At 37.7% G+C, this 69,277-nt stretch overlaps 8 protein-coding genes, 3 non-coding genes and 1 pseudogene across 13 annotated transcripts; 3 read left to right on the plus strand and 9 right to left on the minus strand.

The window, feature by feature from the left end:
• Positions 1-3,484: 3,484 nt before the first annotated feature.
• GRX4 (glutaredoxin 4) lies at positions 3,485-8,311 on the minus strand. Its single transcript, XM_048092086.2, has 7 exons — positions 8,161-8,311; positions 7,094-7,169; positions 6,557-6,688; positions 6,259-6,358; positions 4,853-4,919; positions 3,930-4,008; positions 3,485-3,833 (listed from the first exon to the last, which is right to left on the minus strand). The coding sequence occupies exons 2-7, from the start codon at positions 7,157-7,159 to the stop codon at positions 3,783-3,785; spliced, it is 495 nt and encodes a 164-aa protein (XP_047948043.1). The 5' UTR covers positions 7,160-7,169; positions 8,161-8,311; the 3' UTR covers positions 3,485-3,782.
• Positions 8,312-13,134: 4,823 nt separating this feature from the next.
• CYL1 (alpha-N-acetylglucosaminidase family / NAGLU family) lies at positions 13,135-23,575 on the minus strand. Of its 2 annotated transcripts, none has more exons than XM_089056456.1 (19): positions 23,229-23,574; positions 22,655-22,728; positions 21,930-22,141; positions 20,615-20,736; positions 19,684-19,769; positions 18,727-18,821; positions 18,517-18,598; positions 18,000-18,106; positions 17,467-17,497; positions 16,854-16,971; positions 16,220-16,270; positions 15,629-15,739; positions 15,383-15,484; positions 14,707-14,805; positions 14,449-14,559; positions 14,074-14,321; positions 13,765-14,002; positions 13,605-13,683; positions 13,135-13,531 (listed from the first exon to the last, which is right to left on the minus strand). In XM_089056456.1, exons 1-19 carry the CDS (start codon positions 23,454-23,456, stop codon positions 13,296-13,298), a joined length of 2,430 nt encoding a protein of 809 aa, XP_088912582.1. In that variant the 5' UTR covers positions 23,457-23,574; the 3' UTR covers positions 13,135-13,295. The 2 variants fall into 2 exon arrangements, with proteins under 2 accessions (XP_088912582.1, XP_088912583.1); XM_089056457.1 differs by having other exon boundaries at positions 13,392-13,531; positions 13,605-13,666; positions 23,229-23,575.
• Positions 23,576-24,811: 1,236 nt separating this feature from the next.
• On the minus strand, positions 24,812-26,560 carry LOC125192739 (phenylacetaldehyde reductase-like). The gene is made up of 6 exons (XM_048090370.2): positions 26,328-26,560; positions 26,022-26,191; positions 25,747-25,938; positions 25,440-25,602; positions 25,184-25,370; positions 24,812-25,021 (listed from the first exon to the last, which is right to left on the minus strand). Exons 1-6 carry the CDS (start codon positions 26,452-26,454, stop codon positions 24,889-24,891), a joined length of 972 nt encoding a protein of 323 aa, XP_047946327.2. The 5' UTR covers positions 26,455-26,560; the 3' UTR covers positions 24,812-24,888.
• Positions 26,561-30,894: 4,334 nt separating this feature from the next.
• Positions 30,895-32,381, minus strand: LOC125192096 (phenylacetaldehyde reductase-like). The gene is made up of 5 exons (XM_048089549.2): positions 32,184-32,381; positions 31,925-32,094; positions 31,651-31,848; positions 31,420-31,585; positions 30,895-31,325 (listed from the first exon to the last, which is right to left on the minus strand). The coding sequence occupies exons 1-5, from the start codon at positions 32,290-32,292 to the stop codon at positions 31,000-31,002; spliced, it is 969 nt and encodes a 322-aa protein (XP_047945506.2). The 5' UTR covers positions 32,293-32,381; the 3' UTR covers positions 30,895-30,999.
• A 1,540-nt stretch (positions 32,382-33,921) lies between these two features.
• Positions 33,922-33,993, plus strand: TRNAG-UCC (transfer RNA glycine (anticodon UCC)). The gene has a single exon. It is a non-coding gene; the product is annotated as a tRNA-Gly (tRNA).
• A 1,867-nt stretch (positions 33,994-35,860) lies between these two features.
• On the minus strand, positions 35,861-37,426 carry LOC125192097 (phenylacetaldehyde reductase-like). Of its 2 annotated transcripts, XM_048089552.2 has the most exons (6): positions 37,226-37,415; positions 36,965-37,134; positions 36,694-36,891; positions 36,458-36,623; positions 36,207-36,393; positions 35,861-36,142 (listed from the first exon to the last, which is right to left on the minus strand). In XM_048089552.2, exons 1-6 carry the CDS (start codon positions 37,392-37,394, stop codon positions 35,998-36,000), a joined length of 1,035 nt encoding a protein of 344 aa, XP_047945509.2. In that variant the 5' UTR covers positions 37,395-37,415; the 3' UTR covers positions 35,861-35,997. The 2 variants fall into 2 exon arrangements, with proteins under 2 accessions (XP_047945509.2, XP_088926274.1); XM_089070148.1 differs by lacking the exon at positions 36,694-36,891 and having other exon boundaries at positions 37,226-37,426.
• A 3,385-nt stretch (positions 37,427-40,811) lies between these two features.
• TRNAG-UCC (transfer RNA glycine (anticodon UCC)) lies at positions 40,812-40,883 on the plus strand. The gene has a single exon. It is a non-coding gene; the product is annotated as a tRNA-Gly (tRNA).
• Positions 40,884-45,746: 4,863 nt separating this feature from the next.
• LOC148927453 (uncharacterized) lies at positions 45,747-46,900 on the minus strand (annotated as a pseudogene).
• Positions 46,901-52,241: 5,341 nt separating this feature from the next.
• LOC125192098 (phenylacetaldehyde reductase-like) lies at positions 52,242-53,928 on the minus strand. Its single transcript, XM_048089554.2, has 6 exons — positions 53,742-53,928; positions 53,485-53,654; positions 53,211-53,408; positions 52,952-53,117; positions 52,696-52,882; positions 52,242-52,623 (listed from the first exon to the last, which is right to left on the minus strand). The coding sequence occupies exons 1-6, from the start codon at positions 53,848-53,850 to the stop codon at positions 52,479-52,481; spliced, it is 975 nt and encodes a 324-aa protein (XP_047945511.2). The 5' UTR covers positions 53,851-53,928; the 3' UTR covers positions 52,242-52,478.
• Positions 53,929-55,156: 1,228 nt separating this feature from the next.
• Positions 55,157-55,228, plus strand: TRNAG-UCC (transfer RNA glycine (anticodon UCC)). The gene has a single exon. It is a non-coding gene; the product is annotated as a tRNA-Gly (tRNA).
• Positions 55,229-55,307: 79 nt separating this feature from the next.
• SIG4 (sigma factor 4) lies at positions 55,308-57,087 on the minus strand. Its single transcript, XM_048089548.2, has 5 exons — positions 56,561-57,087; positions 56,246-56,479; positions 56,035-56,175; positions 55,740-55,940; positions 55,308-55,660 (listed from the first exon to the last, which is right to left on the minus strand). Exons 1-5 carry the CDS (start codon positions 56,975-56,977, stop codon positions 55,385-55,387), a joined length of 1,269 nt encoding a protein of 422 aa, XP_047945505.1. The 5' UTR covers positions 56,978-57,087; the 3' UTR covers positions 55,308-55,384.
• Positions 57,088-58,656: 1,569 nt separating this feature from the next.
• On the minus strand, positions 58,657-61,373 carry LOC125192099 (large ribosomal subunit protein uL1c-like). The gene is made up of 7 exons (XM_089069838.1): positions 60,929-61,373; positions 60,259-60,438; positions 60,100-60,154; positions 59,676-59,803; positions 59,339-59,422; positions 58,989-59,114; positions 58,657-58,920 (listed from the first exon to the last, which is right to left on the minus strand). The coding sequence occupies exons 1-7, from the start codon at positions 61,268-61,270 to the stop codon at positions 58,792-58,794; spliced, it is 1,044 nt and encodes a 347-aa protein (XP_088925964.1). The 5' UTR covers positions 61,271-61,373; the 3' UTR covers positions 58,657-58,791.
• Between the last annotated feature and the right edge of the window lie 7,904 nt (positions 61,374-69,277).

The following is a 69,277-nucleotide window of genomic DNA, read 5'->3' on the forward strand; positions in this document are numbered from 1 at the left end:
CAAACGAAACTGCACGTAAACGGTAGTCCTCCTCAGTCGCCTCGTTGGGGCGCTTTTGAATGCTACACAGCTTACTAAACTCGTTCAAGAATTCGTAAGGACATTCGTTCCTTCGTCCAGAGAATGTGGGCAAAACTCCGAGCACATTTGTCTTGATATCAATAGACCTCCGGCGCAGGTTTGAGATTATTGCATGGGCGGGTTCACCGTCGAGATGTGCGGTGAGTGACCCTATCTCCGGATCGGGATCTACTAAATGAGCCATAATTGGATCTTCCTCCTCCTCAGTCTCGGAACGCTCTGTCTCTGTTGACGACTTTGGGTCTTCTTCTCCTGACGAATTCCACTCCTTCTCACTTTCTGATTCGAACGGAAATGGGTCCACCGTCCTTAAACCTGATCTGGTGGTGATAGTGGACGTAGACTCTTTGACTTGCCACTTGTATCGACCGCTCCCTGACCCAGATGAACTAGCCCAGCTTCCAGAATGGAAGCCCGTGTTCATAAACTGTCAAGAAAAACAAAATAACAGAAATTAACTATTTACACCAAATCCTCAAACGCAATAACAATAAACGCCATCCATCCCCGGCAACGGCGCCATTTGAAGCTTCCTATTCCTTTTTAGGTTTTGTTTAGACTGCGTGCACAGTAGGGAATAACAAGACTCATAGGTCCAGTGAATCCACTAGATTACAAGGTCTAGGAACTCACGGATCGTTGGAAGATCTCGGTCGTTGGACACACAGAATACCACTTAAAAAAAAACCCTCAACCACGTATACTAAATTTTAGCACAGGGAAGTAGGGATCGATCCCACAGAGATGGATGCGTAATGAACATGCTCATGGACTTGGAAATTATTTTTGGGTTGGCTGCTGCCACGCATTTTTGGGTTGAGAAAATTAGACTAAACTTGGAATTTAGATCTGTTACGCTAATATCTAGATCTAGGCAAAACGGAAATCATGCAGGTAAACTGGAAACCGAGACAATCACTAGATCTAAGAAACTATTCTAAATTACCTAGACCTGGGAAATAAACTGACGGTGGGGACCATGGCTAAAAAAGCAGAGTACGGACGAAAAGCTGGAAAAACAACTAACTAAAGTACTAACTAACAACGACATCATCTTCTTCAAATCAGATTGCATCAAAACTCAGTAGAAACAGGTATGAAGCGTAATCGGAAAACAAAGCAGACTGGGATTGCAACTGCCGAAATAAAACTTCAACAAACAGAATCAACGCAGATCAACACAAGATAAACACCATCATAACAAAAACTAAATGCATAGATGAATCGGTAACAACAACAACCAAATCGACTTCCAAATGCGAAGTTCGAACGAAATAGAGTGCAAAAACAGAATGTAAGTAGATTGTTTCTTCGCCCTTCGCGAGGACGGTGTTACGACTGACTTTCTCAGAAAATGAGACCCTTAGAACCCTAAACTACCCCAGAACTCCCATTTCCCAAGTGTGTGTTTTTGTGTGTGAGCTAAGAGCAAAATCCGTCCTTTTTCGTGTGGTGCATGCTCCTTTATTTATAGGCGTTGAAGTGGGACTAGCGAGGTATAGATAGTCTTTGTTGCCCTCAGCTATTGACTCCCTTCTTCTAGCCATTCTTTTCCCTTCACTTCCGCTCATTTTCCTTCATTTCCTTCGCTAGTCCGTTTCCTCCGGCTTTTCCTGGATCTAGCGATTCTGTCACACACCTGGCTTAAAAACTGTGTTAGACCTAGTAAAATATAGTGCTTTTCACCACATAACCGATGCATGAAATTAGCCTTATCAGTTTCTAAAATCCAGAATCAAAATCTCAACACTACGTCTCAAAATATACACCAGCATATCAACTAGCATTTCTTAACTGACAACATATTAACTAGAATAGTGTCAACACGGCAACATATAAACTAAGATCCAAATATATCAACTGGCATATCTTAACTGACAACATAAAGTATTTCCAAAATCCAGAATCAAAATCTCAAAATACAGCACCAACACACCAGCAACAACATCTCACACATCCTACCATGGACTCTCAACCCTATCCATAATCCCTTCCTCCACCCACAAACACAACAGCAGGGACTCTTCATCCGGGGGGTGCATTTTGGATACGACTATTTTGTATGTCAACAAAATGTCAACACAGAATATAGCTACATAGAATATTTAACAAGTACTACCTCCGTCCCCCAAATTTTGACACACTTTGACCCGGCACGGTTTTTAAGAAATGTAATGGAAAGTGAGTTGAAAAAGTTGGTGGTATGTGGGTCCTACTTTTAAAGTATTAGTTTTATAATAAAATGTGAGTAGGAATGAGTTAGTGGAATATGGGGTCCACTACCAAAAATGGTAAAAAGTGAAGTGTATCATATTTTCAGGGACGGACCAAAATAGTAAACTGTGTCAAAATTTGGGGGACGGAGGTAGTAACATACAACATGTCAACAGATTTGCATTTATGTCAACAGAACATCAATTCAAATATCAACAGATTTGCATTTATGTGCACAAGAAATTATCATGATAGCAATAAATTCTACATATAATGTCAACAAATCTGCATTTATGTCAACAAAGTACAATTCACCAACAAAGTACAAAAAAATCATGTTAATGAAAATCAAACCAAAATACCTTCAACATTCGTCGACGTCGACGAAGAATAAGATGAAGAATCCATCAGATAACACCTTAGGCTTTGATAATGAAGTGTACTCGAACCTAAAATGAAAAAGCAAAAAAAAAAAATTGATTAGGAACAAACTTGACTGGCATCAACAAATAAAGCATAAAAACAGAATCAACGTCGATAAAATCAACCTAAAAACTTCAGATTCAACCAAACTCCATCGAATTAGTCGTCTGTTGTTCGAAAATTCTTCAATTTTCCGATTTAGAATGCCGATTTTGAAAATTCATCAACCTAAAGAAGTCGCTTCAACCACCGCCGATTTGGAATGCCGATTCTCTTCGATCGTTGCTTCAGCCGATTCAGCTACAATCGGCGCTTCAGCCGATTGTCTTCGATTTTGCTTTTCTATCGTCATTGCACAAAACTGTTCGATTTTGCTTTTCGATTTTGAAGGTCTACGAATTGAAATTTGAAGATCAGCAGATTTTTCAGCGAGATTTGCACGTCTTCGATTTTGAAGGTCTTCGATTTTATGAAGATTTGCAGGTTTTCAGCTAGAGTTTTAGAGAAGATTTTAGAAAATGGTTTGAAATATAATTTTATATTTTCTGCCATTTTATTAATGAAATTACAACTATACCCCATTGTTGACATAATGTGTTATCTGTTGACATTGTTGACATTACATGAATCTTATGGATTAGTGGCCCATATTGCATCTCAATAATCTCATTTCTCAATTAAGGTAAATAATCTCAACCTAACAAAACCCTCAACCTAACAAAACCCTGTATAAGCTGATACATTTAAAATTATGATAGAAAAGGGAGAAAAAAAATGTTTTACTGGTGGGTGAAATATAAATTGTAAATAAGTCGATGTACAAGGATACTATATTGTGAGATAATTTTCAAAAATAAATCAAAATAAAAATATGAGACTATTTTCCACCGACGGAAAGAAAATTAAGAGTTGAAAAACAAGGCAAGGAAAGAAAACCAATTCCATTATTGGACAATGCCATGAATATCTAGTTTCATTATTTGCCATGTCCCGAGCAGCAAATATAATCGGAGAAAGAGGGAAAGGATCACCCCGTCACCAAGCAACTGCATATAAATCTGTTTTTATTGCTGTTTTTCTGTATCAGCTTTCAGTTTTTCCTTCAATTCACCAGTCTGCAAGCATGACCAACCAGAATATTATAACAAATAGGATTCGCTGATCAATCGAGAAAAAAAGGAGAGGAAAGCAAAGTCAAAGAAAACAAATACCTGATGCATGTTAAGAATGATATCAGATCCTCCAACAAACTCCCCATTGATGAATATCTGAGGGAATGTCGGCCAGTGGCTGCAATGGGTAGATACAAGCATAAGCATTCTGTGTGAAACAAAGCAGGTTCTATGCAATGTTTTCTTTATATAGCATAGCTCTGTTTAACCCAATGCTTAGTGAGCTGCTCAAACAGGTGTATATCTTTGGTAGATTAAGGGCAGAAAATGAAAACTTGGATCAGCTTAATGATGTTAAACACCTCCAAAATATTAGGGTTGCATACTTGCACATAGAATGAGTTCACATAAGAAACGTATTCCTATTGTAGACCATTATTATCTAGTTTAAGGACCACCTTAAGGTAAACAAATCCATGTTGCAGACTTGCGGATGATTACAGTGATACCAAAATCTAAAAACCAATTCACAGAACTTGCCTTATCCTTACCTCCTATAAACTGGTCCACTAAATTTGATAAATTAGCCGGCAATATTATTAATTAATACAAATTTCAGGGACATTGTGTGCAAATAAAATCTGTCTTCCTCTCTTTACCGTGTAAGTTTCTGATGCCATTTCCAAAGCAACAGAAATCTAGACATAAAAGTCACTGATACATGCTCAATTTAAGCAGTAGTTAATTAGAAATCGGTTAGTTAATGTCTTCATAAAGGTTCTATCCAAATTCCAATTATGTCTATCATATCAATTGAAGCACGTGAGCTGTTTAAAAAACAAAAAAATGAAGCACTGGAGGTAAGCGACGGTTGTAAACCACTCATATATTTTACTCCATGCCATAGGTTTAGGTTTCTAATATATAAAACACTAAAAAATCTCTGTGAAAAGCATCAACGATAATTACATGTTTGAAACTACTCATCACACGCTCCAAAACATTCAAGTACGTACAGTTACCTGAAGGATTTTACAGCATTCTTTAGCTCGAGGTCTTCTAATATATTCCTTGAACCTAGAGGAACATCTGCAAAAGCCATAGGATCAGATAAAGGCAATGTTGTCAAAGCAGTATGGCGGTCCATGGCGGTTCGCCCGAAAAATGCCACAGGGATATGGCGTATCGGTATGGCGGGATATGGCGGTCATTAATTAAATATATAAAATAATGTTTATATATTCATATATAATTCAAAAAATTAGAAAATAATAAAAATATAACATTAAAAACTCTAAAAATATGTAATAAAGCATAAAATAGAAAGCAATTATATAAAAGTCTAGAAATTAAAGTCTTTAGTTCAAGTGTTCAACAAAACATAAAACCATGATAAGCTCAATAGACATCAATCATCAAGCTCAACATAGTCTTCTAGTTCATCATCATCACTATCATCGACATCCATTTCATCTTCATCCTCAAGCTCAAGCCTTTTCCTTTTCCCTTTCCCTTTCCCTTTTCTAGGTATGATAGGTTCCTTTTTCTTAGAAACTCTAAGACAACTTGAACTAGATGTAAAAGATTCTTTCCTCTTCTTTGAGTGGAGTTTAGGAGGTAGATTGTGAATAGGAGGGGTCGTAGGCGTCGGCGGGGCCGGCAGCGGCAAGTGGTTGGGCGGTGGCTGAGTGGGGATGAGTGGGGTTTAGGAGGCAGATTGTGAATAGGAGGGGCGGTAGGGTGATGGGCTGCTGGAGGCGGCGGCGCGACGGTGGCGGCGGCGAGTGGCTGGGCGGCAGATTGTGGAAGGAGTAGCCGTTGGTTGAATTAGGGTTTAGTTTTTCATTTTAATTAAATATTAAATGGGTTAAAATTGTTGAGGTGGGCTGGTTTATTTTTGGGCCTATGCAAAATTCAATTAAAATGTAAAAAGCCCCGTTAAAAAGTCAAAATTAGCACCAAAAAAGTCAAAATTGGCCTAAGATACCGCCATGGCGGGATATGGTGGCGCCATGGCGCCACGACAGTGGCGGGCATGGCGGCCGCCACAGAAAAATGCCATGTATCGTTGTGGCGATGGCGTTTTCATTAAAAACTGATATGCTATAGCGCCATATCCCCGCCATAGCCGCTATTTGACAACATTGGATAAAGGTGTCGGTGTAAACAAAAATAGTACAAATGGATTGCACTGAGTAGAAACAAACGTCCAAGGTAAATTTTTTGATAAGCGATGGATAGTGCAAATACTAAATCAAGCTCGTTTAAGATACTTCAGCCAAATGAAATAGCTCTTTTCGTATATTACCCAACACACATACCAAACCTAAACAAAATGACTGGTGCAGAGAAAATGTTGTATAAGATGTTCAAGAAAGGAACAAAGTAAGAATGCAATGCACAAAAAAAAATGTTCTTGATAACTTACTATATTCTCTTAAAACCCTCACTGCTAGTGCACTGAATCCACACCGAGGGAGTTCTGGCACCCCTTTCATGTATATCATCACAGGGTTTTCTTTGATATCCTGTGTATTCAGCACAAAATTACGAAAGGAAATAAATGAACCCTAAACCCTAGAAAAACAAGGTGATAAGAGAGAACCAAATGACTAATAGAAAAAACAAAATTTCAGAGCATTCTGAAATTTGATAGCACCAATTCTTTATATGCTCAGTGATTCACGACCATGCTACAGAAGTTTCGCAAAACTCATGACTTTTACCTGCTCAACAATGTCCTTCAAGGAGATGTCAGAAGTAACTTTAGTCGTGGGTCTGAAGTCTTCATGTGTATCAGAATCACTGGGCACAGAAGTGGAAAAACGATTTATACGCTGATAGAAGGATCCTGATACCTACGGGGTTAGGGTGTAACACAAGTTAGATGAATATAAGAATCAGAATTCGGTAAACTATAACATTAAAAGCCTATTCAGCAGCACACTTTAGCAAACACTTCGGTTGGTAAGCATGCATTTAGTACAGGCTGGAAGACTATGTAGTATGTACTTCAATACATATTCACAAGACATGGTTGATCAGATAACAAAAACAGAAAAATAAAACTAATTACTAGTACAAGTTAAAATTTCTCTCATCCAATAGGAATACTGAAGCCGAGGCTTCCTATTTAAAAGTGTACAAAACGAACAAACAAACCAAACCAAACCAAAGCCGAAAAAGATGCAATGAAACCACATATTTATCTGGGAACGCATAGAGTAGAGATCTTCAAGCAACACAAAACTAAATAAGCTTACAGTTGAGCTAGCAGCTGGAACTGCAGCAATGCCTTTGTAAAGAATACTAGCTAAAGATCTTGCCATTCTCCCAAAACTGCAAATAAATGGAATTATAGAAATTAGAGAGATTATTCCCAAGTTCCGGCAGTCTAATCGTCATTACAGTAAATATTCATCTTGAATATTAATTATAAATTTGCATTATTCAATAATATATTAGCTACACAAAAAATAAATGAATAGAGATATAATCTAGATCCTCCGCTTCCATAGGCTAATATCATTATTGATGAAGACCAACACCATTTTTCCCTATTCAGAGTATCAAGTTATTTGTTACTATCAATTTAAGATGTTTTCAGGCTAGTGTGGCCCTATATGTATATATAAGTCCAGGTTTCAATCCTACAACCATGTGTAAGACAAACTCCCTCCTATATAATCTCGCATATTTGCAGAGAGTTGGCTTTAGTCTATATATTCAAATTCTTAGTTGGATGACTATATCAAAATTAGCTGTTTTCCCCTCCTTTCTCTCCCTAGTTTGAGACGAATCATTTGCTTTTGCTTCCAATTTAAGAAAAATATACTACATGACTTGGAAATTTCCGTGCAAGAAGATCTAAATTATCAAAAGGCAGTTCAAACTAAAATTTACAATTATTCGAAACTTTTTAATGTATAAATTGCTCAACCAAGGAACCAGAGATAGTCATCAGAATTCATCCCCCTTTTCATTTTAAGCTTCTGAGAGAAGTGTAAACACGGAAACAATATCACTCTTCGGAGCACAGCACTAAAACTATTAAGATGAAACTCGGTTTCAAACAAAAACACAAATATTATCAGATAAACTGAAATTAATTGAACAAATATAGAGTGCGGTTCTTGAGCGTGAATATGACAATATTCCAAAATTGCATCTTCAAAATCGAATTAAGAAAATCAAAATCTGAATCCATATGCCCGTGTGCCAAATTTGAGACGATTGCATCATTGAATAAATTCAAATATTAAAACAAAACCCACCAGGATTAGACATTACTTTTGGGGTGGAATTAGGGTTTTAAAAGTCGAGACTTTACCTTTGGGAAAGAAATATGCCTGAATTGGAAGCCAAGGCGGCCAACGGCGAGGGAAAGAGCGAGAAGCGGCGGTGGTTCGACTCAAGTGAAGGTGGGGCGAGTGCAAAAGGTCTATTAAGTTCTATGGAGTATTTTAGAGCATTGGGTCTCTCACTAAAAACTCTCTTATTTCTCCCTAACTCCTGTCACATCAGCGCCACATCAGCACTAAAATTTATCCCCAGTTTTTAGCCAACTGCTCCAATGATTTCTCCCTTATTTTTCCCTAACTCAACATTTCATTTTTACATCATCACTAATATTGTTTAATTTTCCCTACAAACGTGTTTAATAAATAGATTTATAATGAACAATTCATCGTTGTATTAATCATTGCAAAATATAATACAACGAGAAAAAAAAACTACAAATAAAAAACCATAAAAAACAAAGATTTAAAAAACTAAGAGGGAGGGGCGTCCGGCGGGAGGCCCATCAGGATCTTCGAATTTTGGATGGTCGACCAGAGGGACTGCTTCTCTTCTGGGGTTCCGCCGCCGGTGAAGTACAGCGTGTACAGCTGCGTCAGATTGGCGACATTGGCAGAGAGCGTGGCTTGTTGTATGAACTGGGGTTCCGACTGGGCATCCGACGATGCGCCCTTCCCCTTCCGCCTCCCCTTCGCCTTCTTCGCTCCCACAGGGCGCTCGTGCGGACCATCCCCAGTCAAGTCGATGGGGGACTCGCTCTCCGTACCGCTAAGTCGCGAGCGCACCGATTTTCCATATAGCGCGCTATGCATCCCCGTCCGGAATTTGGGGAGATCCTTCAGCCTATCATAGATGTTCCAATACTTGAAGCCCTTCGACAAGAACTGGCCACTATACCTCTGCATGGCCTCATCTCGGACCATGTGCTCGTTCTGGCCACTCGTCATATTCGTCATCAAGTTAGAATATATACCGTTGAAATGGCCGCAGTCCCTCATGAGGCGCTCCCAATGCCGGCGGATCGCCTCGCTGCCATGGTCCTTCATCGAGACAGTCTTGTTGCTCGTGTACTTCTCCGCAACCCGCTCCCAGAACATGATCTCAGCTCGGACTCTTCCAGAGTGTAAGTAGTCCTTACCCGCTTCGGCTTCTCATCGGAAGCCGTATCAGTCGCAGCCGTCGACGCCGGCTCCTTCCCCTTCCTGCTCCTGGAAGGCGGCTCGGCGAGCGTTTCTTCCACTTCGTAGTTGTCCGTGCTGAGTGTCGGATCCGTTGTGTACGTCGCGTCCTGAGATCCTTCGTCGCCTGGGGTTGATCCAGGGGTGTCGAACAACGATGTGACTATCTGGGGGCGATACACATCGTCGGCTGGAGAGGGCATGCTGAGGGCAGACTAAAAGTACGGAGAAAGTCTGCGCACCGGAGGAGTCTGCAATGGGGACGGACCCGCATATGGATATTGGCCGGGAGGAGAACCCATCGACAACAACGAGTTCATCCACTGCTGATTTGTTTCATCAGTGGGGTTGGGAATTTGCGGACTCGGCTCTTTGCCCTTACCTTTTCGGGAATTTTTCCTACTTGAACTCATAATTTTGAAGATTGAAGATTGAAGATTGAAGATTGAAGATTGAGATAATGAGATTGAAAAATTGAGAGAATGAAGATTGTGTGTGATGAATGGAGGAGGAGGAGGAATTATATATAGGTTTGGAATATAGCCGTTGGAAAAAAAAAAAAAAAAAAAACGCCGAATCGCGCCTACAGTGGGCGCCGATGATTCGGCGATAAATCGGCGATGCAGCGGGAGCCAGCGTTAATTCGGTAGAATTAACGCCGAAAAAACGCCGAAACACTCCCAACGGTCGGCGATAACTCGGCCATTTTCGGCGAAAAATCACCGAGTGTTATCGCCGGACCATTGGGAATGCTCTTACTCTTTATTTGGAAATTGTAATTATTTAATATATACTTATTTCATAAGTCCCCAAAAAATAAAAAATTTATATTTAAGGCAATTTATTTTTCTAATAAAGTAGGAGAAGTACGAGGGTGAGACTCATTTTCTGCTAACACATTTTTCAATTTATTTTTCTTATTTTTTCTATTTTGTATTAAAACTCGTTTTGTTTTAAAGTTATATATTTTTAGAAGACTGAGGGAGTTTATCATTTGAAATCAATAAAGAATTAAAGATATTACTATGATAAGCACTGGTATATTTTTGGCTCTATAAATAATCTAACATTTTAGGTAGGATATATGTCCATGAGTAATGTTCTTAATATATTACTTCCTTCACCCCATCTTTTTCGTCCCATCAAAGATGACTCAGTTTCCTACCCCATGTTCTTCGTCCCATCAAAGATGACTCAGTTTCATTTTTAGTTTGTCTCACCTAAGATGACTTATTACTAAAAATCTCGCGCCACCATAGGATGAAATCATCTTCTTTGAGACATGGGACAGAGAGAGTACTTAGCTTAAATTGCCATAAAATATATTTTTTATGTTTAATTATTTTGATTTGACACAAACTCCATACTACTGGTATATTGATTAAAGAATAATACTCCCTTCGTCTCAAGTTACTTGAGTCGTATTCCTTTTAGGGTTGTCACAAGTTACTTGAGTCATTTCTCTTTTTGGCTAAAAACAAAACATCTAATCTCACCTACTTTATTTTTTGTTTTACTTTACCTCTTCTTTCTCTTACTTTATTTTCTCTTCTACTTTATTTAACTGACTAAACACAATTTTCTTAAATCTCGTGCCGAAAAGAAACGCCTCAAGTAACGTGGGACGGAGGGAGTATACTAATGTACTTAAATTTAAATATTCAGTATATCATACTCCCTCCGTTCCGTGGTAATAGATACGTTTTTTTTTGACACGCAATTTAAGGAAAATTATACTCCTAAGTGGATTATGTAAAAGAAGAATAAAGTAGATTATGAAAAAAGTAGAGAGATGAAGAGGGAATAGAGTAGTAAGTGAGAAGAAATGTGTTGACTTTTTCTAAAAAGGGAAATGACTATACTACTACTGTAGAGCGTACGAAAATGATAAAATAACTCTATTATTATGAAACAAAGAGAGTACTACTAGTATTTTGATTTTTTGAACCTTCATACGAATATACTATCAATAACATTACTTGCAATCTTGCATCGTTACACAATGAACCAATGATTGGCATACTTGATTACACAATGATAGGTACTACTTCCGTCCACCAAAATTTGTCATACTTTGACCCGATACGAGTTTTAAGAAATATAATGGAAAGTGAGTTGAAAAAGTTAGTAGATTGTGAATCCTACTTTTATATATTAGTTTTATAATAAAATGTGAATAGGATTGAGTTAGTGGAATATGAGGTCTGATGTGAATCAAATGATACTAATTATACTCCAAGTTTTCTCTTATTTTGTATATTTAAATCATCTATCAATTGATCATTAAGGTTTGATTATTATATATTAGTTGATAGATGTACATGTAGAGTAGGGTCTGATTAAAACTGTTCGTTGCCTATCAAGATGGTGTCCAAATTCTTTTATCTTACCACCATTATCTTTGTCTTTGAAATAGCTTCGCGTGGGTATATTGCACGCCTCAATCGGAGCTCGGATGAAGAAGTTATGGCCATTTGACGAAGGTTGCGCGAAGCAGTCAAAATCGGCAAAAACGCACGGGTCGGGCGTTTTTCTCGAAAACTGCCGAATTTTAGGTTTCAAATTGGTTTCTGGTTTTTCTCGAAAACTGCCGAATTTTAGGTTTCAAATTGGTTTCTGGGGCGGTTTTGGAAGACATTCAGACATATTCAGACACGAGAAAAGAGAGAGGAAAAGAGAGAAAGAGAGGAGGAAGAAGAAAAGGAAGAAATTCCGGCTAACATTCCGACGATCCGTCTCCAAATCCCAATTCCACTCAACGAGAGCATGTTTCCTATGGTTTTTGTTGCAAATTCCACCATGTGTTTAGGCTAAGCTCTCTATGTTGCTCCATCTAGGCTTTGTATGGAAACATTCAGACATATTCAGACACGAGAAAAGGGAGAGGAAAAGAGAGAAAGAGAGGAGGAAGAAGAAAAGGAAGAAATTCCGGCTAACATTCCGACGATCCGTCTCCAAATCCCAATTCCACTCAACGAGAGCATGTTTCCTATGGTTTTTGTTGCAAATTTCACCATGTGTTTAGGCTAAGCTCTCTATGTTGCTCCATCTAGGCTTTGTATGGATGTTTCTACACCTTTGAACTCATGTGTTTGTTACCAACAATGTGCTCAATGTTTAACAAACACTATGTTTTTGGCTAATAATGTAGTGTTGTTCTTTCCTTCGCTATTGTCTCTTTAACATAGTTTAGGAATGTTAGATTGTTGGTATGCTATCGAATTAGATTTGTTTAGGGGATAATTTGATAGTGGATTAAGTAGGTGATCATAGTAGATGTTTATTTTTCTAGCGCTTCCGCAGGAGCTTATAAACATTGAAGATTGGTTTATAGGTTATGTGTTCAGCTAACTGTGAACTATTCATCGTGTACATGTTCAGTGTATGTGATTAGGTTGATATTTTAATCCTTTAATATGTTTCGTTGTATAGGTGTAGAACAATACAAGCCTAGTGAGCAACTTGGAGTGGCATATTTTCCCATTTGAATAGTCTTTCTTTAGTTAACTTGTAGCTTTATTTTGTCAACATCTTTCAGAAATCAAAAATCAAATCTTTATGCTAACTCCCTGTGGATCGACACTTGAAATACCACTAACAACGCTGTAATCTTGCAGTATCGTAGTATTATTAGAGTTAATTAATTAAACTTGATATCTTGTGTGAACTGAATCAGATACTCTAAAATACGGATCAGAATCCACTACCAAAAATGGTAAAAGTGAAATGAAACAAATTTTAGGGGACGAATGGAAATGGAAAAATGGGACAAATTTTAGTGGACGGACTTAGTATTAGTGATACAAGTAAGAATTAAACTCTTATACTCATGAAAAACATCACTGCTCAGACAACATAAATGGAAAGATCACCATTTTGGCTTGTTGCAACTAGCATTTATTTGCTGGACATTATTAGATACAGACAGACATTATCAGGATCAGGAACAATAAGCCAACGTGTATTGGAAATGCTCGCTACACATGTCCTAGGTGAAGTATTTTTGGTAGAGCTTCCGTGCTATAGCAAGAGCGTCGCCCTGCGCCTTCACTGGGTAAGCCTCAACTCCCGCCTGCCACTGGTTTGAGTATGCAATCCACTCTTTTCTCCACTCCAACAATTCGAAGCCCTCGTTCTCTTTCAAGCTTCTCAACAAACGCATAAAATACATGGATGCTCGTGGAAGATAGTACTTCTCCAACAGTCCGCTCCAAAACTTATTCGCTGAGGTCCACAAAAATAAAAATGGTGATCAAATTTCACAGAGAAAAAGTGAGAGCAAACTAAAGGCTCTCACCATAGTCGTGTAGCTGACTCTGCTCGTACTCAGTGTTGTCGTACCACATTGTTACTTGCGTCCTTGCATTCCACTCATACTAAATCAATCACGTAGATATCAACTCGTGGCGAGTGATTGGTTGGTTCATCAAAGGAAGAGGAAAAAGAACATATCTAACCTGTTTCCTCTCATCTGCATTGAGGGACAGCCCTTTTGCACTTTCAAGCCAAGTACCGAGTAGGAAATTATCATCCGTGGTGAGAAGTTTGTCGATGTCTTTGATGAGTTGTAGGAACTTGAGAGAGTGGATGCTTAAAGCCTGCGCATCCTTGTGCCGGAAAGCATGTATTGCATTCAGATACACCTCATTTGCAAGCTTCGAGAGCGACTGCCTCGTTAAGTCAACCAAATCATACCTGCAATGGATGCAATATTCAGTAATATCGACGTGCTTTTATAATGGGTATTGAGCAAATAAAAACTTAACCTGTATGTCGGAATTTCAGCAAGTTCGTCTCCAGCGTCAAGGAATAACTTCAACGCGCTGATAGAGTCCTGATTGTTATACCATAAATGGGGCTGAGGCAAAGAAGAGCTTGTTTCGTGGAGAAGGAACCTTCTGTTTGGCTGCATACCAAGGAGCCCGTGCCTGTTAACAAACTCACGTGCATCATGTTGGTTATTCACCGATGGATCCCAATCAGGAAATTTTACTATATAATCCGTGTTATGGTCCTGCATCGAGAGAATTTTGCATCCGTGCAATTAGTGAAAAGCTAGACATCAATGTCTAGATAGCAGCATCTTACTAATGAAAAAATTGTCGAAACATATGAGAAGTGAATAGGCAGCACAAACATACTGCAATTCCATCGGTGCAATTATAAATAGAGCGATGAAGAATTTTCCATGCAGACTCGACTTGTTTAACAGATTTACCATATCGTCTCCGGGAGTAGATTGTCAGCCATTCCTGCCAGGTCAAGTCAACAACATCGGAAACGTTACTCAATACTAGCATGAGTGAATATAGACGAACAGCTCCAAGCATTCTATTTATTCAAACATTATCACTTCAATTAAACTGCATATGTTAGACAATCATATAACCAAGGTTTACCTCCAGGTCGAATCGACCACTTCGAAACGCCATTTCGGACATCAGCTCATATACAACAGGATTGTGTTCTATCCCTTCCATGCACATGCCTACACCAATCTGTCCTGGAGAAAGAGATTGTGACACTGAGAATCCTAAACTAGAAATTAAAGTCAACTACAGACAATGGTCAATACCTGAGACCACTAGGCTTAGGTAGTGAATTTGGTTCAGAATAATACTGAAATAGTATAAGATTGGATTCTCAAGGGAAGCAGAATACTCAATGCCTTTTTGCATAAAGATGCTCAACTTCAAATTTTAGGACTCCATAGTTATTAATAATAACTTAAAACAGAAAATAAACTTATGACTGGCAAAGTTCAACATCATTGCTACAAAATAAAAAAGGAACTGCTTTTTCTATGATTAGGACAAGGATATGAATGATAAGCAATACAATTTGAAATTAAAGCAATGGAAATTTAATACTCCTTAGACAAGGAGCTTAATGTCTAGAAAATATCATGATAAATTCTGAATTTGCCATTTTCTTTTACAGCTTAAACTCTGATAAGAAACAGAGAAAAAAACTGAGGTTAGTGCCTTCTATAAAGCACTAAACACGACTTGGGAAAACACAAAGTGCAGTACAAAAGTATGTTGAATACATGAAAATATGAGGAACAAAGCCTACCATGGTGGAATTCTTGCTAAGACGAGCATCAATTGGGCCTGAAGCCACTGCATCTAGAATGCCATACATCTCAATGTTTCCACCAAAGTTATGCAACATACACCTGTTATGTCATGTATAAGATGTCACAGGATGATAAATGTAGATTAGGTTGGATCTAAGTAACTAGGAAGTTGATGGATGAAAAAAAAATCACAAATAATGTCCAAGTAAAAGATATATAAAGAATATTGACAGAGTAACGTTCCATATATATGGAGTGTGGTAAAATTGGGATGATGATTTCCAAACTGGTTTGACGTCCGCAAATAGATCAAGCACTATCATTTTCCCGAATGGGACAGAATGTAGGAGGGCCTGCAATACATGGAATAGGTTCAGCACGATAGTCGTCTCTGTAAAATCATCAATGCATGACTAACGCATACAGCGGCTACAGCCCAAGCCATTGTGATCTAAGCATAAAGAATTATAAAGAATGAACAAAAGCTTAAAATTAGGCTACGAAGAGGAAAGAGCAGAAGAATCAGGCTTATAACAAGCATTCAAGCAGATTTATCTAGTTTGCATATACCTCTAGTAACTCAAGGATTTGGCTCAAGTATGAGTCAATTCAAGAAATAGATGGGCATGATGCACCATAAATTATCATTTGGTTTTCTCTGTGTAAGGAAATTATAGTAAGGGTTTGACACACATTAGCATTCGTTTTTTACTGCTTTTGAGCAATGACAAGAGTCGAGAACATACACACAACTCACTACATTATTTACTGGACATATGGGACAGTATATGAGCTAGGTGAGGACACTTTTCTAACTCAAGAATAGCTCATACCTTCATTTGTGGGGGCTTCCAAAATGATGAATCTGAGTAGAAAAGCCAACCCTAGAAGTAGAAGGACATCAAATGGTTAGAGTTAAGATGTAGACCTGGAAAAGCATAGACAAATACAGAATACACATATGAATAAATAAGCAACTGCTTTCTTTGGAGATAAGTAACTCTTTGGAGGTAGGGGAAGAAGGATGAAATTTAATTAACGATTGTAGTCTTTGCATAAAGTTTATACATAAATGTTTAAAAAAATTTGCAATTGTAATCTTTGCATAATGCATTGTGTCAGTGCGACAATTAAGAAATTTAAGATTGTCTAAATGTGCTCTATTTATAATCACCAGATACTTAGGAATATAATTGTAAGTAACAGTCATGATGCTGACAGCTTAAATGAGTAAAAATATAATTAAACAGAATGGCAAAAAATCTGCTATCTCTGCATTCTATTGATGCTTGCAAATTTTGTTTATAGAGAAAAAAGACTTTGTTGGCTCCACACTTCCACCCATGAACTGACCTACCAAATCTATTAACTCAATTCAAGTACTCCACTTAATAAGAGACCTAGAGAAGAGCTATGAGAAAGCCACCAAGGACCGGAGATCAAGTCAAAGCATGATTGACAGCATACCTGCATTAGCCACACTGCATCTTTGTCGGCTTTAGACATTGCCTTATATACTGCAGAACCAAGGGTCGAGATGTACGTTGGATCATCGGTAGGTGGAGTGTTCTCATTAAACGTATCACTGCAGCCCAATAATTCGTCGTTCAGAACTAGGGACGCACCCTTGGGGGTGAGGCAGGGAGAGAAAAATTTGGACATGAAATAACAAGAATCTTACGTTGCTATTACAACTTACTAAACATTAATACTGTGCAAGTACCAGTGTGCCACAAAACCAAACCAGCATCATGTTGGTGTTTCAGGAATCAGAATTCAAAATTTGTTCATTATGCTTCGAGGCATCAGTTTTTTGTAGCAACCAAGTGCTAAATTATTTTAATTATCACAGCCTCTCTCCCTCAAAACCCTGAAAAAGATAAAGTTTATGGATACTATGACTGTTCTTACTTGGTTAGGGACAGGTCAAAAAGACTGGTTCTATATTAACAAAGAGAAACCATAAAACTTTCACATTACCTAGAAATTAGTTTAACCAGTGCTGCATAAATTACTAACTGACTAACTTACTGAGCTCAAAGAAAAATAAAACTAATCCAGAAAATATCAAGAGAAGTACCAGCTATAAATGTCTGTGACATCTCCATATTCTGCAGAAAGAAGTAACCCATGTAAGTGATTTTATGGATGTTTACAAGGCATATTAGAGAATAGAGATTACATATGGAGAAAATTGAACCATTAGTGCAAGGACCAAAAAAAGAACATATACGATCAAGCAGCTAGAGACAGGCTGATCCATAAATGAATTGTGACGATAGAAGGAGAAGACCATCATTTTACTAGGCTATGGCCTTAGATCCATCTGTAGGACTATTTGTTGAAATACCAACACAGTGATATTCTTATTAAAATGTAGATCTCTCTTTAACCATAAAACCTCAAAAAATTATTTTTTGTTCATTGTTCATATTGATTTACAGTTTGAAATAAATAACAAATTCAAAAACACTTTGATATTGATTTAAACTACCAATGAACTCCAGACAAATTCAAATGAACAGTCATTCAAATTACACTTAAAGACGCAAAAGTTTTGCACAGGGGCATAACATTAGAACAAGTAACAAGCATAAGTTATATGTAAATTGCCTTTAATCTGCTGTATCATGAACGCTTCTCCAATTTTTACAAATAAAGGATCAGAAGGATCTAGAAGATACGTGCAGCACCATCTTAGATCACCATTAACAGTGTTCCTGTAATTAAACAGAAAAATGACTTTCTATACTAAATATAATAAATCGACATGTATAGAGTTTCATTTTCACACAGATGGTAGCTGATACAAAGCCAACGACCTAAAAAAGCTAAACTAGAAAGCGCTATGGCATGCTTCGAAAGAAAAAACATCTCAGACTCAAGAGTATCATGTATGTCCAAATATACTACATATATAAGATTGTTTTCTCCCTTTTCTGTGTGTTTATCTTGCTAAAGGTACAATAAATGTATGTCCTGTCCAAATATAATAACTAAATGTTTTATAAATGTCACCATATAGGAGTAGTATTTGCAATTAAGGCAGTGGAACAGTACATGTGATAAAGTGGTGACATAATAACTCCCAAAAAGAAGGGTGAAGGGTGAAAAGAAAAGGAGGAAATACCAATCCCCAAGCCTGCTTATGTTTGCTGAGGGGAATATTGCTTTTAATGCAGCTGGAACATTCCCAGAGAATGACGGAAGAACTATCAAGACAAAATTGTATGGATTTATCAGTAAGGTAACATAAGACCCCACAGTGACTGCACATAGATAAGAAAAGGAAAAGGACAAAAGAAGAAAAGGCATTCATGGGAGTAAAGATGAAGTATACCTGGGGTCATCCCAAGCTCTAACATTCGATATAATATTTTCTTTTGCAACATTAACTGTTTATCTAACCAATTCTGAGTTAAGGGGCCACCCCATCTGCAGTAAAGAATATGGAGGTAAACCTCTTGAACTAACAATGCCAAAATCCGGAGGTAAAAAAATTGCATAGTTGTTAACAATGTTGATAGCAGCCAAATTTGCAAAAGTTGTGATATGAAAAATCATTTTCTGAACAAAAAGACCTAGAAGTTATACCACAAACTTTCCCGTAAGAATATTCCACAAGGTTCTTGAAAATAAACAAACTTTTGTATTTGTTACTTCTAAGGAGTAAGTAACACAAGGAGTGGCGTGTACAGAAATCGATGCTAACATTACCACTTCAATGATCCGCCATTGTTTTCTACTCTTTTCCCATATGTGAAATTGTAGACAGACCATAGAAACTGATATGAGTATCTGTTAAGCACATGTAGAAACTTTCTTTCTGTTGTTTTCTATTACCGGGCTAATAAACCATGCTGTTCCTTTCTGATATCCTCATTTTGTTCTCCAAAATGAACATTTTCATAAGATATTAAGATGTGAGATACACAGTATCCTAAACCTGTGTGCTATAGCTCATTCATTGTAAGAATAAATAAGCTAAGGACTGCACATATTTCAGAGTTGAGAGTTCAGTTGTAAAGAGAAATTAACTAAATAGCACTACAACTTTGATAACTAACTGCATCGTACTCCTCTAAGGGGGATTTCACTATTTACATAGGCTATAGAAAATGAAAATAGTATGATATGACTAATATCACTGCATTTAGTTTATTTGACAATCATCTTATGCCCCTACAATCTACGTATAGCCGCAGAAATTCAAAACATGCCCAAAATAAAATAAAAATAAAAACAACAACAATAACAATAACAATAAAATCAATGAAAGAGAAATGGGAAGAGATACCCATGTAAGTTTCCCATGCGTGCCCAAGCAAGGAATGCAGGTCCACCAAAGAAATCATTTAACTGATGCTTAGTAATATTGAAATCCTGGAAACAGAACACATATGAAAAAACAGAGGCATCAATTTCTACAATAAAATATAGGCATGTACTAATGCAACCAAGCATGTAAATGAACTAACATTTGGGAAGCTTCACACAACCAGTCATGAGCACTCAGATTGGTATCACTCATCAAGTTGTGGACCGGCCTTCTATTTCTAAGGGAAAGAGCAAGGACTGGACAAAACAATTTATAGGTTCACCAGTAATAACATGGGGTTTTAAAATATACTATACTCCCTCCATTTCCAAAAAATAGAAATTCTTTCCTTTTTGGTCCGTTTCCTAAAAATAGAAACTCTCCATTTTAGGAAATGGACCCCACAATCCACTAACACTAATTACACTACTTTTTCTCCTTCCCTCTTACTTTACCCATTTTTTCTCTTCCTCTCTCTTACTTTACCAATTTTGCATCAAATCCCGTGCCGTTTCCAAAGTTCCTATTTTTAGGAAACGGATGGAGTATAAACTAGCAAAGTCCATCACTAGTACCAGTAAACAAAAAAAAGGGCAAATTGTTTGATGTCTAGAGTATGTTTATGTCATGAAACGTAATCAATTTTATGCACATAAACCAGGCATTGGTATAATCAATAGAAAATTCAGACTTTGCAAAATCCATGAAACAGGATAGAAGGTAAGCAACTGAAACAGAGCACATAAGTGACAAAATCCGAGAAGCAAACTAACACACAAAAATAGTATCTCAATAGTTGAAATATCATCTTTAAATCAACTCTGTGAAATTCAAGGAGTAAATGACTAGGTCGGTAACTGAGAAACTTGAATCATAAGATAAAAGGAATGGAATAAAGTGCCAAACATACTGTAAAAACTTTTTGCCAAATAGCTTCTTGTCCTGTGAATGCCAGAGGAAGGTTAACTCCTTGAAGTGCCATCCAATCGATCTCTTTCTCCCACCTTTCCCAATCCCACCAGACATAAGAATCTGTGGATAAAACCAAATCTGCTAAGCTATTGACAGCAGTAATTTTATGAATATATAGACAAACAAAGATAAATAGATAAAACATATCAGCATTATACAAACTATGGTCGAATAACTCCAACATCCAAAAACATAGAAATGTCGTTTAAATACCAGATCCATGGCAACCTTTTAGAAAGAGTATAAGATGAAATACTCAAAGTGATTGAGCAAAGATAAAAAAAAACATGATGACGGCAGCTACTTAATCTAGTATTGCCCAGTAAAGACTACCCAACACACATGTTCATCAACTGTAGATACTATTCTACTTTTAGTTTTCCATTACTAATGATCAGGCTGAGAAGAAAGTATTAGCCACTTGACAGACACTTCTTGATATTCTACCATGCATATCACATCAGCTTGCTGTTTTCCTCCATGATGATTCTTAGAAGTAAAATAGGTGGAAAGTTGAAGTGGGAAAAACCAATCAGCTTAGTGAATGAGAACGTACAGCTGACAACTTCGACCAACAAAAAGCAAACAACAATGATGAAAACATAGGTCTTTATGACTAGAAGAACTAGTCAGTACCGGGAAGGAATAAAATTACTAAATCAAATAAATTTTCATATTTATCACTTCAAATTAGGAAATCAAAACACACCCTCCATCCCAGTTATAGAATCAACCTTGAGTTTTCATGTAAGATTAAAAATAATGCTGAAACGGTACTCCTTTAAACTTCTTAAACCTACATGGGGATATTCATGTAAATGATTGTAAAAAGTTATACTCCCTCACAAGAGTATGCACTTTTGGTTGCGCAAGGGTTTTAATGCACAATTGGTAAAGTAAAAAAGAAATAGAAAGAAAAAGTAATTAAAGTATTGTTAGTGGAGAATGAGTCGCACCTCATTAGAGAGAAGAGAGTTTCCAAAATTAGAAAGCGCATACTCTTGTGGGACGAACTAAAAATGAAAGAGTGCATACTCTTGTGGGACGGAGGGAATATCAGCTAGAGAGAGAATAATATAATAGGACGTCTCAAACATGAATAACGAACTAAATAAGTGGAACAGAGGAAATATAATGAAATTGGCATGCTGCACTATTGGATGCACCTATCTGATACATGTCAACCAAAATGTCAGGCCAGAGACTCAGAAAGTATTGGGTAATTGAAGAATAAAATTAAAAAAACTTCATACAGCTAGATGTGACAACATTTTGGTAGTAGTTCCACGGCACTGGGCGTTGAACCATCACACCCTCATCTTTCACAAGAGGGAGTGATCCTGGTGAGGGAACTGAACCAAGCTGTACGCCACCAGTCTTGTCCCAAGATACATGAGCTCCACACCAGTATTTTAGGTACCAATGCAGTCCTGATGTGATATCAACTGCAGTTGTTCCTTTTATCCTGGATTAGCAAGTGGAACATGAACACAAATAATCAGTGAAGCCAGATCATGGATGAATGTTAAGACAATGAATTTTACAATATTTATTAAATCTCAGCAAGCAAGATCTGTCATGCCGCCTAAATCTGTAGTGACATGCTTCACAGATTTACATAAGTAAATATTGCTCATGTGTAATAGCTAGATCTCTAAAATTTTGACAAGAAATCTTACTAGTTGAATTATTGAAATCATCCATCAAAAAAACTTTAAAGGAGGAGTATATTTAAAGTTACTTAAGGCTGTATTTCAGTGGCTATATAAGGCTGAGGGACCCAATTTAAGGTGAGTCTTATATGACCCGAAATAGGAACAAGTTAGCTAATAATGAATACTCATAGAGATCAAATGTCAATCCGCATTCCTGTAAAGGTAATTACAGAAAAATCGAACCACACCAATTTATGATATGGAGAGTGCCAAATGGAATGAACCATGGAAAAAAGGACTGTAAATTATCAGAATGTACCCACATTATTTCAGCCGAATCTCTATTTGAGCTCTTGCAATTGCTAATCTGAAAGCAGCTATTTCCACCACAGGCATCCTAGTATTACAGATGAATTGCATACAAGTCAACATTTAATTAAAACAGGAAATACCCAAAAGAAAAAAAAAAACTTAAAACTAAAATATGTACCACAACTCAAGAAAGACTGCAATTAGCTTGCCAGAACCGATAACAACAAATAAATCCTAAGAAACCAAAACAAGAAGAAGAAAAGAATTCCATCATGTCACAATCTATACCTGCACCAGAAACTAATCATCCATATGAAGTTTAACCAATTATTCAAGTGCTTAGTTTGCAACATCATTGCTATCCTCAAAAAACCAAACATGATTCCAATTGTTTCCATCAGTACTAACAAAATTCGCAATAATTTTAGACACTCTTATCAAAGAGACCAACAAATTTGTTTTTTTATCTCACCAACTATAAAATTTCATCCTTTCCTTTTCTTAGTAGGCGAAGCCATAAAGTTAAACAAACAAAAATTCTCACTCTGAGTGATTAGAATCCAAGAAATTGGTGCAGAATCACACCTTGGGGATAATCGTGAACGCAAAACTTGATGAATGGGTAGGAAGCAGTCTCTGGAGAACACCTCTGGCCGCAGATTCTTGGTCAGTTGGAGAAGGTTTATGGCTGTTCAAACGGTTCAGAATAGAGTGTATTGGTTCGGATTCCTGAACTGAATGTGAGCAACATAACAGTACCAGGTGTAGGAAAGTTGTCGCAAACAACAAGTTGAATTTCTTGTTGAATTTCATGTTCTTGATTGTCTCCCTCTTTTTTCTATTTGGATGCCATTAAAATGTGAATTTCTACTCAAAAGAGAATCCGATAAATCCAAGAAGGCAGAAGCCAAGCTTTCGTTTTCTTCTTCTTCCTCCTCCTTTCTTTTTAACTCTTTTATTAATTGATCCCACAAGTCGCCAATTTAAGGGATTTATTTGGGATAATTACAATGTACATATATAATGTTTCACTAATATTTCAATTGAGTACAAAATATTTTAAGTTAATAAATATCATATAAAAAGTTTGATTAATGTTATGAATTAGTACATTTCATCTAAAATTACTACCATTATTATTTTCTCTTATTTTTCTCTAAAATTATGTCCTAAAAAATATAATATTATTTCTCTAAATAATACCTTATGCATTGTCATATAGGCATTTTATCAAGCAATGAATTCACATTTTACTTTCAGCTAATATTTATTGCTAATTTTAGAGTCGAAAGGATGAAAAATAAAATAAAAAAGTAACGATGTTAGTGATTTTTAGACGGAATGTACAAATTTGAAACACTAAAACTTTTTGTATAATATTTGTTAACTTAAAATATTATGTACTCAATTGAAACATTGATGAAACATTTTGTATGTAAGGTGTAATTATCCCGATTTATTTTGAACATTAAATTAAAAAAATGATGTTTAGTGATTGAGTAGAATTAAATAGAACAAGGGATGAAATTTTTATCAAAAACATAAATATCATAAGCAATTTGAGACCGCATGGAATTAAATATACAAAGCAAGTAGCTCGAGACAAAATAGTAGTACTACGTATACTAGAGATCGTATTACTCACTTGGTGACTTTGTATATAAATACTATATGATCTATTATGAAATGGTGCACTAGTGTGTACAAACACACCTTAACTTATTTATTTGGCAATAATCCCAAATGGTAGGAATTTGCTATAAAATCAAGGTTCATTATTTTTTTCATTTGTAAATTTAGAAGACTAATAGCATACTTATATTTCGCTTCTATAATGCGGTGAGCATAATATAGGTAGTACCAAGAATCGAACTAAATAAATCCCAAATATTATGTACGAATAATTGAACTAAATCAAACCCGAACTACATATGAATTGCATGGCTCTCAAATTAATAGAATCCAAAAGCCCATATTTATTAGTAGTATTTTAGGATCATAAGTATAAGTTAAGATCACCATAAGAAATCCTAACACAAGTTTTTGTATCATGCAAAAGCATTTGCAAATCACTCTTGAAATATTTACTCATCAATTGTAATATTCTTTTGTTCTTAATTGAGGTAATGACATGCATTCCACAGAATGAATTGATACACATTATAATGTTGAAACAACGAAATTTTTGAGTGATGAAATAAAATCATCCAAGAATGGGCAAACAAAGTAGTAATATTAATTTACATCAGAATTTGAGGAAGTTCTTCTCCTTGAAGCTTTCAACAGTATCCTTGAGGCTCACCTCTGCAGCCATGAAACTCACTCCCAGACTTTCTGCTTTCTTCCTTGATACCTCACCAATCGGATTATCATCCACCCTACATTTTCCATTTCACGACACAACTTTCTAATCTTTGCATAAAAAACATGAAATTTATAATTCATGCAATTTGTAACATTGGTATCCAACCTTAGTTATGAAAACAAGATTATAAATAATCAACAAGAAAGACGCCGTGAGGCGGTTAAAAAGAAATGACCTAATTATCGGAGCATCCATGATGGAAGGATAAAGTTTATGCAAGAGGTGTCCGAGCTGAATGCGAGTCAGTGATTCCGCAACAAGAAGATACCTCCCACTAGCTGAAGATTTCTCAAAACCCATAACATGTGCATAAGCCACATCTCTAACATCCACGCATTGATACAAAGGAAATCCAGGCTTTCCTGCTCCAAATCCAATCACATTGTTGAACTATAAATCTGATTGATTTCCCACACAAGAAGATTATGTACCTTTAATAACGTCCATAACAAATTGAGAAGTGAGATTGAGAGTTGGCTGAAGAAGAGGGCCAAACACAATCCCAGGATTCATTACTACCAAATCGATGTCATTTTCTCGTGCAAATTTCCATGCGGCTTGCTCTGCCAATGTCTTTGAAAGACAATACCATACCTATATTTTCAATAAATCATGTATGATTAACTAGGTCGATAAAGTCATTGTGCAGTTCTATATAATTATATATTGTGATGTATGGAACAACACACTCTGCTGTGGCTTTGAGCATAGCAGGGGATCCACATCCAGAAATGAAACCTTATTTTCGTGGCAGAAAGAGGGATCGGAATGCCAGGTTTCATCAACAACAACACCGGGGCCAATAGGTTTTCCGTTGTAGACGACTGCTCCGGTAGAGGATGTCAACACAACCCGTCTAACAGATTTTGCTCGGCGACATGATTTCAACACATTCAGAGTTCCATTCACCGCCGGATCAAATAGGTCAGCCTATAATCACCCAGGACATGATCATGTCAATCCAGTTTGAATTTGAGTAATTACCAAACAATGATAAGTGCGATTTGATTAACCTGTGGGTTTGAAGTGGCAACAATAACAGGAGATGCAGTATGAAAGACGCCGACGCATCCATCAATTACAGAATCAAATGATCCTTCCTCGACTAAATCGGCTTCCAATAACTCTAACCTCTCCTTGGCTCCTTCCAGGGCCTTCAGATGCTCAGTTCTCCTCGGATCACCTATCCAACAAAATAAAAATTCTTTTCTTATTTTCCAATGACACACTTTTTCTTTTGGTCATGAGGCCAAAGGTTTCGAGCCGAGCAGTCTTTAAATTTAAATTCATTTAATCACTAAGAGAGAGAGAGAACTGACTGAGGTCGCGAACAGTGGCTTTAACAGTGTAACCTCGGTGGAGCAGTAGTTTCACTATCCATGATGCAACATATCCAGATGCTCCTGTCACACACACCACTTCTTCTTCAACTCCACCTCTGCTCATCCTCTCTCTCTCTCTCTCTCTGCTGTTAATTTGTCGTGAATTTATCAACACAAATTATTCCAAACGTTATTGATATTTCTGCCACGTTTGTATTGTTTTGACATATTTGGTTTTTGCGATGTTTTCTGTTGCCAATATGCTTTCATTGAGTAGAGACGTATTGGATCTTTTTATCCGTCTTCTACCCAAATAATGATTAACATAATGACGTGCACGTTAATATATCACAAAATAGTAAGCAGTAGTAGTATTCCCTCCGTCCCGCTTAAGATGACACGTTTTCTTTTTTAGTTTGTCCCAATTAAGATGACACATTTCCTTTTTTGGAAACTTTTTATCTCCAATTAATACACTCAACCACTTTATCTCACACCTATTAAAACATTCATCTTTCTTTCTCTCTCTATTTTAATACTTATACCCACATTTTCTCTCTTCAATTAAACGCTTTAACCAACAACTCTTAAAATCCCGTGCCGGCTAAGGAATGTGTCATTTTAGCCGGGACGGAGGGAGTAGTAGTAATATTTTAAAGTTCAGAATTTTTTCTAAACAAAAATGTTTACCGTTTAATACAAATTAGATGACACAGTTAAATTTAACTAAGCAGGCGCGGGACCACAAAATATATAAAAGGACTATACGAACTTTGGCGTGGTCCCTGATTATGTGACCGGCAGGTTGAGAGAGGTTAGTGGTTATGATTCAAACTACTATAGTGGATCTAGAAATTAAATATCGTGGGATCGAACCACATTATAAATATTTTAATTATATTAATTATTTTTAAGAAAATATATTTTAATAATAATTCTTACGAGTATGGATATTCTCGAACCAACATGCTACCTTCGTCGCACCTTTTGCCTACAGAATTTAAGAAAATGATGTTTAGAGAATTAAGTGAAGAGTAAAATAAATAGAAGATGAAATAAAACACCGAAGCAAAGAGATAGTAGTACTACGTAAAAGAATAATTATGTTGGTATATATTTTACCAAAGAAAAAGTGACTTACCTTAGTTGTGACGTAAAAAAAGAATACGAGTAGCTTATGATGGGATGATATGAGAATTTTTTTTTTTTTTGTAACATTTCAAATTTTTTAAAAATAAAAATAATTTGAATATGAATAATAAGGTTGAAATATTAAATTACAAAACTGAAGTTAGAAAGAATTAAGAAATATTTACTTTACATAAGCACTATATGTATTATTTAGATAAGTTTTTTCTTTTTTTTGTTAATTACCAAGGGTATCTATCGGCGGGCCCAGTGACTATTTTCTGCGCTGATTTGTAGGCACCTCAATGGGTGGACAGCTGGTCCAAGGATTTAAAGTTGCTCCATACCCAAAGACAGAGATCGATCCTCTAACCATTTGGTTAAGGATAGACGAGTCCCATGCCACTCGACCACACCCCTTGGGTTAGATAAGTTTATTTAGTGATATAAAAAAACACATATGTTACATTGATTGAAATTATTAGATGAGAATATACGTTTGATGGACTATAACGAAAAAAAAATTCAAAGGTCATTTTCCCATTGAATGTAGTAATCTTTTAAAATTAAATTATGGGTGCATCTTAATTCTAGGTCCCTATATAAATATTGGGAAGAAAAAACAATAATGACAACTCTCTCTCCTCACCCACATCGTGAAACCCATTTCCTTTTCTCTCTCTTCAGAAAAAAAATAAAAATTGAAAGTCTTTTCTGTGCATTTCTTCATCCGCCTCTGCTATGATGCCGCCGCCGCCAGTCCGGACTTCGTCCTGCCACAATTCCTTTCTCTCTCTGCTCGGTCTCATCTCACACTGCATGAGGTGGGGGCGGAGACACGAACACCGTAGGATCGGAGGTCGAAGAAAGGAACTTTCCGGTGGCACTCCAAGCAGGGTGGATCCGCTAACATTTATAGATACTTAAAATCAGGGGCGGATCCAGAACCCAAATATGAAAGGCGCGAAATTAAATATTAAAAAAGTTAAGTATAATTTTTAACAATAAAATTAAATAATATATTAATTAAAAATAAAAAAATATTACTACATTAAATAGCAAATATTTAAGCTCCATAAATATTTCAATTGTTTATTTTGATATACAAGTAACAAGACAAGATTCAATAAAATTTAGTACATAAAATAAGTACCCTCCGTCCGGCATTAGGAGTCCCGGTTGACCATTTTCATCCGTCCGACATTAGGAGTTCCGGTTAAAAAGACATTTCCATAAAAAGTGAAATAAAAATATTATAAAATAAATACTAAAAAACACAAGTAAAAACATATCGAAAGAATAAAGCAAATAATAATGCAAATGGGTCTCATATTCCATTATCACACTCTCCAATTATTACACACTCAAACATTTTTTAAAATCCGCACCCAACTCAACCGGGACTCCTAATGCCAGACGAAAGGAGTAGTAAAATGTAGTAGTATCAAATATTTTTTTTTAAAATATCTAACTAAAAAATTAATAGTATAACAAAACAATATGCGTAAACTAATAAAAATATAGATTCATAAAGTATTTCAATGGTTTAATTTGGTAATAAGAAGTCATGTGAATTCATAAAATAAAGGAAAAAAGTTTAAAAGAATAAAATATGGTTATTGAGGATTGATCTATGGACCTCTTGCTTAAAAGTTCAACATCACAACCACTAGGCTACTAGCTATAATAAAACATTCATTGAAAACTCATATCTTTCTATGCATGGAGGGGGCGATTTTTGCTATTTCCGGCTCGATTATAAGGGATATTTAGGCTCCCCGGACGGCAGGGAAGGGGTGGTCGCCCCCTCCTGCCCCCCCACCGGATCCGCCAGTGCTTAAAACTACTCTCCCTCCATTTGTCATATCCCACTTTTACCGCTAGAGTTTTAAAGAATTACTCTCTTCATCTCCAAAGAGTATGAACATTTGGTTCGACACAAGTTTTAATGCATAATTGAAAAAGTAAGAGAGAGAGAGAAAGAAAGAAAAAGTTTTTAAAATATTGTTAGTGATAATTGGTCTCACCTCATTAGAGAGAAAATAGTTTCTAAAATTAGAAAGTTCATACTTTTCAGAGACAAACTAAAAAGGAAATGGTTATACTTTTCAAAGACGGAGGGAGTAGTATTTAACTTTGTAAAAGAAAATAGTAAAAAAAATTTGTAGTCCGGTTTTTAATAAAGTATGAGTGGACAGAGTTAATGGAATAATAGTGATAGAAATTCATGGATTCCATCCTAAAACTAATTGATGATAGGAGGAGAGGTCTATGAGCCTTATATGCTATGTGAACACCGACATGGGATAGTTATATTTGTACTACTATATTTTAGTTTCAATTGCTAACAAATAGGGTTAGTTCACTTGTTCAATTGAAATGAAATATTTATTGGTGGACAATAAAAAAAATAAACATCTAATAAGAAAGGGAGAATAATAAAATGCTTATCAACTTTATTCTCATCACATATGGAGAAATGAAATATTTATTGGTTGAAAAAAAAAATTAATAGGAAAGGGAGAATAATAAATGCTTATCAAATATTTATTGGTGGACAATAAAAAAAATAAACATCTAATAAGAAAGGGAGAATAATAAAATGCTTATCAACTTTATTCTCATCACATATGGAGAAATGAAATATTTATTGGTTGAAAAAAAAAATTAATAGGAAAGGGAGAATAATAAATGCTTATCAACTTTATTTTCATAACATATGGAGTGATAAATTTGAGACACGTAATGTTCTTTATTCAAGTTAAACTTAGTTATGTCTGTTATCTCTCATCTCTCTCATCCTCAACATTATGTCAACGTCAAAGCTGATGTAGTAGTTCAACTTTCATCTCCATTGTAACCATTATTTATTTCACAGTGGCGATGAGATATTGGGAATTTTCATTATGCAAGTCCTTTTTAAATTTTGTAAATTTTGTAGTAGTACTACTACGTCTGTCCCTGAAAATTTGATACAGTTTACCATTTCGGTCCGTCCCTGAAAATTTGATACACTTCACTTTTACTATTTTGGTAGTGGACCTCATATTCCACTAACTCATTCCTACTCACATTTTATTATAAAACTAATACTTTAAAAGTAGGACCCACATCCCACCAACTTTTTCAACTCACTTTCCATTACATTTCTTAAAACCCGTGTTGGGTCAAAGTGTAGCAAATTTTGGGGGACGGAGATAGTATTTTGTAGCTTTATGCGATTTCTCATACTTTGTAACATGTAGGGTTGTCAATCGGGTCAGGTCAGATTTAAGCCAAACATTACTCCAAACCAATGTGCCTTGAATCCAACCTAAGCTTGGAACTTGGTCCATTTCCAGTTGGAATCCGACACAAATCTGTCTAATAATCTAAATCTATCTGAAGACGAACGTGCAATGAAGAAGTCTAACTGTCAGCCGCTCTTGTGCTTCAATGATAAACAACTCTCTCTATATATATTGATTTGGACCACTTGGAAATTAAGATGAAGAACATGGCCTAATTACATCTGAAACAACAAGAATTAATTACTACAACTTCACAAGGTAATCAAATTTCTGTCACGGAAGCATTCAACAGAGTCCTTGAGACTCTCCTCAAGAGGCCTAAAACTGATGCCCAAACTTTCAGCTCTCTTTCTAGATACTTGGTATGGGAGCTTAGTCGGCCGATTCTCCGTTGTTGGGAGGTTGAGAGAAGGGAAAATGAGTTTCAAAATGTCGAATGCTTCAAACGAATAAGCCACCCTCCCGACCAGGCAGTATCTGCCGTTCGCAGAAGGATTCTCCATTGCTATAATATGTGCAAGAGCAACGTCCCGAACATCAACATACCGGTACACACCATTAGGCAGCAACTGTTTTCCTAAACATATATAATTATATAATGTTACACACATATATAGAGTAGAAGAGCTAGCTAGTTACATTACATGAAATGAATTTGGAAATTGGAATACCTTCTTTGATGAGATTGAGAAGACCAACACAGCTCAAGTTGAGAGATGGCTGCAGGGGAGGGCCAATGGTGAAGCCTGGGTGTAATGTAACTAAGTCGAGCCCATTCTCCCGCGCCATTTTCCACGTCGCTGTCTCGGCTAGAGTTTTAGACAGAGCATACCATTCCTGCAGGATTCATTTTAATTTCGTCATCGATTGATTTCCTAACTGCTAAATATAATAAACAATACCTTCTTCTCCCGGCAGAAGATTGGATCCGAAAACCACGTCTCGTCTACTATAACATCCTCTCCTAGGTTTAGGGAATCGCAGTTGAACATAACGGATGCAATCGAAGATGTGATTACAACTCTTTTGATGGTTGATGATTTAATGCAGGAATTGAGCACATTGACGGTGCCCTTGAGCGCAGGATCAATGAGCTCTGTCTGGAGATGAGATGCAGGGGAAGAGACCTAATTACGCCAATTATGAAAGAAATTGAGGCGAATTAGGGATGAGAACCTGTGGATCGGAAACGGAAAGGGCAACGGGTGATGCAGTGTGAAAGACTGTTTGGCAGGCATCAACTGCAGAATCAAATGATCCTTCCTTGAGTAAGTCGGCTTCGTATAAATGCAATCTCTCATTAGCTCCTTCGAGTGCTGTTAGATGCCCAACCTTGCTTGACTCACCTGCAATTTTTATTGATTACAACACAATTCATATGCTATTATGAAGAATTATGAGAAGATAACATAAATTGAGAGATAAAAGGACTGACGGAGGTTCCTGACGGTGGCCTTAACAGTGTAGCCACGTTGGAGGAGAAGCTTAATCAACCAGGACGCTATGTAGCCGGATGCTCCTGTAACACACACTACCTTTTCCATTTCTGATTTCTCTCCCCCCCTCTCTCTCTCTCTCTCTGGTGAAATGAAGCTCAAATAGAGGGCAGAAATGGGCGGCCTCTTTGTCTTCTTCCAATAGCGGAATATCTATCATATGCAACCACGTTTCTCATGATTCGTCTATTTAATGCGTCACTAGTAGTATAACTCTATTTGGATTGCCGTCCGCTTATATTTTATACGGGACAATTTTCATTAATTTATTATGTTTGGTGTACTATAACAAATAATCTTTGCTATCAAATATTATATTTCTTGTTCATTGACGTCTTGACTCCAAGACAATACACTTAAAAATGTTCCACCACACTAGATTCATTTTCTAAATCTCATTAATATCCCAACATAATCTATTGCTGACAGAAACAAATTATACCGTCCAACGACATGATACATTCACTTTTTAACTCATATACTATTTTTCTTTTATTATTACTATCTTTATTCTTGAAAAGCAATGTGAAGTTGAATTTTTTTTAAAAAAACTAGTATTGGGCATTGGAAAAGAAACTATATTATCGTACTACTATTATTCATTTATTCTCGCAATCTTTTATCTTCGAAAACAATATCCTCTTTATAACTAAAGTCATATTTAAAAATACTCCTTCCGTTCTAAAGGATGGCACACTTAGAGATGACACGAGATTTTAGGAGATATTATTTTGTGTATTAAATGATGAGAGAAAATATAATTTTATAATTGATGTAAGAGGAAACTTTACAAATAAAGAAATGTGATATCTTTTATAGGACAAACTAAAAAGGAAAGTGTGACATCTACTATGAGACGAGAGTAATATTCTCTCTGTAAATGAGGTCAATTTACAAAATCTAATTTGAGATTGGTGACAGGAATATATAAATAAGAAAGACTATTTGCGATCGGGAAAAAAAATAAATCGTTGGTGTGGTGTGGGTCTGGCTCTGGCTCTGACTAATTTGTTCAAGGTCCAAAGAAGTGGTCTTCCCTTCCACAAAACACACACACCATAAACGTAGAGTTTAACCCGAGTCTATAGCTTGGAAGGCAATTATCCTAACTATTGGTCTACAAACGCTTTGTTGTTCAATGCTCCCTCCGTCCTCCCATAATAAGAGTCCATTTTGTCATTTCCATCCATTCAATAGTAAAAGTTTTATTTTTATTATAAATGGAAAATAGATCTCATATTCCATCAATTTATTACCACTCATATTTTATTATAAAACTAATATATATAAGTGAGAGGTCGCATTAAAATAAAACCAACCTTCTAATCCAGAAACCAGAACTATCTCAATATTATGTATTAAAATTATCAACACAAAGACAAAACTTTCTCAATAGATTTGTGTTGATAAAATTATATCTTTGTGTTGAGATTTAAATTTACATGTTATGTTGATAAAGTTATATCTATATGTTGAGAAATTTCCAACATAATGTTGAAGTTCTGGGTTCTGGATTGGGAATTAGTTAGCATTTGATTACCCCTTATAAGTGAGACTCATATTCCACTAACTTATTCAATCCAGGACTCCTAGTGTGGGAGGGAGGGAGCATCATTCACATTTGGATTGGCTTGCAATGCTTTACAAAGTTGATAACAATTAAACCATTAACACCAAGCGTTTGTAGTCCAACGGTTAGGATAATTGCCTTCCAAGCAATAGACCCGGGTTCGACTCCCGGCAAACGCATTCCCTTTTTTTTTTTCCTATTTTCCAGTTTTTTTTTTTCCAAACTTATTCAAATTTTTTCCTATTTTCCTGTTTTTTTTTTTCAAACTTATTCAAATGGGAAAAGGAGGGAAAAAGATTAATTAGAGTTTCCTATTTTCCAGTTTTTTTTTTTTCCAAACTTATTCAAATTTTTTCCTATTTTCCTGTTTTTTTTTTCAAACTTATTCAAATGGGAAAAGGAGGGAAAAAGATTAATTAAACAACTCTACGTCTCTACCCCAACCCAACGCTGGCTATACCTTTTCAAACCAAAACTTTCTGAAATATGTAGTACATTAAATGTAATTCCTTATTTTAGCTACTGAGTACATCTTCTTGGCTTGGCCAACGCAGCAGTATTAATCCGTAAGAAAAACGTGAGGAAATTTGGAAAGCTTTAAGCTTTTCATTTTTCAAGTCTCTTGGCCTCCAAAATGTTTATGAGGTGCCTTTATGCCAAGACCTCTTATAAATAGGTGGAGTCTCTTCTCTCTAATCTCTCAAGCATTCTAGTTCGCATCTTAGGAGCATTGCATAGCTCGGTTCTCGCCTCCAATTCAAGTTCGCCGGAGCCTACGAATTTGAGGTGCTTCAACCACTGGCGGACGGAATGTAGAACTAGGGGGGACGGTGGTACCCCCATTTTTTTTTCTTTTAATGCTATTATTATACCTATATTATTATTAATGATAATTTTAATACTATTATCTCCAATTAAAATTTATAAAGTAATCTCGTATCTGACTGAAACCTAAATTATGCCGCCTAGGAAATAGTGATGTGGTAATGATATATGCCGCCTCATTTTAGTTTTATTGTCCAATTATGAATATGATACAACATTTGATTAATATCTCCTATCGCACTTTTTTTTTTGAATTCTATGTTATAGTCGTTAAATTGTATACCCCAATTTATTTTTAGATAGTAACACATGAGTATATTTTCTATTCTAGTAATAGTTTATATTATTTTCTGTGTTATTAAGTTTTACAGTCATTATAATTTTGGTCGGACACTTAGAATTCATATAATTTTGTTTTGTTATGATTAATATGCACAAATAAATTAAAAGGAATGAATAAATAGTTTGATCTTTGACAATTTGTTTTGATTTCAAAATATATTTTTAAGTTTCTGGTGACCAATGTAGTCACTCACTTTGAAGAAACGAGGATTCGTAGAATAATAAATAATTATGTGATTTTTTATTAATTAATCTAAAATTAAACAATATTTCAATGTGCATTATTTTTAGCAATTTTTTTTTTACTTTTATGTACTAACTATTTACTCTATTGGCATTCCCAAATTAAAAATCTTAGATCTGCCAATGGCTTCAACTCGGTAGGAGGAAAGTCGTTTCATCTTTGGGGATGTTGCGCCAATCCGTGAGCACTAGCCGGGGCGTATCTCGTCTTGCGGAGAGAGGGATACCTCGACTCGACTTGAAGAAAACTATAGTTTGCATCTTGTTCTTTTATTGTATTTCTTTTGTTTTATTTACCTTCTAATTTTTGGTTCTTTTGTAAAGGCTACACTATTTCAAACATAATCTGCCTCACTCTCTCCCTCGAAATGACCACAGCGACTCCCCGCTCAAGATCTCCGCCTCTCTCTCGCACATCTCCTCCATAAGCTTCACTATCTCCACCCTAAACCATTAAGTCCTGTTAACTATTCATCTCATCCAATAATGCTATTTAATTTAATTAAATGTTAATTTCCAAAGCTTAAGATCAAAGCTAATTTCGATATTGTAAACAGATAATATTAATTCGACATATAAAACTGAGGAGTGAAGACGAGCAATAAAATCATTCAAAGACAAACATGCCATCAAAGAAGTCTAACTGACAGCCACTCTTGTTATTTAAGTAGTAGCACTAATAAATAACTTGGACCACTTGAAAAAAAAAACACTAGACAAATTTAGCAATGAAATCAAAACGAAGAACACATCCAAACATGGCCTTATTTGCTTCACAAGGTAATCAAATTTCTGTCCCGGAAGCATTCAACAGAGTCCTTGAGAGTGTCCTCAAGAGGCCTAAAACTTATGCCCAAACTTTCAGCTCTCTCTCTAGATATTTGGTAAAGCAGCTTGGTCGGCCGATCCTCCGGTGCTCTGCAATTATTACTCGATCATAATCTCCTTCATATGCAATATAGTGAGTAGTAAAAATGCTTACATTGTGGGGAGGTTGAGAGTAGGGAAATTGGGTTTCAAAATGTCAAGTGTTTCAAACCAATAAGCCACCCTCCCAACCAGGCAGTATCTGCCGTTTGCAGATGGATTCACCATTGCTGCAATATGTGCAAGAGCAACATCTCGAACATCCACATATCGGTACACAACATTAGGCATCAACTTTTTTCCTTCACATAATTACATAATGTGAGCACTGATTTTAGTAACTAACAAGAGACGAATTCGGAATACCTTCTTTGATGAGAATGAGAAGAGCATAACAACTCAAGTTGAGAGACGGCTGCAGCGGAGGGCCAATGGTTAAGCCTGGGTGTAACGTAACCAAATCGAGCCCATTCTCTCGCGCCATTTTCCATGCAGCTGTCTCTGCTAGAGTTTTAGACAGAGAATACCAATCCTGCATGATTATTTCTGTCATTGATCTATTTCGTAAATGCTAAATATATTAAGTACTGCATATAACATACATTCCTCTCGCGGCAGAAGATTGGATCTGAAAACCACGTCTCGTCTATAATAACATCCTCTCCTAGGTTTAGAGAATCATAATTGACCATAACAGATGTAATCGAAGAAGTGATGACTACTCTTTTGATGGTTGATGCTTTAATGCAGGAATTGAGGACATTGACGGTGCCGTTGAGCGCAGGATCAATGAGCTCTGTCTGGAGATGCAGGGGAAGGGGAAGAGAATGACACCAATTATGAGAGAGGATGAGGCGAATTAGGAATGAGAACCTGTGGATCGGAAACGGAAAGGGCAACGGGTGATGCAGTGTGGAACACTGTTTGGCAGCCATCAACTACAGAATCGAACGAACCTTCTTCGAGTAAGTCAGCTTCATAAAAATGCAATCTCTCATTAGCTCCTTCGAGTGATTTTAGATGCGCAACCTTGCTCGAATCACCTGCATTTTCAACAATTCAAATGCAATTATGGAGAATTGTGAGAAGATAAGATAAATTGAGAGAGAGAGAGAGAGAGAGAAGAGGACTGACGGGGGTTCCTGACGGTGGCCCTAACAGTGTAGCCACGCTGGAGGAGAAGCTTGACCAACCAGGATGCTATGTAACCGGATGCTCCTGTTACACACACTACCTTTTCCATTTCTGCTCTCCCTCTCCCTCTTAAAATGGATGGACAACCTCTTTGCAGAATAAATTTCATATGCCACGTTTTACACAATTCGTCGTTTACATACACATTGTTGTACTCGGTACTCTATATGGATTCAGATCCACATAATTATTATCAATGGTTTATCGGACGATATACTTAAAATGCAGTTTCATTTTCTGAATCCTAATTATATCCATTAGTATCCCCAGCTAACCTAACGTTAACAGAGATATCAAAGACTTAAAATAAAGTATACCAACCAATAATATATACTCCTATTCACTTTAGAGTATTTACAATAGTTACAGCTCTCAGAAAAATACCTCCTACCACGTCATCACAGCTCTCGAAAAGCCTCTCACAACAGCCCTTCTATTTAATTCATTTTAATTGTTGGTATTTATTAAATATTTAAATAATTTATGAAATTAATTGGATAAAAAAAGGAAGAATAATTTTAAAAAATAGCTTCCACTACAACTTTAAAAAAAAAAAAAAACCCTTCTAAAAACTTCAACATGCCGCCCGGGTCACTAGCCGGAGTCCTCCCCATCATCCCTAGCAGCATCCCTAGCACCCTCCGCATCGTCGTCCATTGGCAACCCCATATTGCACTTCATCGTCTGAACGACGATAAATACCTCTTTATTGACTCTGTGGTCATTGTCTCGCTCAAACTCATGACGGTGTCGAACAAGTGCTTCAACACTTGCATCTTGATGCTTTGGGACATATCTGAATTGGCGGTGCCCGATTGGATTTCCGCGGACACGCTGGAAGCCCCTCTCAACGACCGCATCATCGTTTGCTAGCCCATCAGACGCCCGCGCCAGGGAACTGGGGGAGGAACTTATCGACAGGGGTGGATCCACTTAGAGGGAATAAGGGGCAACTGCCCCACCTCAATATAATTAGTTTACACTAATTTGTTAATGAATTTTTAAAAGTTTGTAATTTCCTTTATAAATGCCCCACCTCAAACTTTTAAAATTTTTTCATGTATTTATTTTTGCCCCTGCTAAATTGAATTCCTGTCTCCGTCCCTGCTTATCGACATCGTTGCTGAGATCGATGGAGCCGCCGCTACTGCTATAGGTGCCGGAGACACCAAGACTCATCCGCTTCAGGAAGCCCTTAGTTGCTAGGGAACTGCGTTCCGCACGGGGGAATATTGTGATTCGCCGATGTTGGGAGAATCGCTATCGTGATTCATATATCTAGAGAGAATGAGAGGTGGGAATAAAATTTGTACTCGGTAGAACGAGAGATGTGAATAAAATGAAGTGCAAATGAGTATATACGGAGTCGAAATAATAAATAAATTTTAAAAAAGAATAAAAAATAGAAGTCGGACGACGGTCGTTGGGCGCACGCACGCGCGCAATAGGCGCCGAGCGACCACTGAGCGCGGCTCAACAACGACCTTCATCTCGGCGCTTGCAATAGACGCCGTTGCTACCGCCGTCCCGCTCGGTGGTCCAACGAGCGCCTATTGTGAATGCTCTTAATCATATACTTCCTCCGTCCCACTCAAAATATCCATATTCTTGAGTGACACGGGATTTTAGGAGGAGTAAGTAGTGAGAAAAAATGTAGTTGAATATTTTAATGAGGAGCAATGAGAGAGATTTATTTCTAAATATAAAAAGTTGACATCTTAATTAGAACAAATTAAAAAGTAAATATGGAAATCTGAAGTGGGACGAAGTGAGCGTATTCGTTTATTCTCACACTCTTTCTTATTGGAAAGCATATACTTTTTGTTAGTGAACTCAATTTTTAAAAAAACTATTGAGATTGAAAAAAGTAGTATTATAAAGAAGAGAAACTAAATTTGATCACCGTTGGTGGTGTGGGTCTGTGCTCCCGCCATGGCAAGTGATTTTGTTCAATGTCTAAAGAAGTAGTCTTCCCTAAAAAAGACACTCACACAAAAACATCTCACTGCTAAAAGTTTTTTGTGTTGCTCTCTTCACCTTCACTTTAAACATCTCATGAACCAAACACAATACATATTTAATATGGAGATATTGTTGGACATTAATTTATCATCATATATTCAAGAAGACATAATTGAATATAAGTAAAGCAAGATCTTCGAACATCATGTATTTCACGTAAAACCATAAACATAATAGGATCGAAATATACCTTGGCGATCCATAGCGGAAGCGATTGAGGAAGGAGGAGACGATTTCCTTGAACTCCTTTCGGCGTATGGCGCAACTCCCAACTCCAAGGATTTGTTTATCTCTCTTTCCCACGTTTATGTGTTCTCTGTAATGTGTGTGTTTTGATGGAATCACCACACTTGTATATATAGGCAGAGAGAGGACAACCCTAAAGCCCTTTCCATCAAAGTGGCTATTTAATATAATAATATGAGCATTTCTTTTCCATAAAATAGTCATCTAATTTATTGATTATCGTAAACTTGATCCTCAAGTTTTGCGTCAATCACTAACATTATTCCTTACAATATTTGATCAAAATATAGAGCTCTTCTTTGATAAGTCAAACGACATAATTAATGTCAATTGCCAATCAAAATCTATATAATATATTCATTTCCTTAATTATAATGGGAATGAATTAAAAGATCACAATACATGTAGAAATTATGATTCTCATATCGGTAATGACTATAGATTAGTTAATTGACCATCACATGATTAAGAAACGTCCCAATCATAATAATTAATTAGGGAAAAATGTGTCTTATATCAAGTTAATGTATTACATTCAAAATCCAATTTTATTTAGGATTCTATCACATGTCACATATGTGAGACACAAAACTTAGATATATCTTGCAAACCGAATAATCTCTTAGTGTATTAATCTTCTAGAAGTTCAATCACGGGCAATTACAGTAATAAATTTTCTTTACTACTATTAAATATTTTATTTCTAGTTTATCAAAACATATCCTGGAGGGAGCGATGTGCATGGACCAGGTGAGTATAAATTAATGGCATTTAAAATACTGAGTTTGATTTTCTGAAGCATCATTAATATCCCCAACTAATCGAATGTGGATAGAGATATCAAAGACTTAAACAAACTATACCAACCAACAAGAAACATTCGCTTTTATCGCATATATATTCGTTTATTCTCACAATCTTTCTTCTTAGAAAGCAATATTTAATTAAAAACTATTTTATTAGAAAAGAAGTATTATAAAGAGGGAAACTAAATGTGATAGTTTGTTCAAGGTCCAATGAAGTGGTCTTCCCCTTCACAAAACACTCACATAAATAACATTCAATGCTAAAATTTAGTGTTGCTCTCTTCATCTTTACTTTGACCCAAAGTACAAGAAAATGCATTTGCTAGGAGTCGAACCCTGGTCTATTGCACTACAAATGCTTTGATGTTTCATACCATCCACACTGTTTGAATATATGTATGAATATGCAGATATGATGATTAATATCCAAAACCAAATTAAGCAAACACAAAGCGTTTGTAGTCCAACGGTTAGGATAATTGCCTTCCAAGCAATAGACCCGGGTTCGACTCCCGGCAAACGCATTGTTTTAATATTGTTTTTTTAAAAACTCTTACGAATGGAAAAAGGGGAAAAAGATACACTAATATAAATGATAAAACAACTCCACCCCAACACAACACAGGCTGTACCAAATAAATACTTTCTGAAAATAAGCGAATATAGAAGATGCATATTTTTGAAAGGCACTATATAATATTGAACCATGATAAATTACAAGCTTGAATTTGTACTTAACAAATACTCCTAGCAACTACTAGTAGATAAAGATAGTTGATAGTTGAGATCATCATGTTGGCTTCCCTCCCTCAACTTGCCAATGCAGTAGTATTAATCTGCTTCACTCTCTCCCTCGAGACGACCACAGCGGCTCCCTGCTCAACCCATAGTGCAGCCTCAAGATCTCTGCATCTCTATCACACAACCGCCGACCCTGAAATCTCTATTGTATTTGGCCGTCGATCCCACGTGGCACGTACGACCCTCCGCCCAAAACATGACAGTCTGTTAAGGACTGAATTCCCTAACGGCGATCAGCGGCAGCTTGCCCGTCGATCAGTCAGCTCCGGCGCCCTAGCGGGGTCGTCGGACAAGGAAGATTCGGGCTGTGCGCGGGACTCCGTCGGGCAGCTCGTAATCTAGGGTTTTTAAAATAATCACAATTGTGTGTGGGCAAAATATTATTTCATTCATAATTGAGAAGTATGAACAAATGCCCTAGACTAAGGACCCTAGGGTTGATTCGACTTAATCCTATTAATCTCGGGAAAGAATCAACAAAGAAAACCCGAAACGGAGCTTATAATTACGCTCGACACTTATCGCAAAAATAAATAAAATACTAAAAAAACAATAACCAAAAATAGACTAATATCCAAAAATAAAATAAAATAAAATAACTACTCCTAAACGCCTATTTGGGAACGAAGTAGCCCAGCTTCTCCGGCGGACGCACGTTCCTCTTTGGCTTCGTCGTTGCGATGGAAGGTTGCTGCAGCTGCTGTCCGCGGCGACTCTGCCCCACTCCCGGCGAAGCCTCCACGGCTATTTGTGGCTCCGGCGCCAGCTGGGTCGGGTCCGTATCATCCCCTCCCCCCCGGATAACAAAATCCTTGTTCTCAAGGAGCACGTTCGGAAACCACTTCTGAATCATCTCCAATGATTCCCACGTGGGAGAATCCGCATCGGACCAACACATGGTCCTTTGGTTGGTCTTCGTGCCACAATACTCTTCGCTCTAACACCCGCACCGGGTACACCACTAGTGTGTCTCCAAAAAACTCTGATGGTAACACCACACCTGCGTTGGCGTCAGCACCGTCTATAAAAGCCCTTAAAAGACTCACACGGAACACATTGTGTATCCTACTCCCGTCGGGTAACCGCAGTCGGTACGCCACCTGTCTGATGCGCTCCAAAACCTCAAATGGCCCATAATAACGACGAGCTAACTTGGCAGACTGCAGCCTAGCTACCGAGTGTTGCCGGTAGGCCTGTAGCTTTAGTAAGACCTTGTCGCCCACTGCAAACTCCAAATGGCGACGATGCTTGTTCGCCCACTCACGCATACGCTGCTGTGCCCGTTCCAAATTGCGGCGTAGTTCCACCAGCAGCTCGTTCTGTTGTGTGATTAACTCGGCGACGGACGACAGAGTCGAAGCGGAAGGCTGGGCAAATATTAAATTCGGCGATTCGCGCCCATAGAGTGCCTTGAAAGGAGACATGCCCAACCCGGCATGATGAAAACAATTTAGGGCCAGCTCCGCCCAAGGTAAGAAATTAGCCCATTTTGACAGGCGATCCGCGGTGAATGCCCGCAAATACTGTTCCAATCCTCGATTGCGTACCTCCATTTGTCCATCAGACTGCGGATGATATGCTGTTGAAAAATTAAGCTTTGTGCCGCTGAGACGCAACAAATCCTCCCAAACTTGATTAAAAAACACAAGGTCGCGATACGAAACTAGAGACTTAGGGAACCCATGGTGGCGGACCACTGTGTTGATAAACAGATGAGCTACTTTCAAAGCATCGAACCGGCCCGGCAAGGGAGCGAAATGAGCATACTTTGATAAACGATCAACTACGACCATGATCGTTGTATACCACTTTGACTGCGGAAGGCCTGTGATGAAATCCATGGACACATCCACCCATACCTGAGTTGGGATTGACAACGGTTGCAGCAAGCCTGCCGGTTTCTGGGTCGAGTACTTGGTAGGTAGTTTGACAAACCACGCAAACCTCAATAAATTTCTTCACGTCTTTCTTCATACTCGGCCAGAAAAAACCCGCTGACACCCGGTGCAACATTCTCTCGAACCCGGGATGGCCCGCAGATTGTGAACTGTGGTACTCCGTCAGGATAGGCATCTGTGCGGACGATCGCGAGCCCACGAAAATTCTGCGGCCATAATACACCAGTCCATCCACTAACGTCAAGTGCGGGGCTGCCCTACCCTCGCGAATTTCCTTCGCAATTTTACGCATTTGAGGCGAAGATCGCGTCTCGTTGCGTAGTAACTCGAGCAGTTGAGGTATCGGATGGGCGACTACTGATAGGAGCGCAGTGTCACGGCTCGCGTCGGCCTCATCCTCCACCTCTGTTTCGGCCCCTCCGGCATCGGCATCGGGTGCACATCTTCACGGCGAGAGAGGGCATCTGCTGCGCGGTTCGTCGTACCCTTCTTGTACTCAATGACAAACTTGTAACCCATGAGTTTGCGAACGTACAATTGCTTATCCGGAGTCTGCACTACTTGCTGAAGTAACTCTTTCAAGCTCTTCTGATCGTTTCTAATAATGAATTCGCGCCCAAGTAAGTACTGGTGCCATTTCTGAACTACCTCCGCAATGGCGTATAATTCCTTGTGATAAGTAGAGGCCACTTTGCGCCGCGGGCCCAACTTCTTACTGAAGTATGCGATCGGGTGGTTATCCTGAAGTAAAACTGCACCGATGCCTATGTCAGACGCGTCGGTCTAGATGCAAAAAGGACGGTCAAAATCAGGGAGGCGGAGGACAGGAGCACTAGTCATAGCTTTCTTCAATTCGTCGAAACTTGACTCCGCCTCGGCTGACCACTCGAAAGCATCCTTCTTTAGCAAGTCCGTTAGTGGAGCTGCGATCAAGGCGTATTGTGTGACGAACCGACGGTAGTAGCCAGTCAGCCCCAAAAATCCCCGCAGCTGCTTCACATTTTTCGGTTTAGGCCATGCAGTCATAGCCTCGATCTTTGCCGTGTCCGCCTTGAGCAACCCGTCACCGATAAGATGGCCGAGGTACTCAACCGTAGAGCTACCAAAGGAGCATTTGGACAACTTAACGAATAAAACTGTGCTCCTGCAGAATTCCCAAAACCACGGCCAAGTGCTGGGCGTGCGTTTCTGGGAAGGGACTGTACACCAAAACGTCATCGAAGAACACAATGACAAACTTTCGCAGTAACGGCTGAAAGATTGAATTCATAGCCGTCTGAAAAGTTGACGGTGCGTTTGTCAAGCCGAATGGCATAACCAGGAACTCGAAATGGCCATCATGGGTACGGAAAGCTGTCTTGAACACATCTTGTTCGTGCATCCGAATTTGGTGATATCCCGAACGCAGATCCAGCTTGGTAAAAACTTGAGCTTTGCCCAATTCATCGAAAAGCTCATTCGCCGTAGGAATTGGAAAGTCATCCGGTACTGTAGCATTGTTCAAGGCGCGATAGTCTATGCAAAAAATGGAACATGCGATCTTTTTTTCGAATAAGGAGGACCGGTGAGGAGAATGGGCTACTGCTCCGCTGAATAATCCCTTGCTCCAACATGTCTTTGACCTACCGCTCGATCTCATTTTTATGAAAATATGGGTACTGATACGACCTGACGTTTATTGGTTTCGCGCCTGGCAATAGATGTACGCGATGGTCGTAGGCGTGTTCTGGCGGCATGCCCGTCGGTGGGTCGAATACCGGCCGAAACTGCTCCAAGACCGATCTCATTTCTTGCGGGAGAGTCGGGGGAAAATCCTCCTTTCTGGTGATAGAACCGATTCTGCCTCTGGTTCTAGCAGCGTAATCTCGTAGCATTCTAGCAAATGGTGGTCCAGGCTAAGGGCTGCCAACGAGTGTAGATTGATCCGTCGCGGTGGGGGTAGGAGGCCCTTCAATGTTATCGATTTATCTCCCTGAACGAATTCTAACGTCTTCCCGCGAAATCAGTGGTGACCTTTCCTAAGGACTCTAGCCAGTCCATTCCCAAAATGACGTCCGGGCCATGTACCGGCAGGATGTGCAAGTCTACCATGAATGTCGACCCCTGCACCTCAATCTTCGTTTGCTTTGACACATGTGTGCACAACAAGGCCTCTCCATTCCCCACATATACCCGGAATGGACGAATTTCAAATAGGGGTAAGTGCAGCTTTTCGGCGATGTTTGGATACATAAAATCACGGTCGCTACCTGTATCTATGAGAATGCTGACTTCATGATTCTGGATTACCCCTACAAACTTTAGAGGTCGGGATCTTCGCCCCCCGCCCATACTATGAATGTGGGAGACGTCCGCTACTATAGGTTCTTTGTGTTTATAGTTCTCTATCACTACTTCTTCGAACTCGAACTCCTCATCGGCATAGTAGAGTATACACTGCTTACACACATGTCCAATTACCCATTTCTCAGGGCAGTGCCAACATAGGCCAAGTCTGGACCGTTCTGACTTCTCCGCCTGTGAGACCCGAATCCTGGGTATCCGTTGCTGCTCCGGGCCGCGTGCTGGCTGATCCGCGGGTTGCTTTGACCCCAAAGCGGGTTGTGTGGGTGTGAAGCCTGGTTGTTTCCGGGGCTCGCGGCCCTGCCACGATCGCCCAACGGCGGACGAATTGGGGCCCGACTGCTGTCAGCGGTCAGCGTCCATATCTGCGAACTCCAGGGATAAGGCCATTGCCTCCGCCAAAGATTCCGGGCGATGCATCCGGAGACGTTCTTGCATGTTTGGTTTGAGGCCTGCTACGAACAGTGTGAATAATTCAGATTCTGGGACCCCCCGGACCCTGTTGAGGTATTTTTCAAAAGTGTCGTGGTACTCAAGTACCGTGCCTGTTTGGGTCAACTTGGCAATAAGACTGAAATAATTCTTGAAACTCTGTCTTCGAAACGGTGTCTTACGTCCTCCAGAAAATCCTGCCAAGTGACGAAGTTCGTATTCGCACAATAATTAAATACACATTCCGCCGCCGGTGAGTCAAATAACATCACGGCGTAATGGAGGCGTTGTGCCTCGGGCATCATGAGATGATCGAAGTAGTACTGCACCTTGGATACCCAATTCGAGGCATTCGAGCCGTCAAACCGCGACGGTTGCATCCTTACCTTCTCCGGTTTATCCGATCTCGCAGCATGTGGTTGGAACCGTTGGGGTGGGTCCCAACACGACGCCGGGTGGTCGAACGGCTGGTCGATCCCTCCAGTGTAAGTCCCCGGCTATCTGACCCCCGGTGAATCCCAACGGGGTCCCACACAGCCCCTCTGGTCACGGCGGTCCCTCTCCTCCGACGGGTCGTCGTGTTGACCAAAACTAGGGTTTCTGTAACGGTTGCCCTTCTGAGCCAATATCCGACGACGGTATTTGTCGTATTCCAGTTCGTCACCGTCGTCAAAACACAGCGGTAACTCCGGCTCGCGCGCAGGGCGTGGATCACGAAATTCGAGCTTACGATCGGTCTCGTCCTTCCATAGATCAATTTTATCGATTTTCTCCAATATTCGATCAAGTTTGGACTGCATGGGGTCGTCATGGTTGAGGTCGTCCGTCGGGCGACTGTCGAAATCGCCGTCGTCATACGATTGGCGCGGGAATCCCCCATCGTCGCGGCGTCCGCCGGTTGGCACCCGACCACTGAACCGGTTCATGGGGAAAGCATCCTGTCTCGCCCTCCCCCCCAGTTTGATTTCCCGGTATGTTGATATTGAAACGTTTCATGAGTTCACGAAAGAAAGCACCAGATGTTAAGGAATGAATTCCCTAACGGCGATCGGCGGCAGCTTGCCCATCGATCAGTCAGCTCCGGCGCCCCAGCAGGGTCGTCGGACAAGGAAGATTCGGGCTGTGCGCGGGACTCCGTCGGGCAGCTCGTAATCTAGGGTTTTTAAAATAATCACAATTGTGTGTGGGCAAAATATTATTTCATTCATAATTGAGAAGTATGAACAAATGTCCTATTTATAGACTAAGGACCCTAGGGTTGATTCGACCTAATTCTATTAATCTCGGGAAAGAATCAACAAAGAAAACCCGAAACGGAGCTTATAATTACGCTCGACACTTATCGCAAAAATAAATAAAATACTAAAAAAACAAATAACCAAAAATAGACTAATATCCAAAAATAAAATAAAATAAAATAACTACTCCTAAACGCCTATTTGGGAACGAAGTCGCCCAGCTTCTCCGGCGGACGCACGTTCCTCTTTGGCTTCGTCGTCGCGATGGAAGGTTGCTGCAGCTGCTGTCCGCGGCGACTCTGCCCCACTCCCGGCGAAACCTCCACGGCTATTTGTGGCTCCGGCGCCAGCTGGGTCGGGTCCGTATCACGGTCCCTCTTTGTGAAATGAAATAGATCATGAAAATGTAGTACATTTGATTGTTTTTTTTTTTGTAAAGGGTGTGGTAATGAATTTATTCATCTTTTCTCAATAAATGATCATATATGGTATCTGTGTTTGCAACCGTGAGAGAGTCTGAGAGAGATTGATGGCATGATCTCCTCTCTTCTCCATATCCATTAAATGCTCTCAATTTTAGATATGTTGTGATATCAATATGAGTAAGGGTCAAATGTGATCTTAAACATATGGCGTTTTCATGATTTTGAATTATTGCGTCCCACACATTTAAAATCGGGCCGAACTCGGTCCAAAATTGACGACGACGTGAAGCTATTTTGACTGGATTAGGGTTTAGATTAGAATATTTGATTTTTTTCTTTTTCTTTAACGGACAAATTCTCACTCAATCTCTGTGAAAAACTCACTGATTTATCTTTCGGAATGGGAAGCCCGTCGAAGATTGACATCTCAATCCAAATAAGCTAAATTACATCTCCTAGAAATTGAAGAATATGAGATTCCAAATTCTTGAGATTAACTAAAAATCAGAAGCTTTAGAAGTTAGATACAACTAGGTGGGGGAATGTGATCAAATGAAAACTCTAAATATTGTACAAACTCAAAACTATGATCTGGATCATTGAAAAATGTCAACAGATAAAAAAAAAGCATCAACAGGAAAATGTCAACAGAATTTCAACGGTAGTCAATGATTGATGCTGTGTTGATATTAAAATCTTGAATTTTATATTGTGTTGATATTGTATTGAAACCATGTTGAGAAGTTTTAAATTTGTACAATATATAAATTTGTATTTTATCACTACCCTAAGTGGATGGGTGTATGTATATACTCATATTCCCACATTAAAATCCTACATCTTTCTCATGTAACTCTCATTATTTCTCAAATTTCTTCAAGATCATCTCATTATTTTCAATTTCTTATACTTTTTCCCAAATTCTACTTTGTTAAATCATAGTAGTAACAAGCAATTCGATAAATGGTTAAGATCATATGACTTATCCAATTGATATGCCCTTTATTATAAATAATCCTATCATTTTTTCGAAAGCAGCGTGAGAGCCATCAGATTTATCCTCCGCCGTTCTCGGCACCGGATGAAAGCAGTGTGAAATTTCCCTCACGTTGTGCAGCCCAACCCTCCTATTGAGGGAGACGAAGTTGAGCAACCGACGGCGATCGTTTGACATCCCGGTAGTTTCGCGTAATCGCATTTGGAATCAGAGAAAAGGAATTGGTTTTCACGGGAATTGAGCTCTTGGAGGCGGAAATATAGCGGAGAAGCAGAGTTTTGGGGGCGGTTTGGAGCGAGAGGCTTGGAATTTGTGACATTGCTTGGCTCGCCGGAGATAACTTGGCGTTTTCCGGCAAGTTTTGGACGGCGCTGAGGAGGTGATAAGGTTATAAAAATTAAGGAAATAATCTAGGCGTAATAATTACAAAATCGGGTAAATTGCCGTTGACCGTTTATTTTTCATAGTGCGGTCCATTTTGGACTGAATCCGGCCCAATTTTAAATGTGTAGGATGTAATAATTCAAAACACAATAGGTATGACCAAAACTATAAAAACTCCATTTATTTAGGACCACATTTAACTCTTATTCAACTTTTATGAATTTGATTTGTATTTCTTCTATAATTTTACTTTGTGAATTATTGATTGGCTAGAAGCTATATAGCTAGGGGTGGGTAGGTACGGTATACCTTATCGAAACCACCATACCGTATACCTTATTTATATTTTATAATTTTAAAAATAAATTAAATATAATTTATTCATAATTATATTTATATTTCACAACAGATTTTATAATTAAAAAATATATAAAATGTATTTTATATATAATTGTGTTTATATTTTTGTGGTATATACCTTAGTTTACGATATATACCGAATTTCGGTATGCAGCGGTATACCGCGGTATTTAAAAATTCATACCGTTACCTTATCGGAATCTTTCGGTAAGGTATTATACCGTACCGAAAGTCACGGTATACCAAAAATTCGGTATTTTCGGTACGATAAGGCCGGTAAGTCGATATTTCGGTATTTTTCCCTGCCCTATATATAGCATTATGTGTTGTGTTTTTTTAGTATAATTTTGTTGTGAATCATTTACAAGTAACATTTGAATTAATGAGGTGTACACTGTCACTACATGTGGAGACCATATCATATCACAAATGATCAAACTATACATTCACCAATTTAACATAAAATCATCACTAATTATCTAATTTATGCACTCATCAACTTAAAGTATTAATTCAAACATAAAAAGTTACTAAATTACGAAAATCTTGTTTTTTTTATGATTTTACATCTTCAATGTCAAGTAGGGACAAAAGTTGGCCTTAGAGATCGGATGTGCCGAGTGGAAGGGTCACCGCTCAACAGATAAAAATTACTCTAGGGTTTATTGCTAACTCGCCTGACCCTATATTAAATATGTTCTAGATCTGTCATTGTGTAGGAGAGAAAAAAGTAGAAGAGTGAATAAAAGATAATGTAGGATAAGGTAATTGTGCTATAGGAGTTTTTTGCCAAAAAGAATAGTAACTCATTTAGTTAGAATGTCCCAAAAGGTAAAATGAGTTACTTAGGGGTGGGCCATATGGTGTAAAAGTAATTGTAGTATATAAGTAAATCGAATAAAATTTAAGTTGTGATCAATGTCGAACCATTCTTAAGGGTCGAACTAGAGACCAAATTAGGGCCCTCCATTTTTTTCAATCTTGTGGTTAGGATTAATTTACAATTAATTTAATATTTTATTCAATAAAAACATGCCGAGGGGTATTTTCGGAAATCAGTTTATTAATCTGCATAAAATACGTGAATCTCTTTCCTTCTCTCAATTTTTCGATCTTCATACAATCTTCACACAATCTTCAACAATCTCCATCAATTTTTACGCAATCTTCTTCAATTTTCTCGCAATTTACGTTAGATGTATAATCTGCATCAACATCTTCTTTAATCTGCATCGATCTCCACGATCTACCTCAATCACGATCTGCAATCTGCAATTCCTTCAATTCACGTTCTACCTCCATCGCGTTTTGCTTTCTCAATTCACTATCATTTTTCAATTGCGTCAATTCACGATCTGCATCGCCGGACAATCGCGATCTGCATCAAATTCTCGATTGATCTGCCTCAGTTTAGGATGACATTTAGTTTCGGCGGTGATCAGGCGAGCGTTGATGCCCAAAATCATGAGAATCCTCGTCAAACAGAGGATTAGGATCACGATCATTCTTGATTGCACAATATTTATTTTGTTTTTTGGTTTTTGGTTGCCACCTTCTTGTACAAAGTTTACGTAGCAATCTTCAATTATGTTAGCTCTCCAACTACATGTGCAATGGGGCATGTACGATATGGTGCAGGTGTCGTATGATCTGAAGATGGGGATGAAGGCGTATTGGGAGGTGGCGACACGGAGGATGGTGGATAACATAGTGTTGCACTTGATGTTCAACATGGAAAAAGTGGTGAATAAGGAGATGTCGGTGGCGGAGAGGATACTGGACGAGCTGATGTCGGTGGCGGAGAAGATGAAGAAACTGCATAGTAGTGTGGAAATCGTTATTATTTAGATTTCGATTTTACTTTATTCAACTATGCTAAAACTTCATTCAGTTAGATCATTAGTTCATTCAACTAGGTTAATACTTCATTATTTAATTTTCTATATTACTTCATTTGATTAGGTCATTACTTCATTTTTTTATGTTCTATTACTTCATTCAAATAGTTTCATCACTTCATTCAATCAGGTTTTTACTTTAAGGGATTCTTGAGCATATGAGGAAGAGTGATCAATACTTCACATTTACTTCATTCAACAAGTATACCACTTCATCACAATAGGATTTTACTTCATTGAACTTCAATTGGGTTATTACTCTAGTCCATTACCTTATTAAATGAGGTTATAACTTCAAGTAACGTTGATGATAATAAAAAAGATTTAATTTTCTACCATTGCAAGTGAAGAGAAGAAGGAGCGGAGATCCTTGAGGGCAGCGTAGGATTTGGGGTGATTGGATTTTAAATAGGGGATCAATGATCATAATGAGGAGACTTCATGCCACTGAGTTGACTCACTCCTCTTCTTCTGCACTAAAAATATCCTTTCTTGTTGCGTTGGTAGTACAATGAATTGAGGAAATTTCTATTTGGAATTTCCGATTTAATTTTGTGGAAAATTCATTTATCAATTTTTAATCTTAAATTTCCTTTCTCTAAAAATAAACTTGAGTTTATGGAATAGAAAAGATCAGATATCAATCTTAGGATTTTAATATAAAATGCTAGTGTTGATGGCAGATGATAATCAAAAATATGACTCCTATTAAAGAAGTCAAAATAGAAGTCAAATTTGATTATCATCTGCCATCAACACTAGCATTTTATATTATAGCATTTTATATTAAAATCCTAAGATTGATATCTGATCTTTTCTATTCCATAAACTCAAGTTTATTTTTACTTCTTTGACTTCTTTATTTTTGACTTCTTTGAGTGTGGGATAGGACTTCTTTGATGGTCAAAATAGAAAAGATCATATTTTGACTTCTATTTTGACTTCTTTAATGGAGTCAGAATAGAAAAGATCAGATATCTATTTTGACTTCTTTGATGGCAGATGATAATATCTATTTTGCGAATAGGAGTCATATTTTTCTATTATAGTTTATAAAATAGGAGTTCCAGTTCAATTTTACTATAAATGGCAATAGGGTCTCATCCTTCCACTAAGTCATTCTACTCAAATTTCATTTAAAACTAATACTATATACAAGTGACACCCCTATTCTACTAATTTTTTTCCATCCACTTTTCTAACATTTCTTAAAAATCGTACCACCCATAAATGGGACTCCTAATGGCGAACAAAGGGAGTAATGAATATCTTTGACCACTTGGAACCAAAATCACTAGACACATCCAAACATGGGCTTATTATATAAAACAACAATAATTGCTTCACAAGGTAAGCAAATTTCTTTCCCGGAAGCATTCAACAGTGTCCTTGAGAGTGTCCTCAAGCGGCCTAAAACTTATGCCCAAACTTTCAGCTCTCTCTTTAGATATTTGGTAAGGCTGCTTAGCCGGCCGATCCTCCGTTGTTCTGTAATTATTACTCCATCATATAATCCTTCGTATGCAATATAGTGAGTCTAATAGTAGTAAAAATGGTTACACTGTGGGGAGGTTTAGAGAAGGGAAATTGCGTTTCAAAATGTCGATTGCTTCGAACCAATAAGCCACCCTCCCAACCAGGCAGTATCTGCCATTTGCAGAAGGATTCTCCATCGCTGCAATATGTGCAAGAGCAACGTCTCGAACATCAACACATCGGTACACAACATTAGGCACCAACTGCTTTCCTGCACATAATTACATAATGTTACATATATAGAGGAGCTAGCTAGTTACATGAAATGAATTCGGAATACCTTCTTTGATGAAATTGAGAAGAGCAGAACAACTCAAGTTGAGAGATTGCTGCAGCGGAGGGCCAATGGTGAAGCCCGGGTGTAATGTAACCAAATCGAGCCCATTCTCTCGTGCCATTTTCCATGCGGCTGTCTCTGCTAGAGTTTTAGACAGAGAATACCAATCCTGCGCGATTATTTCTGTCATCGATTGATTCATAACTGCTAAATGGAGTACATTTTTTTAAAAATATTGTAGGAGTATATAACATTAACATACATTCCTCTCCCGGCAGAAGATTGGATCCGAAAACCAAGTCTCATCAACTATAACATCTTCTCCTAGGTTTAGGGAATCGTAGTTGAATATAACAGATGTAACCGAAGATGTGATGACTACTCTTTTGATGGTTGATGCTTTAATGCAGGAATTGAGTACATTGACGGTGCCCTTGAGCGCAGGATCAATCAGCTCTGTCTGTAGATGCCAAAATGTGTAATTAACTAATTCACACCAATTATGAAAGAAATTGAGGCGAATTAGGGACGAGAACCTGTGGATCGGAAACGTTAATGGCAACGGGTGATGCAGTGTGGAACACTGTTTGGCAGCCATCAACTACAGAATCGAAGGATCCTTCATCGAGTAAGTCGGCTTCGTATAAATGCAATCTCTCATTAGCTCCTTCGAGTGATGTTAGATGCCCAACCTTGCTTGACTCACCTGCAATTTTATTGATTACACCACAATTCATATGCAATTATGAAGAATTGTGAGAAGATAAGATAAATTGAGAGAGAGAAGACTGACGGGGGTTCCTGACGGTGGCCCTAACAGTGTAGCCACGTTCGAGGAGAAGCTTGACCAACCAGGACGCTATGTAGCCGGATGCTCCTGTAACACACACTACCTTTTCCATTTCTGATTCCACTCTCCCTCTCCCCCTTTCTCTCTCTCTTATAATGGACGACCTCTTTGCCTACTTCCAATAGCAGAATAAATATCCTATGCAACCACGTTTTACTCTATATGGATTCACATAATTATTTTCAATGGTTTATAAATATCCAAGCAGGACCATAGAATTTAACAATATAAATTACTGACACTTAAAATGCTGTTTCATTTTCTGAATTGTCATTAATATTCCCGACTAACCAAATGCTATACCTGATACAGATATCTAAAACTTAAACAAACTATACCAACCAATAATATTTATTCTCGCAATTTTCTTCTTGGAAAGTTATATTTTTATTTTTCTTTATAAGTGAAGTAAAATTTTTTTAAAACAATTTGAGATTGGGAAAAAGAAGTCGTATTATAAAGAAGAGAAATTAACAGTGATAACCGTTGGTGGGGTTTGGGTCCAGCTCTTGACATGGCAACTAATTTTGTTCGAGGTCCAAACATTCACATAAAAATATCTCATTGCTATAAATTTTTACCGTTGCTCTCTTCATCTTTACTTTGAACATCTCATGAATCAAACGCAATACATATTTAATCTCGAGATATAATCTTGCAAACTAAACAATAGTCTAGAAGTTCAATCACATGCAACTATAATATTAAATTTTCTTTAGTATTAAATACAGAGTAGATTTTATTTCTAGTTTATCGAAGTAGGACGATAGAGTTAACTACTCGCCTAACAATATAAATTAATGACATTTAAAATATTGAGTTTCATTTTCTGAAGCATCATTAATATCTACAACTAATTTAATGTCGGCAGAGATATCAAATACTCAAACAAACTATACCAACCAACAAGATACATTCACTTTAATCGCATATATATTCATTTATTTTCACAATCCTTTTTCTTGATAAACAATATCCTCTTTGCAAGTAAAGTCAATATCTTTTAAAAACTATACTTGAGATGGGGAAAAAGAATATAAAGAGGAAACTAAATGTGATAATTGTTGATGGGGTGTATCCGGCTCACGTCATGGCCACTAATTCTGTTCTGGGTCCAAAGAATTGGTCTTCCCCTTCACAAAAACGTCTTACGGAGCCAAAGGGTGTGTCCGGCTCCCGTCATTGCAACTGATTTTGTTCTAGGTCCAACCGGGGTCCATTGCTTGGAAGGCAATTATCCTAACCGTTGGTTGGACTACAAACTTTGATGTTTCATATCATCCACACTATTCTAAGATATGATTGTGATCTGTGAAGATATATAGTTAATAGCAACAACCAAATGTTTTAAACATCTAGCGTTTGTAGTCCAACGGTTAGGATAATTGCCTTCCAAGCAATAGATCCGGGTTCGACTCCCGGCAAACGCATTCTTTATTTTTGTTTTATTAACACAGCGGCTGTACTATCCAAAGTCCAAACCCAAACTCGCTGAAACTTAAGCCAATATAAAAGAAGCCTATTTAAAAGGCACTATCATGATATATTAGAAGCTTCAATATGTACTACATATTCTATTATAGCAACTAGATGAAATATTTGAGATCATCTTCTTGGCTTCCCTCCCTCAACTTGGCCAATGCAGCAGTATTAATCTGCCTCACTCTCTCCCTCGACAGCTTTAGCAGTCTCCCTATCTCCTCGAACGACCACAGCGACTCCCCGCTCAACCCGTAGTGCAGCCTCAAGATCTCTGCCTCTCTCTCACACAGCTCCTCCATAAGCTTCCCTATCTCCGCCCTAACCATCTCCTTCTTCATCATCAATTCCGGACCCAGCTCTTCAGGCCCCGCTATTATATCCTGCACAATCCAATCCAATCCAATCAATACTGTTTCATCATGTATGTCAACATATTCTTTGAAATGTGAGTTAACCAACCTGCAGGGACATGTAGCCATAGCTGGTCATTACTTGATCCAGAGAGATCGGACCTCTTTTTCCCTCGAGAGCAAGCCTTACAGCTCCTGCATCCACATCGATAGCTTCTGCGATCTCTTGGTACGTAGGAACCCTTGCTAGCTCTCTGCTTAACTCGTTGCTGGCTTCGCAGATTTTGGGGATCAGCTCGCTTATGCTGCCCTGTACATGAGAAGCTAACCATATATTCACTAATTATGATCCTCAATTAAGAGAAACTCTGAGCAATGAATTTGCTAGAGCTGAGGGTTTGTACCGGTAATCTGATCATCTTCGACTTGCTTGCTACTGCTCTGGTGATGGATTGCCTGATCCACCAGTAAGCGTATGTTGATAGCTTGTAGCCTTTATCTGGATCGAATTTGATCGCACCTCGAAGAAGGCCGATGCTTCCTTCCTGCCAAATCGAGATTGAGTGAGTAATTAACAACAGTTATGAGTTTCAGGAATGCTGAGATTGAAGAGACCTGAGCCAGATCCTGCAAGCTCAGTCCTCTGCCTAGATAGGAAGAAGCAATCGACACAACGAGGCCGTGATAGCAGCTAGTGATTCTATTCTCTGATTCTCTCCCATCCCACAAGATCTCGTCTAGTTTGCGCCGGCTAATTCCTGCGGCCATGGCCCATTCGTTTGAGGAAACATCATCTCCCCCTTTTTCCGCTACTAATCCTCTTCTCACAGCTTCAATTCTCTCTCTTTCCTGTTGCATCAATTAGATCATCAGAGAGAGATTTGGGGAATGAGGAGAGGCGAAATCATTAATCCATGGATAAACTCATACCTTGAGATACCTGGAGAATCTCGCCTCTTCTTTAGGGTTCATGAATCTCGATTTTCCCGCCTTTTTGGGCGGCAACAACGCGATCTCATCATCCTTTTCCACTTCCACTTCCACTTCCTCTTCGTCGTCATTGTATATGCGATCCAATGTATTTCTTCTTTTCCTTCTCCTCCTCCTCCTTTTCCTTCTGATTATAGATTCGTCGCATTTGCTTTCTCTCTCCAATATCCTAAGGGGCGACGGCGTAGTAGTTCCGGCGAGCTGCAAAAAACCGCCAGCGGGAAGTAGAAATATATCTTGTTGAAGCGCGGCGCAGGTGTAATTGGATGAAGATTGAGGGAGACTTGAAATGCAGAGATGTGACGAAGTGAATAGCATATTTGGCAATTTAGGTGAATGGTTTGAGCGTATATGCATTTGTGCCGGAGCTGATGCCGTTAGTGTGAGTGTGGGATAGATTGAATAACTGTGTTCCAGAATTTTTGGAGTTTTTTTATGGTGTTATTAGCCTCAGCACTTCGTAGATATTTTTTTCGTTTTTTTGGTAATTGGTGAATCACACTTCCTTTTTATTCAAAAAAATCTACAACTCCATTTCTGTGCGTGTTTATTTGGTTTATACGATTTTGAGTAGCCAACAGATATTTTAAAATATAAAACCCATCACATTCTTTAGATTTATATTAAAACAAATTTAAATTATTTTTTTAAAATTTTGTGAGTGAAAAAAGTAAATGGATATAAATTATTTTTAAAATTTAAGTTTAGTAAAAATGGTTGAATTTGATGTGATATTTACGTATTTGAATTTAGTGTAAATGATTGGTGACTCTATAATAATTCTCGTAATTTCGATGTCAATTAAAGTTTGAAATTTATATTTTAAATTTAAAACATGGCTTGCTTTGTAGCTAACCAATTAAATGGCTCACAATTATTTATACTCGATATTTAATTTATTGACACCTAATATCATCAGATTTTCTAAAAAAAGTTTTTTTTCTCATAAACTTTGAATTTGACATATAATATCACGGATTTAAATAGTTGTTTAATTTTTTCCACCAACGATAAAATTTGGATACATTTCATTTGTTATTACATCATATAAATAAGGTATCACTGAAAATTGATAGTGATGTGCAAATTCTCTAGAAGCCAGATATGGTTATCCATCTCATTTTAATATAGTTGGACTTAGTTATTAATAGGAAAAACTAAAACAACTATTCAAGTTCGTAATATTATATGTCAATTCAAAGTCCGTGGAAAAAAAAATTTTGGAAAATTTCGTGATATCAGGCGCCAATTTCCCTTAATTTAATGTAGGTATAGTCTATCTTTTTGTTTATTTATTATACTATCTAATTGATTTCTTTTTGGTTATTGTTTTGAAAAGATGATACTACCTCCGTCCACCAAAATTTGTCCCATTTTTTAATTTTCGTCCGTCCTCCAAAATTTGTCCATTTCACTTTTACAATTTTTGGTAATGGGACCCATCTTCCACTAATTCATTCTTATTCACATTTTATTATAAAATTAATATATAAAAGTAGGACACACAATCCACTAATCCGTGCCGGATCAAAGTGGGACAAATTTTGGTGGACGGATGTAGTAATAAATAGTTAAAGTTGAGATAAAGTAAAGAAAAAGAAAGAATAATATAGAGGAAAGTTGTATATATATTATTCTCTTACTTACTTTACTTTCTTTCCACTTTAAGTACTTTATTATCATTTTTCCCAAATACTTACCGGAAAACAGTCAATTACTTGTTCAATTCCTTATAAAATTAGTGGTTGGAAAGCTGGTAAAATGTTGTACTACTAGTTTAAAATATATACTCCTACTACATGATTGAAAAAATATAGTAAGAAAACTGAAAAGTATGCTCATAAATTTTTTTATTTTGCATTAAAACTCGTGTCTTTTCCAAAATCTATGTATATAGGACGGAGAGAGTATTATTATTATAAGAAATAAATTTGAGTTGGACTTTAAATCCCAGAAAAGGAATTTATCCGCGAATGTCAAACAAACGAACTGTACCTCTGCCTGAATCAAATCACACAAAACATTGGAGTAATATATGAACAAAGATGATTTCCAATTCATATTTCTTGGCATAGGAAGGCTCTTAACTGTCAAATCCATTTTGCCTATTCTACACTTAGCACATTCTGGAAAAGGATACAGAAGATACTCTACAAAATTAGATGTAATGTTCATGAGAGCTTGTACTCGAGCATATCTCTGATGTTCAACCGAATCGACGGCCCCATCGACGAGCATACATGAGCACTTTTCCAGTACACACCTTTTGCCCCTGTCGGCTTGTTTGATTCTACCGATTTCTGCAAGTTTTAATGCCAATTACTCGAATGCTTCTAGCATACAACACAGTGAAACAAAGATCACTTACCACAGCTGCAAGAAAGTTTGCAATGAGATCTTCCTCTGAAAAATCTGCCTTTCCGAAAGGTAAGTGGACAATCCCAGTTTTATCGGCTCGATATTCAACTTTTCCTTTCTTGAATTCCTCTATTGCCTGTGATAACATTTTACATCGCAGGAACCTTTAAAAACTTATACAAATTCATCGACCCCAAACATAAGAAGATTATCTTCAACAGTTCAAGGATAATAATCTTCAACACCATGAACCACAATGGCAGGTAATATGTTCAGTTTCAGTATAGTTTCTCACCATATACTGATATTAATTAAGTTGTTTGCTAGTATTAAATGAGATGAGTATCGGAGAGCGTGTACCTGTGGTATGTTTGTAGTCACTGTACCAGCTTTAGGGTTTGGCATCAATCCTCGTGGACCTAGAAGTTTTCCTAGGCTTGCAACCTAATAATGAAAATATATGTCAATAGGGATCCATGCGTAAAAAAAAGTGCAATGAACAACCATAGCCAGTGGTGCAAATACTATAATCAATCTTTATCCTAGGGATCTAATCCTATCAATAATAGTACTAGGAAAATTAACAGTAAGGATAAATTTTGTCCATAGACATTAACTACAAATCAGTAAATGAACGGAATTCTTTAAATATAATCAGTATAGATAAGAGCAACTTAATAGGGATATATATCATGACCTTAGGCATCATATCTGGTGTTGCAATCAGTTTATCAAAATCCATGAATCCACCTTTAATCTGGGCTATCAAATCTTCTCCACCAACAATATCAGCTCCCGCATTTTTCGCCTCATCAAACTTTTCACCTGCAAAAGAAAACCAACTGGGCAAATGAGGCTAACAAGATAATATGGCATAATAAAGCCAACGATAGAGAAAAGGAACACATCAGGGAAATCATCTGTATACGCAAGATGTATGATTTCGTAATGGTTGTTGGTAGTATCTAAGTCAGCATGAAGCTTAACATGAGTTTGCTTATTCCACTTCCGAAACCAGGAAACCAACCAAGTCTCCTTTTTGCCCTTCATTTTAATTCATTCACATATTTCTCTCATGCTGAATGCGTTAAACTTAACAGATAGAACATATATGTGATTACCTTGTGTTAGAACAGCAACTTTAACAGTCTGACCAGTTCCTTTCGGCAGATTGACCTAAATAGTATTTCAGTAAAGAAAACATTGCAACATACATTATCAACAGGCAATAGTTCCAACCTTAGTTTTTATATTGAACAAATAATGCTAAGAAAGCTTACAGTTGCCCTCAGCTGTTGATCATTATACTTGGGATCAATATTGAGGCGGAAATGAGCTTCAACAGTCTCAACAAACTTTGTACTTGCTGATTGCTTGGCTAATGATATAGCTGTTTTTATGTCATACTCCTGTTTGATTTCTCTCAATGTTTGAATTCCCAAAAACCTCTTCGACCTCGTCTGTCAATTGCAACCAATATTTTAGGGTTCTACAAAATTTCAGTGGGAAGGCTGCATTGTTAAGGACCCACAACTCAATGGTAAATTCTAGCTAAGATGATATACATGTAGTTCCCAAATTGGACAATTTGTGAACCACGAAGCTTGCACACACTCCTACTTTTGCTCGGAAAAAATGACTAAATCAAGAAAAGGTCATTCATTCATTATACTGTTGCACAAACAAAAATCAACCAAGTAAAAGAAACTGCAGAATTGTTGTAATTGTAACTAGACTTAACAAACCACAGTTTGCCCCAATTCACATACTCAGTGATCATCAAGAATAAGTACATAAAAGTATAAAACACATTGAAGTTAATAGAATTGCCTAATGCTTCTAACAGCAACAGCTGTAAGATCATATTAATCCCAATTATCATCTACCAGAAAATGAATTTGAGCAAGGTAAAAAAATGAAAAAAAGGAAAATCCCTAATTCCATACATACTCTGTCCCTCTTCAAAGGCAGCGCAGCCTTGCCTTTCTTGGGCTTGGTAGCAACCGCAACAGAACCACCGCTTTGTTCTTGCTGCTCCTCCGCGGCCTCAATCGCCACCTCATCTATAGTAGCTACGGCGGAAACGACGAATGATTTTGACAGGCGGCCATTGTCACATACCCTATGGCGCTGGAGAAGTAACGGAGAGAGGGATAAACTTAGGGCGGCAGTGGAAAAGAAATGGTTTTTCTTGGTGGGTTTTCGGAATGCGAGGGAAGGGGACGCGGCGGAGGGACGGTGGAGGTCTTGGAGACGCGGCGGAGGAGTGAGAGTGAAAGCGGTGGACGCCATTGTCGAAGCAATAAAAGTGAGTTTGTGTGATGATAGTATATAGATTGGTCGATTGATTTGGATATCCAAATGAAATTGCGCAGTGCTGATAAGGCTGCACTTCAATTGGACATTTTTGTCAATTAAATTTCGGAACTCAACTATATTGAGTCATTTATATTGTTTTAAAAAATATATATATTTAATTGCTTTTATTTTTTTCATCACCAATTTTACTTTCTTTATCTTTTCAATTTTATTCTTCTAATTTACTTTTCAACCCAATTTCTTAATTTATGTATCTAAAAATTTTGATCCAACTAAATTAGGATGATAGGAGTACTTTCCATAGAAGATACTTTCTCTATCCCACAAAAATATATATATTTTAAATGACTTAAAAATTAATGCACAATTAGTAAAGTAAGAGATAAAAGATAATATTACTTAAAGTTAAATTAGTCGTGTGATTCAATTCCTGCCATACATAAACATTTCTAAAGTCTATATATATCTCATAACATAGTTCACAATACTAATTTCATAGCTTCCAATCTTTCTCTTTCTCTGCACTAAATTCTTCCATCTCATATTTCACACATAAATTCCTCTATTTTCTATTGGAGCGGAGCTCTGCAGATCCAGGCAATAGAAGACTGCATAATTCAACCTTGGGTTTATTTGTTTAACTTCATATCTAGTACTTTAATTTATTATTTTTACTATTTATATATGAACATCTAAACATCTTTAGTTGTGCTAGATCTATCTTATATACTTGAAGTATTTTAGTGCTAACAAGGTTGCTTGTCATAAGTGCACTTGCATCTACAAACAATATTAGTTTTAACTAGGGCTGGGAAAAAATACCGAAATACCGAAATATCGGCTTTATCGTACCGAAAAATACCGAAAATATCGAATTTTCGGTATACTATGACTTTCGGTACGGTATGCTACCTTATTGAAAAATTCCGGTAAGGTAACGATACGAATTTTCAAATACCATACCGCTGCATACCGAAATTCAATATACACCGTAAACTAAGGTATATACACAAAAATATAAACACAATTATAAATAAAATATATTTTATATATTTTTAAATTATAAAATCTATTATGAAATATAAATATAATTATGAATAAATTCTATTTAATTTATTTTTAAAATTATAAAATATAAGTAATATTCTAAAAACTCTTGTCACACCTCAACCCTGATGACATATACACTTACTATAAATAAATTCAAAATTTAAAATAAACAATCCACATGTCAACTACATAAAATCCACATATTATATCAGATGTATATTTCAAACTATTCTAAACTGTAGTGGGACTCTCTCACCATTCTATATACTATACATTTATCTACATGCAAAAAGATGAGGAGGAGAAGGTTGCCAAAATGTGTCAGCCGCCGACCCTGATAACATGTGGAGTTCCTATGACTCACGTCAACCCAAAAGGTTCACTGATATCTTATTCTTGAAAAATATTAGTGGTTTATATGAGCCACAACTCAGTGTATATAAACATTACCTTTAATTCCACATACAAATATCAAACACAATCATTCACCAACATATATCACAGGAAGTAATAAATATCATAAACAATTAATATTCATATGCATATGTCTCTCCGTTCTTTTTATTATTCTGTGACAGATCAAGTCTGGTATCTACCCGGGATTTCCATTGTATACGATCCGAAGGTCCCTTTTCATTGTTTGACCTTTCCACGAAGGCCCCTCTTTTCATTTTGACCTTTCCACGAAGGCCTCTCTTTGCATATTTTCTTTGACCCGTAGAACCCAGGGCAAGACTGTCACATATCCTCTTTAATCTAACGATTCAAGATATTCTAATGCCATATAAAAACATATTAATCGCATCACTCACATATTCATTGCACCAATCACATATCTATATCATATTTCACAAATTAATTCCAAATAACACTACTATATCAAATTCATATCATATAATCCAAATATTCACTCCACTCTAACACATAGCAATCAATCACATAAAATATGTAAAATTAAAAGTGTGATTAATACCCACCTAATGATATAGAAGAAATTTAACCAGATTCCTGAGTTTGTCTCCTGACCCACAACATTCACTTCAAGTGGACAATTTCTTTCCTTTCCTTATTTTTCGAAGAAGTACGTCTCTTTTTTTTTTTCTCAAATTTTTTTGATACCAAGTCCGTAGTGAATAGCTGCTTACATGTTTTTATCTATTTATCATAAAGAAGTTTGGCTAAAAATTCTACAAGTGATGAGTAGGAATAAAACAATACACGTGTAAATATATTATACAGCTTACATAGGAATTAGAGGTGACTGACCTCCATGCGTCGGCACGTATATATATAGATAAGAGAATATGGCATACTTTATTATATTGATCTAAGAGAGAACTATCTTTTTTTTTTCACAAACTTTGCCAAAGTATCATTTTAAATTTGTAAATTTTGTAAATATCATTTGAGATCCACAAACTATAGGTTAATATCATTTAAAGTATTCTTTTTCCTATTTTCAAGTTTTTCTGGACGAAAATATCCTCAATACCTTAAGAATATATATTTTTAATAAATTATCATATACTCATATTTTTATATAAATATCTTTACTATATATTTTTGATGAATTTTCTAAATATAATTTGACCTTCAATATTATTACTTAATTTTGAAACATGCAAGAAAAGATCCTTATTCAATTCTTTATTATTAAAAAAAAGTTCTTAATTCAATTTTAAAATTCTTTAATACTATAAAAAATTGAAGAAGCAATTTTACTTGCATATCAAAAAATTAAGTGATAATATTAAAGGTCAAATTATATTTAGAAAATTCGTCAAAAATATATTGTAAAGATATGTATAAAAAATATGAGTATATGATAAGTTTATTAAAAATATATACACATTAAGGTATTGAGGGTATTTTCGTTCAGAAAAATTTAGAAATAGTAAAAATGTAATTCAAATGATATTAACCTATAGTTGATGGACCCCAAATAATTATTTCAAAGTTCACGAACCTAAAATGATACTTTGACAAAGTTCGTGAAAAAAAAAGATGTTCCCTCTGATTTAATACTCCACTAACCTCTACATGTACACATACATAGTAGTCCATAACAATCATAAATAATGCAAATATATTTATAAGATGTGTGGATGTGTATATATAAAAATGTCACGGTGCTACACTAGCTTAGTATACATATATGTACTCTTCAATACTATTATTAGTTAATCTTCATAACTCCTAAATCTAAGCTATATTGATATCCCAAAATTTAGTAAATACTACCTTCCATAATATTCATATAATACATTTATAGTTCGAGTGATAATAAAATGCGCAAATATATGTAAAATGATGCATGTCTCGGATTAGAGATGTCACAACTCTAATTTTCTATTTTAATTGATGTTGAAAGTCAGGTATACCGCAAAAGTAAGGTATACCGAACTTCGGTACGGTATCCGAAAATGAGGTACGATATCGGTATGGAAATTCGTCATACCGAAAATAAGGTATACCGAAAACTTTAGAAAGGTAAAGGTATGACTTTTTCGTATACTGTATTTACGGTAAGGTATACGGTATGGTGGTTTCCGTAAGATATACCGTACCTACCCACCCCTAGTTTTAACTTGGCTGCATAGATTAATAAACGGGAAAGGCCAGTGACACACTATATGATTGGTCAAAAACCGTTAGATTCATTAGATTTAAAGATACTAATAGTGTCCAACGGAACAAACATAAGTTTTTTTTATTTTAATTGTAAATGCCACTCTCCGAAGCTTATTTCCGAGAGCAAGAATTTTAATTTAATCACGGGCTATTGTACATTGATAAGGCTCGTTTCATGCATTGGTTTAGGGTTGAAATTCTGTGCATTTGGGGCACTAATGTGTGTTAATGAGTTCAGGTGCGTAGTAAATCTGCTGGGCCTAGGAGTTGCTGTTACCTGATCTGGTAGATGCAAAAGAGATGAAATTGAAGCAAAAATCAGAAGTCGTCGTTCGGACCTGGGAGAATCAAAAGTTGGCGACAAGAGCAGAATGGAGCGAGAGCAGATTATTTTAAAGAGTCTTGCTCAAGGGGCAAGAGCGTAAAATCACCAGAGGGATATCCTAGGGATCAGAGCCTCACATATACAAGGAGCTCAACCTTGAAGAGCAAGACAGCCACTTCTACACTTTCCTAGCTCTAGCTTTCGTTCCATGCTTTAGTTCCACACTTTAAATTTCTCATTTTGTCTGCTGCGCACTTGGAGATGGAGGATTCTGGCCACCGTGGTTCTCATCGTCATCGTTGTTATTTTGCTGTGTAACACCGCCTTGTGAAGGCGAAGAAACAATCTTTACTTGCTTTCGTTTAGTACTTGTTGGTTTTAGTTTCGCAACTTTAGTTTCTGACTTTGATCCACTGGATTCAGACCTATTTCTCTTTATTATGGAAGTTTATGTTGATTTATGTTGCATATCGCTGAGTTGACGTTTATTTCTTGCTTTTTACTTTCGTTCTTGTTTATTGTTGGATGTTTGGAGCTGAGATATGTTGGTTTGTTGTTGGAGGTTGTGGATTTGCGTATGGAGATGTCTGGAGTTGTTGAATCGTGGTGTATTTGAGTTGGAGCTTCGCGTATATGGAGTTTACTGTTTACGTTGTGCATGATTATGGCTGTTTACTTTCTGTTTATGCATCCTTTAGGTCTAGTAGTGTAGATCTGTTAGTTTAGGCTTTAATTTCTCGTTTTAAGTTTAGATCTAAAGTTTGCTCTATTTTCATGGTGTTTAATACTCTGTTTTATCTGCTATTCTCGTTTGATTCCCGAAGAAGATGAAGTTGTTGGTAGTTAGAACCAGATCTGCTTTATGTCAGTACTTTTCTGTATGTACTTTACTTTTTCTGCATATCCTCCAGACCCTGTCAGTACGATCTGCTTTGTCTCTTTTACTTTTCTGCATGCTTTTCCAGACCCTGGTAGTTTAAGGAAACTTGTCTTGCTTTTCGCTTTATACTTGTCTGTCCAAATTAGGAAAGTCTTTCTAGTTAAGTTTACTCCAGCTGCTTTAGAACTTTAAAATATCTCAGTTTCTCTAAGTCATGTATGTTCCGTGCGCTCCCAGTTCTTAGACCCAGTAGGTAGAGTAAAGTTTTTTTTATCTCTCAGACCCAGTAGTTTTAAGTTCTCGACCCACAAAATTGCGTGGCAGCAGCCAACCCCTTTTCCCAAAACATCCTCAAATGCAGTTTCGTAACACCTTCGTCCTCGTGGGATCGATTCTTTACTTCCCTGTGCTAAGTTGTAATATAGTGGGTTGAGGTTTTTGAAGGAATAGAGTGCACCCAACGACCCTTTCTGATAGTTTCATGATCTTCTAGCCTCTGAAGTCTAGTTGAATCCTCTGGACCTGTTAGATCGAGTGACATATATCACAGCACAACCAGAACTGCACTCTCTAGACCTGTCAAAATGGCGCTGTTGCCGAGGATTGCATGGTGTTATTTGTGTGTTTGCGAATGTTTTGGTGTAAATAGTTTATTTACTATGTTTTCTTTTGTTTCTTTTTTCAGTTTATGAACAGGAGCTACCTGTTCGGACACTGGAATAACTCACCTGGTTGGAGAAGCGCCCAGACTAGTTGGCGGGTCAAGGAAGCGATATTCCCAGTTACCACCAGATCGGGGCTTACAACAGGGGATCCAGTTCACCTGAGTTCGGAGAGCGACGAAGAGTCAACTTCGTCAGTTAAGAAGGAACCAAAGTCAACCTCAGAAACAGAGGAGGAAAGCGTTGAAAGCATGGCCAACGCAGGCGACGACGACCCAGAGATCGGCTCGCTCACTGCCCATCTAGATGGCGAGCCTGCCCAAGCTATCGTCTCTACCCAGTGCCAGAGGGCGATCGACATCAAAACTAATGTGCTGGGTATTCTCCCCACTTTCTCGGGTCGGAGGAATGAGTGTCCATACGAATTCCTCAACGAATTCAGTAAGCTTTGCAGTATTCAGAAGAGGCCCAACGATGCAACAGAGGAGGATTACCAACTACGCGCGATCCCGTTTGCGCTAAAGGGGGAGGCTAACACGTGGTTGTTAAGGCTGCCACCCGACTCAATCAATACGTGGAAGGATTTCAAGTTGGAGTTCCTGGATTACTTCTTCCCTTCTAACAAAACTAATGCTCTTAAGAAGGAGATCCAGGAATGCAAGCAAGAATATGATGAATCGTTGAGCCAATACTGGTCCAGATTTAAGGGGCTGCTCGATGCTTGCCCAAACTACAGGATGATGGAAGCCGAAACCTACTATCTATTCTATGAAGGGAAAAAACCTGAGTCACAGCTAGTGGAGGAAATTTCACCAAGAGGAAGGTGGGCGAGGCCCGAGAGATACTGGGAAGATTAATTGATGCAAAAAAGGCATACAATTCACCTCGTACCATCCTAAGGAGGGGAAGTGCAGATGCAGTAACAGTGCAAAGTGAAGAAAGAATGGATGCCCGAGTAGATGCAAGGATGGATGTTAGAATGGAGCAGCTGGAAAAGACTATTCTAGCCGCCCTTGGGAAAAACGACTCACCGGGTCCAACAGAAAAAGATAAACAAGCACTGGGTCCAGAGGATGGTTACAATTATTGCGGATCTCCAGGAGGGATGGATTGCCCAGCCCATGTAAATGCCGTGGGAAATTGGAACCAAAATAATTAGGGCAGTAATTGGAACCAGTGGAAAATTAAAGACGCTCCATGGAGGGACAATCCATGCTTCAGGTGGTCCGATGGGAATCAAAACCCTCCACTCCAAGTTACTAACTCAGAAGGAAATCAAGGGAACCAATCCAACTGGCCCGGAAGGAATCAAGAGGGACAGGGCAATTGGAATCAAGGAGCACAAGGTATTGGAGTCAGGGAGGTCAAGGAAATCAACCCAGCTGGAACAATAGGAATCAAAATAACCAGGGAAGCTCATATGTACCCCCACACCAGAGGAACAACAACTATCAGGGACCAGGGAATCAGTACAACAATAACCAAGGAGGTCAAGGAAACTTTCGCCCGCATCAAGGGGGTGGACCAAATCATGGTCAAGGGCCAAGTGGCAGTCAACCGAACTACAGGACCCAGAGGAATCTGGATGATATGGTCCATGACTTAGTGAGTTCTCAACAACACATGCAGCACAACTTACTGGCAATAATGACGTGGTCCACAAGCTCCAGGATGCTCAGCAGGAACACAAGGCCGTGATGGATCTGATGTCGAAGCAATTATCTCAGATCGCAACGTCCCTGAGCGACATGCGGGGAAATGAAGGGAGGATTCCAGCCTCAGTAAAGCCACCAGAAAGGGCAAATATCAGCCAAGTTACCCTGAGATCCGGGAAAGCATATGAAGGGCCCAAGCTGAAGGTAAATGATGAAACGCCAGTACCGATGAGCGAGGATGTTGTCCACCCGGTCCAGCTAAAAGAAGAAGTTAGAGCAGAGGATGATATCCAAGCCGGTGATTTGGGAGGACCGTTACCTCGGATGGCTGACCATTTTCTTAGACCCGGAGCCTGAGGTAGAAACTAAAAAAGAGAAAGGAGAGGCAGAAGAGCCCTCTAAGGAAGATCCAACCAACTCAACAAAGAGGATTAAACCTTTTCCCTACCGAGGGAATGCCAAGAAGAAAAAGGACAACCCCGTGGATTTCATGGAGATCTTTGGAAAGCTGGAGATCAATCTCCCGTTCCTGGAGGCTATGAAGCTGCCCCATTCAGTAAATTCATTAAGGAGTTCAATGCGGGCAAGGCAAAATCCGATGGAAACAAACTGACCCAGGTATGTTTACCTTACCTATCACTATAGGAGGTGTCAGAGTTGAGCATGCTATGTGTGATCTAGGTGCGTCTATTAATGTATTACCGCTTTCCATATATAAAAAACTGGTAGGACCAAGAATGACTGATACGAAAGTGGTGATCCAGTTAGCTGATAGAT

This window comes from Salvia hispanica, chromosome 4, assembly GCF_029641045.1.
Source record: "Salvia hispanica isolate PSC_SH4W2 chromosome 4, Shi_PSC_v1, whole genome shotgun sequence".
In the NCBI taxonomy this organism is placed as follows: domain Eukaryota; kingdom Viridiplantae; phylum Streptophyta; class Magnoliopsida; order Lamiales; family Lamiaceae; genus Salvia; species Salvia hispanica.

Coding starts and splice junctions, on each gene's coding strand:
- GRX4 (XM_048092086.2), bottom strand. CDS start 7,159: ATGGCAAGATCTTTAGCTAGTATTCTTTACAAAGGCATTGCTGCAGTT. Junction 4,920..6,258: donor GAGGGTTTTAAGAGAATATA/GTAAGTTATCAA, acceptor TGGCTTTTGCAG/ATGTTCCTCTAGGTTCAAGG. Junction 3,834..3,929: donor TCATTCTTAACATGCATCAG/GTATTTGTTTTC, acceptor TCATGCTTGCAG/ACTGGTGAATTGAAGGAAAA.
- LOC125192096 (XM_048089549.2), bottom strand. CDS start 32,292: ATGGAAAAGGTAGTGTGTGTTACAGGAGCATCCGGCTACATAGCGTCC. Junction 31,849..31,924: donor TTTCCGTTTCCGATCCACAG/GTTCTCATCCCT, acceptor TCTCATCTCCAG/ACAGAGCTCATTGATCCTGC. Junction 31,326..31,419: donor TCTCAATCTCATCAAAGAAG/GTATTCCAATTT, acceptor ATATATGTTTAG/GAAAACAGTTGCTGCCTAAT.
- LOC125192739 (XM_048090370.2), bottom strand. CDS start 26,454: ATGAGCAGAGGTGGAGTTGAAGAAGAAGTGGTGTGTGTGACAGGAGCA. Junction 26,192..26,327: donor AGCCACTGTTCGCGACCTCA/GTCAGTTCTCTC, acceptor TTTGTTGGATAG/GTGATCCGAGGAGAACTGAG. Junction 25,603..25,746: donor CTTTCTGCCACGAAAATAAG/GTTTCATTTCTG, acceptor TTGAAAATATAG/GTATGGTATTGTCTTTCAAA.
- CYL1 (XM_089056456.1), bottom strand. CDS start 23,456: ATGAAATTCAACAAGAAATTCAACTTGTTGTTTGCGACAACTTTCCTA. Junction 16,972..17,466: donor GTCACAGACATTTATAGCTG/GTACTTCTCTTG, acceptor ATTGGGCTGCAG/TGATACGTTTAATGAGAACA. Junction 13,684..13,764: donor ATGCAGATGAGAGGAAACAG/GTTAGATATGTT, acceptor TGATTGATTTAG/TATGAGTGGAATGCAAGGAC.
- LOC125192097 (XM_048089552.2), bottom strand. CDS start 37,394: ATGAAATTTATTCTGCAAAGAGGTTGTCCATCCATTTTAAGAGGGAGA. Junction 36,624..36,693: donor TCTTCTGCCGCGAGAGGAAT/GTATGTTATATG, acceptor ATAATCATGCAG/GATTGGTATTCTCTGTCTAA. Junction 36,143..36,206: donor ACTCTCAACCTCCCCACAAT/GTAAGCATTTTT, acceptor TAATAATTGCAG/AGCACCGGAGGATCGGCCGA.
- LOC125192099 (XM_089069838.1), bottom strand. CDS start 61,270: ATGGCGTCCACCGCTTTCACTCTCACTCCTCCGCCGCGTCTCCAAGAC. Junction 59,804..60,099: donor AGTTGCTGTTCTAACACAAG/GTAATCACATAT, acceptor TTTCTTTTGCAG/GTGAAAAGTTTGATGAGGCG. Junction 59,423..59,675: donor CACCAGATATGATGCCTAAG/GTCATGATATAT, acceptor TTTCATTATTAG/GTTGCAAGCCTAGGAAAACT.
- SIG4 (XM_048089548.2), bottom strand. CDS start 56,977: ATGCATATACGCTCAAACCATTCACCTAAATTGCCAAATATGCTATTC. Junction 55,941..56,034: donor CGAAGATGATCAGATTACCG/GTACAAACCCTC, acceptor TCTCATGTACAG/GGCAGCATAAGCGAGCTGAT. Junction 55,661..55,739: donor ATGGCTACATGTCCCTGCAG/GTTGGTTAACTC, acceptor TGGATTGTGCAG/GATATAATAGCGGGGCCTGA.
- LOC125192098 (XM_048089554.2), bottom strand. CDS start 53,850: ATGGAAAAGGTAGTGTGTGTTACAGGAGCATCCGGCTACATAGCGTCC. Junction 53,409..53,484: donor TTAACGTTTCCGATCCACAG/GTTCTCGTCCCT, acceptor TGGCATCTACAG/ACAGAGCTGATTGATCCTGC. Junction 53,118..53,210: donor TCTTCTGCCGGGAGAGGAAT/GTATGTTAATGT, acceptor ATAATCGCGCAG/GATTGGTATTCTCTGTCTAA.